We start from the raw sequence: 72,089 nt of genomic DNA, 5'->3' as shown, positions 1-72,089 counted from the left end.
ACTTAAACTTTTTACAGAGATAAACTATCTCAAATTTTAAGTTGTAGAGAGAGAAAATATCGTAAAGCTTTAGAGAGAGAAACTATACTAAATTTTAGATAGAGAAAATACCTGAAATTTTTAGATCGAGAAAAGTATATTAAAATTCTAGAGAGAGAAACTACTTAAATTTTTTACAGAGATAAACTATTTCAAATTTTAATTTTTAGAGAGAAATAATATCTTAAAGCTTTAGAGAGAGAAACTATACTAAATTTTAAATAGAGAAAATACCAAAAATTTTTAGATCAAGAAATTATTTTAAAAAATTTAGATAGAGAAACTATCTCAAATTTTAAGTTTTAGAGAGAGAAAGTATATTAAAATTTTAGAGAGAGAAACTACATGAAAATTTTAGATAGAGAAACTATCTCAAAATTTAAATTTTAGAGAGAGAAAGCATCTTAAAATTTTAATGGGAGTAACTATATCAATTAAAATTTTTAGAAAGGAATTATTTCAAATTTTAAGTTTTAGATAGAGAAAATACCTTAAAATTTTAGAGAGAGAAACTATAACATATTTTAGAGAGAGAAATTACTTGAAATTGTTTAAAGAGAGAAACTTTCTCAAAAATTTTATCGAGAGAAACCTTCACAAATTGTAAGTTTTAAAGAGAGAAAATATCTCAAAATTTTAGAGAGAGAAACTATATCAAATTTTAGAGAGAGAAAGTATATAAAAATTTTAGAGAGAGAAACTATCTCAAAAATTTTAAAGAGGAACTGTTTCAAATTTTAACTTTTGAAAGAGATTGTATTAATGTTTTAGACATAAACTATCTCAAGTTTTTTTAAAGAGAGAGGATTTGCATTTCCAAGAAAAAGATATTCCAGGCAATCCAAACGGGGAATTTTCATTTTCTTGATTTCTATCGGTTGCGAACCAAACAACATACACCATATACCAGGACATGTCAATTTCAGTAAATCTCAATTCCAGGATTGAAAAATCCATGGATCCAAATGGGCCCTAAAGGACACAGCTTAAATTGAGTCACCAGACTCAAATGTAAACCCCCCCCCCCCCGACTCAAATGTAAACCCCCCCCCCTCCCGGCACTTTTTTAATAATATTTTTTAAAATGGAACTTAGTCTTAATTTTTAAGAAATGTATAATCTCTGATATGATGATCATTTTAGTCTTAATTTTTAAGAAAGGTATAAGCTCTAATATAAGGATCATTAATATGTAAAAAAAAAAGAAATTTACAACACTGAAAAGGATGAGTTTTTGAGCAAATTACATACAGATACTTTGAGGGGTTTTATTACGATTTGATGATATTGTTGCTACAAATTACGAGTACCCTCAAGGTTTTTTTTTGTGAATTGTCCTCTTCTCTGGCAATGACAACACCAGAAAGGCGGGCCTATTCTAATTTCAAATGCAAAGAGCGATCAACGTTCGTATTACTTAACAACTAGCTTCTTTGTTAAGTGGTGTAGTTCTTTGTTGTTTGGTTTCTGTATTACCGGACAGCTACCTGAAATCCTCCAAAACCCTGTCCGCCCTTTCTTCCCATCATTTCTCTTCTCTCTCGCTCTCTCTTTCCTCTCTTTCTACAACCCACAACTATCTCTCACGCCATTAACACATTTTGGGGTTAGACAAATCAAAGCATACACATAACAAAAATAAGTTTAGAGGAATAAAAATGAACATTGATAAGTTCACCAAAAACCCTAATCCGCCATTGACACATATCAACGATTGTGGCTTCAAATGGTTGCTCCGCGAAGAAAGAGGGTTTTGGGTTGTAACGAAAGAGAGAGGAGAGAGAAAACGAAAGAGACAAGGAACATGACGAGAAGAAAGGGTGGACTAGGTTTTGGGGGATTTTAGAGAACTGTCCGGTAATAGGAACACTAGATAGCAAAGAACTACACAACTTAAAAAAAAGGCTAGCCGTCTGGTAATATGAACATAGGACAACTCTTTGTGTTTGAAACCAAAATAGGCATTCATGTCTGGTGTTGTTATTGCTGGACAGGAGGGCAACAAAGAAAAAAAGTAAGTGAGGGGTGTAAGGGGGGCGGGGGGTTACTCGTAATTTATAGCAACAGTATCATCAAACGGTAATAAAGTCCCCCAAAGGTGTACGTACGTAATAAAGTCCCCCAAAGGTGGACGTACGCAAATGTAGGAATGTCTCCCAATGCATAGAACACTTTTCCAAAGTTAAAAACTGCAACATCCAAAAAGAAAAGTTTCTAGTGAGTTGGTTGACTCATGATTTGCCCTAGTTTTCTAAGGCTTTTAGGGCCTGCAATTAATCTCAAATCTAAAAAAAGTACAAGTCTTGTTAACCTGGAAGAATTGAATCGTGGGGGGTGGATTACTTGTAATTTATAGCAACAATAACAACAAAAGGGGAGGGAGGGGAGGAGGGGAGGGGGGGGGGGGGGTACTCATAATTTATTGCAACAATATCATCAAACGGTAATAAACTCGCCCCCCAAAGATGGATAGTTGTTGCTTCGGGAAAAGGAAATGTACGAATGTCTCCCAATGCATAGAACACTTTTCCAAAGTTAAAAACTGCAACATTCAAAAAGAAAAGTTTCTAGCGAGTCGGTTGACTCATGATTTGCCCTAGTTTTCTAAGGCTTTTAGGGCCTGCAATTAATCTCAAATCTAAAAACAGTACAAGTCTTGTTAACCTGGAAGAACTGAATCGTGCTGGGGGGTACTTGTAATTTATAGCAACAATATCAACAAAAGGGGAGGGGGTACTCGTAATTTATAGCAACAATATCATCAAACGGTAATAAAGTCCCCCAAAGGCGTACGTATGTAATTTACTCCAAGTTTTTAAAGAAATATTTAGAGCATTTGTTTTAAGTATTTTTTAGATGGACCACTATTGACATCCATCTTTGAGATGGATAGTTGTTGCCTCGGGAAAACCAAATGTAGGAATGTCTCCCAATGCATAGAACACTTTTCCAAATTTAAAAACTGCATCCAAAAAGAAAAGTTTCTAGTGAGTCGGTTGACTCATAATTTGCCCTAGTTTTCTAAGGCTTTTAGGGCCTGCAATTAATCTCAAATCTAATCTCAAATCTAAAAACAGTACAAGTCTTGTTAACTTGGAAGAACTGAATCGTGGGGTGGGGGGGGGGGGGGAGGGGTTACTCGTAATTTATAGCAACAATATTAGCAAACGGTAATAAGGTCCCCCAAAGGTGTACGTACGTAATTTACTCCAGTTTTAAAGAAATATTTAGACTGTTTCTTTTAAGTATTTTTCAGAGGGACCATTATTGACGTCCATCTTTGAGATGGATAGTTTTTGCCTCGGGGAATGCAAATGTAGGAATGTCTCCCAATGCATATAACACTTTTTCAAAGTTAAAAACTGCAACATCCAAAAAGAAAAGTTTCTAGCGAGTCGGTTGACTCATGATTTGCCCTAGTTTTCTAGGGCTTTTAGGGCCTGCAATTAATCTCAAATCTAAAAACAGTACAAGTCTTGTTAACCTTGAAGAACTGAATCGAAGAAGAAGAAGAATATATATATTAAAAAAGGACACTGATTTTACTTTCTAAAGTGGAAAATGCTTCAATAGGGCTGCAACCCCATCAAAATAAGTAAAGCTTCACCTCAAAACTTACGAAAAATTGTTGTTGAATAACTTTCAAATCAATCATTTCTAGACAATCTATTTTCAAGTGGTCACAAATCCGCACGATTTGTACCATTTTTTGGGCTACAAATTTCATATTCAGTGATGAAATCATTGTTCACAAAACTGGCCGGTTTGAACCAGAACCGATTGGTTAGATTGGAACTGTTAAGGTTTTGAGTCCAGTTAGGCCCAGTTTTGTAGTACCAGTAGTCTAACGAACACCTCGCAAAAAATTTCGGATCCAAAACTGGCTGGTTAGGCCTCGAATTGGTGAATTTTATTAAAAACTAGTTGGTTTTTTCTAACTGGACCAGTTTCAGTTAGAACGGCACTATTTTGGCAAAAATCGAGCAAAATGAATTAATAGCCATGTTTTGAAATGGAGCACGTTATTTGCAGAATGACTTGTGAATCAAATTTTCGTGCTTTTTTTATTCGATTTCCTTGCCATTTTTTGGCCTTTTTGGCGCTTTAGTGTTGTAAACCATTATTGATTGCCTATAAAACAACAAATTTCGAATCAAAACTAAAAAAAAAAGTAGTTCTTGTAGATTGAAGTGGCGGATTTTCTAACCTTTTAAAATTTCTGTCATTTCATCAATTTCTTTTTCAATAGGTAATGATTATTGATGAAATTTGAGAGTTTTGAATCATAATCGAATTGGTTACCATATCCCTGTCTCAATTTGTTCAAAAAACAAGATATAGGGGGTTTATTTTGGCCCGAAAATTTGCTTCAAAAACCTGTGTTTGAGCTGTTCGAAGAACCCTAATTCGATCTGCCATTTTGTTAATTTCATCTTCAATAGGTAGTGAAAGTTGAGGGTTTTGAATCATAATCGAATTGGTTACCATATCCATGCTTCAATTTGTTCAAACAACAAGATATTTAGGGTTGATTTTCGCCTCAAAATTTGCTGTTCGAAGAACTTGTGTTTGATCCAAAAAACAGATTTTGGATCAATTTATTTTTCTTTTATATCAAATTGATTTATAGATTTTGATCATAAAGGCTTCGATCGTCATATAAAATAGGTATGTTGATTTATATTTGAGTAAATTATTTCATATGAATTTATTTCTTGCGTATGTCATGAAAATTTCATAAAGTCTAAATTTTATGCGATTTTCTAAATTAAATAAAAAAACCAAGATGGAAACCTTTACAAAGGTTTTGTATTGATTTGTTCGATTTTCCAAACAATGAAGGTCGTTTTTGATTGAAATGTTACTCGATTTTAGGGGTTTTTGAGAAACAGATTTTTTTAAAACAAATTAATTTTATTTAGTGGTTTTCTATTTTTCTTACTAAAAATATATTTTTTTTATAAAATTATGATTTTATGATAAAAATATGCTTTTTGATGAATATGACAAAAAAATCAATTCTTTTTTTTAAAATGTTATATTTTTTTTTTCTAAAAAACAAAAGAAATAAGTGCATGATAATGTTGGTCTTACGTTTGCTTCATTTTTTTTTGTTTGATTTTTTTTTTTTTTAAGTGCATGATATAGTTGTATTTGTAATAATGGAAATGGGATTGTAATGTTGTAATAATGGAATTGGGATTGTAATTGTGTAATGGAATTCGGATTTTAATTGTGTTGGCAGAGGCCTTCACAATTTCAAACTTCTTTATAATCAAAAAAATTTGAACTTACTTTTAAATAACTATCTTAGATTATGATATTTACTTAGGATCAATAATGCTCAGTTCCTTCTGACCATTTTCTTATTTTGTCATAAGGCCTGCTGATTTAGCAGTTTAATTTGCTGCTCAATTGATGAATGTAATCGTAAACTGTTAATATGATTACTTCAAAACTTTTGTTGGAATAGAGAAATAAAGAAAATACATTGGAAAAACACAAGAGTACCCCGACCTCTTTTACCACTCTCATTACTACTACTTTGTAACTCCATCAATTAAATTAATGTCAAATTATAAATTCTCTTGCATATCTCCATAGTATTTATATATTAATTTTTGTAAAATATTGTTTCAAATTTTTTTTGTAAGATAACTGTAGGTAATAAGGTAATATACACTTAATCTAAGTTTTTAATTTTTTTTGGGTTTTTTGAACTATTGTTTTTTTTTAAAAAAATCCACCAGACCGATTAGTCTAATTAACTATTAGGTTAGTCTGATTCCGATTCTAACCGCTCCCAACCAAATATCTAATTAACCGGTCCAATTCGATTTTACGAATACTAAATAAAATTAATTTTAGAACCATCACAAAGATTTCTAATGGCCAAAGTAGTTTTCTGTTGAGGTCTGTAGGTGAGCCTTTACTTTTTATCCGTAAAAGCTTGGACTTATAGAATGTGGATCCCACTGAAAATTATGCACATTAGACTTTTTGGAACGGTGGACTCACAAAAATAGGTGGGTCCACCCCACCATTCTTTCGCTAATCATAAACGCAGGACTCCGACCATTCTATGCGTTTACTAATGCAAAATGCAAATTAAAACTAACAACTACAAATTTAACAAATCTTCTCAGAAGCTTTAAAATTATACTTGCAATCTTTCTTTATTTTTAATCAAAGATTAGGGGAAGTGGCATTAGGGTTGTTGAGAAGTCCCACTAACTAGATGGGCTCCCATTCCTAACAGGTGTTTGAAGTATACATTTGATAAAAAAAAAAAAAAGGTTATCTTGCTCCCCTCTACAGGACTAAGTCGACTGACGTCGCTTTCCTAGAATTTAAGAAAAGAATGTCACTACTAGCTTTTCTGGCGAGATTTAGCACCCATGGCAAGTCTATTTCTTGCGAAAACACTTTCTCAGACCACACATAAGTTTGTTCTTTGGGAGAGTTCTGTCCATCGACCAGAAAAAGTGCTTTCACACTTAATCATGAAATTTATTTTTCTCAAAAAAGTATGTAGAATGCCGGGAAACCGACAACAAACATTCATAGAGGGATATTTTCCGGAAGAAAGTCACCCTCCGAACTGGATGAGAGGGAAATATTAAGAAAGGGAACCGAAAGTTTTAAAAAATAATTTAACTTTTTTACGATTTCATTTCCACACAAAAACTTGTTTTTTTTTTTTTAATAACCAAGGCTTGTAGATTGCCCTCGTTGGCCCCTCGACCCGAAACTTAGGGCATATTTTGTAGGCATGAAAATATTTTGATACGTGTTAGAGAGAGAAAGTACCTAAATTTTTTTAAAGAGAAAAACTATCTCAAAATATTTAGAAAGAGAAACTGTATCAGATTTTAAGTTTTCGAGAGACAACGCATATCAAAATTTTAAAGAGCAAAACTATATCAAATTTTTGAGACAAAAAGTACTTAAAATTAAAATTTTTAGCGAGATAAACAATCTCCAAATTTTTAGAGAGGGAAACTATCTCAAATTTTAAATCTTTGAGAGAGAACATACTAAAATTTTAGAGAGAGAAACTATCTTAAATTTTAAATTTTTGAGAGAGAACATATTAAAATTTTACAGAGAGAAACTATTTCAAATTTTATAAAGAGAAACTATATCAAATTTTAGAGAGAGAAAATTCCTAAAATTTTTAGAGAGAGAAATCATCTCAAATTTTTAGATAGAGAAACTATCTCAAATATTATTTTTTAGAGAGAGAACGTATCTTAAAACATTTAAAAGAGAAACTTATTAAATTTTAGTGAGAAAAACTACCTAAAATTTTAGAGAGAGAAACAATCAAAATTTTAGAGATAGAAACTATTTCAAATTTTAAGTTTTGGAGAAGGAAAACATCTTAAAATTTTAGAGATAGTAACTATATCAAATTTTAGAGAGAGACAATACCTAAAACGTTTTTGAGAGAGAAACTATATCAAAATTTAAAGAGAGAAAATATATCAAGTTTTAAGTTTTAGTGAGAAAAAGTATCTTGAAATTTTAGAGAGAGAAATCATCTCAAAACTTTTCGAGAGAAACTATTTCAAATTTTAAGTTTTAAAAAGAGAGAAATTATATTTAGATAGAGAAACTATCTCAACATTTTTTAGAGAGAGACTATCTTAAATTTTGAGTTTTAGAGAGAGATAATCTATTGAAAATTTTAGAAAGAGAAATTATATCAAATTTTGTTACCAAACAATATACATGGAAATAATTGTAAAGAATCAATAAATTTTGTATTGTACATCCAAACAAAAGATTTGAAGAATCAATGAGAAGAATCCTTGATATTAGAAATCCATATATTTACTTGAATTTCAAATATCTAAAAATTCTAATTTTCTCCTATCCAAACGGGCCCATAAAAAAAAAGTAACGACAATTAAAAAAAAGGGAAGACAATGTATGGGAAACATCAGGCACAACACGTGCTCTTTTTTTTATGCAATAAAAGTGGTGTCACTGTCCATTTAAGATTGAAAGGGAAGGCTTTTGATCACCAAGCAACATGCTTAATTCAATAATTATCCACCCCATTTCAATCATTTTAAACATATTATCTCAAGTAATAAAGGGACGGATAGAATGAAACAACCATAATTTTGTAACTAGGTGAAGCTAATTAGGAAATATATGGCTAAAATAAATAAGGAAAATGCTAAGATTAGTTCATTAGCTTATATGAACATATGAGTTCATATGAGCTTAATGGTTTAGATTGAATCGGGGCCGATCTGACGGTCACAACTTTATTTTGTATTTGAATTTTAATTTTTTTTTTACAAATCTAAATAGCTGAAAATTTTAGACATGTGTCCTTCAAAAATAGGATAATCTAAAAAAAATATTAAAAAATTAATTTATAAGAAATAAATTGATCAAAAGACCCCTGATAAATTTCAAGGCTATTTTGGTCAATTTATTTATAGCAAAATTATTTTTTAAATATTTTTATTAGGTACGCCTTGATGAGAATAATGGATGTCTAAAATTTCAAGTTATTTGGATTTGTATAAAAAAATTAAAATTAAAATATAAAATGAGATCGTGACCGTCAGAACGGCCCAAGCTCAATCTGAGCCGTTGGACTCGTATGTTCATATGAGCCAGTAGGCTAATATCAATATTTTCCAATAAACAATATCGCCCTTCTTGGAAATGTGTAACTATGAGGTGGGACTGTGGATAGTATCATTGGCTGCTGCTTTCCATTATTTTGTAAATATTTATATCTAATTATACTTTTTATTTTAACCATTTCTGAATTTCTTCTTTTCAATTTTTTGTGGTCGTGAAACCTCAGCTGGTCTATGGTCCAAATGTAGAATCTCAAGGCTGCGATGGTAAGGTGCGTAAAGGACCCTGGGCTCAACCCGGCCTAGTTTTTGCGCATTTTGATTCCCGCATGTTAGACTTGCTGCCAGTAGTCTTGAGGTTTTGGTTTTTTTTTATTTTTTATTTTTTATTTTTTTCATACTTATATAGGACCCAGCATAGCTTCCATTTTTTGCAATTTGGGCCGGGCTCAGGCCTCATCATCACCATGTATCCGGTCTGGGCCAGAACCTGGCCCGAAACTAAACTTTCAAACCTCCGCCAAGCACAGGCCTACACTATTTCAAGCCATGGGAAGCTAGCCTTGTTAACGGCCCTAGTTATTGGAGCCCAGCTTCAAAACTCTATTATTATGTGGGCATTTTCCATTATTCTTCTTACAATAAGAGGCCCACTATAACGTAAATTTCAAATTCCTTGGGGCTGCTTGGATCCTTGGAAATATATTGTCTGTGAAATATTCTACTGGCGTAATACATTAAGTGCAAATGGATTGTTACTATTTGGGTAGTATTTAGATGCAACATGGGAGATAGATGGCTACTATTTGGCTATGTCTGGAAGAAATATGGGAAATACATTACCAACATTTTACCAACACTTACTTATAAACTATCAATTCTTTCTTTTTTTGTCATAAAATTCTACTAAAATGCGGAACTAAAGTCATCATCACATCATTCTAAAAATATTTTTTAATAATAACATCATCACAATTTCAAAAAGATTTTCTAATAATAACTTGTACCATTCTAAAGTCATCATCACACAATTTCTTATTTATTTTGTATGCGTTTGGCACTTACGGGGATCACATGTCTTCTAATATGATTAGATTTTGGTTTCAACATGATAAGTCATTAGAATAATATGATTGGAATAATATGTTTTTATTGTGATAAGCTTTATTTTTATCTATTTATTGTAGAAGTCTTTCAAATGTCTATCTATATAATTTCAAATAAGCAATAAATTTATGATACCATATTAAAAATATTTATCGTATAAGTTAAAAAATGGGAAGAAGTTTGGTAATTGCAGTAGAAAATTCTGAGGTAGTGGAAAAAACTAAAGAGGTATCTTATTTCAATTGAGCTTTTACTAATCTCTTATGAGGATTATCTTGGCTGAAATTTTTATTATAATTATGTTGTGTAATTTCTTATGTTGGGTGAAATTTTTTATTAATTTCTCATTGATTAGATATGCTAAGGAGAATGAATATACTAAGGTGAGAGGAAGAATGGAAAAAATCCATATGAGAGAGCATGGGGCTTAAAGAAACAAAAGAAAAAAACCCAAATGAGAGGAAAGGGCTTAAAGATAAAGGGACATAAAATAAAAAAAGAAGCAAAAGTACAGATGAAAAGAATAGGCTTAAAGAGAGAGGGAGCACCTTATGCAAACCAGTTAAGAATGGGCTTAAAGATAAAGGAGGCTTCAAAAAAAAAGAAAAAGTATGCAAGACCTTAAAGTGAGGGGAACAACTTACCCAAATTAGTAGGGTTCAAGACAGAAGGGACATGCTTAGAGAGGGAGGGATCACCTAGGCAAATCGAGTAGGCGGCTTGACATTTTATTAAGCTAGGATAGGGCAGAAAGATGTACACCAAGGATTTTTAAAGATTACCCGTCAAGCACGTAATAGATTTTTCATCTTTTACTGTCCGTAATGTGTTTCATGATTTTTAGAAAAATCTTGGGTAATCTCTTTCCATTTTCTTACTATAAAATATACCCAAAATGGTATAAATGTCATATTTCCTCGTAATCGGTTATCATATAATAGATTTCCAAGTACCTAAATGCCCCCTCGGAAAGACAAAGAAAACTGAAGAAAAAACCACAAGTAAAAGATTTGAGCAAGTATATTATGCTCCCTCATGAGCATATATTTTACTTTCTACTCCCTCAGTCAACATACCTCCATAGTAGAACTTTTTGCGCAAGTATATTATGCTCCCTCATGAGCATATATTTTACTTTCTACTCCCTCAGTCAACATACCTCCATAGTAGAACTTTTTTATACCTCCCTAGTAGAACGTTTTTAGTGTGAGATTTCCCCAAGAATCAAAAGATGATTAGTCTCGAAATAAGAAATTTGAAATTTGAGTTTTTTAACACTTAGTTGTCACCTTCTAAAAATTAAGACAGATTTTGTTCAATGTTGAGACATTATTATTTTTACTTACTTAGAGGGTCATCATCATCATTTTAGTTTTTTTCCAATTTAATTGGAGTTGGCTACACGAGTTATGGTTCTATAGATGGTGCGATTAGAAAATCTTTTATCGAAGTTAAAGCAGTGTTCGAAAAACCGGCCGGTTAGCTCGTCTGGAAAAAAATCGGCTAAAAAATCGGCCGGTTTGGCTTTGAACCAACGAATTTTTTACCAAACCGGCCAGTTTTGTAAAAACTGGTCTGGTTTGGCGATATAACAGGCGATATAAGAAAATAACGGGGTCACAGCAAATAACGACAGTTATTTGTAACAGTGCCCGTTATTTGGGAAGAACCCGTGATCCACCATTTTTTGCAGCTTTTTTATGCTTTTTTCTGCAATTTTTTTGTTTTTTTTTACTTAATTAGTGTACTATACCTACAAATCTTCTATAATTCCATCAATATTGAATCAAAAACTCCATGATTAGATCGATTTTGGGGAATTTTTGGTGCGCTTTTTTGTGTTCTTTATTTTTTTTATGAAAAATCCTCCATTCCTTTGATTTTTGCTAGGTTTTTCAATTTTTTTTGATAAAAAGTTGGGGATTTTGATGATCACAGAGATACATATATTTCAAGACTCCTGATTTCATTCAAATGGAGAGATTTAGGGCTCGATTTTGAGATTGAAGCAGACAACCCAAATTTTTTAAAATTTTTTCTTAATTTTGCAGCTTTTTTAAGATTTTTCAGACAATATTTGAATAGTAATATTTATTGCAATAAATAAAAGAACGGTTTTTGAACAACAAAAACAAAATTTAGAGCTCGATTTTAGGAATTTAGGGTAGAGCTCGATTTTAAGAAATTTTTTTGTTCTTAATGTTATATAATAGATATATTTATAAAAATATGTTTTTGTGATGAATATGAGAATATATATACAAAATATTTGTGTGAGAATATTGAATGCATAAAATAAATGAACGAATTTTAGAACAAAAACAAAAATTTGAAAGTAAATTTTTGGGGATTTTAGGGATTTTCGGGATTTTAGGGTTTATTGAATGAAAAATAAAATTGATTTTTTTTTTGTGAGGACCGTTTTTAATGTTATATAATATATATATATATATATATATATATATATATATATATATATATATATATATATATATATATATATATATATATTTATTTATTTATTTATAAAAATATATTTTTTGTGATGAATATGAGAATATATATAAACAATATTTATGTGATATTATTGATTGCATAAAATAAATGAACGAGTTATAGAACAAAAACAAAACTTTGGAGGTCAATTTTGGGGATTTTTCGAAATTTTAGGGATTTTCGAGATTATAGGGTTTATTGAATGAAAAATAAAATTGATATTGTTTTTGTGAGGATTGTTTTAAATGTTATATTATATATATATTTATAAAAATATGTTTTTTGTGATGAATATGAGAATATATATAAACAATATTTGTGTGAGATTATTGATTGCATAAAATAAATGATTGAATTTTAGAACAAAAATCAAAATTTGGAGGCCGATTTTGAAGATTTTAGGGATTTTCAGTATTTTAGGGTTTATTGAATGAAAAATAAAATTGATAATTTTTTGTGAGGATTGTTTTTAATGTTATATAATATATATATTTATAAAAATATGTTTTTTGTGATGAATATGAGAATATATATGGACAATATTTGTGTGAGATTACTGATTGCATAAAATAAATGAACGAATTTTAGAACAAAAACAAAAATTTGGAAGTCAAATTTGGGTTTTTTGGGGATTTTTGGGATTTTCAGGATTTTAGGGTTTATTGAATGAAAAATAAAATTGATAATTTTTTGTGAGGATTGTTTTTAATGTTATATAATATATATATTAAAAAAATATGTTTTTTGTGATGAATATGAGAATATATATGAACAATATTTGTGTGAGATTATTGATTGCATAAAATAAATGAACGAATTTTAGAACAAAAACAAAACTTTGGAGGTTAAATTTGGGTTTTTTGGGGATTTTTGGGATTTTCAGGATTTTAGGGTTTACTGAATGAAAAATAAAATTGATATTTTTTTTTTAGGATTATTTTTAATGTTATATAATATATATATTTATAAAAATACGTTTTTTGTGATGAATATGAGAATATATATAAACAATATTTGTGTGAGATTATTGATTGCATAAAATAAATGAACGAATTTTAGAACAAAAACAAAAATTTGGAGCTTAAATTTGGGTTTTTTGGGGATTTTTGGGATTTTCAGGATTTTAGGGTTTATTGAATGAAAAATAAAATTGATAGTTTTTTTTGAGGATTGTTTTTAATGTTAGATAACATATATATTTAGAAAAATACGTTTTTTGTGATGAATATGAGAATATATATAAACAATATTTGTGGGAGATTATTGATTGCATAAAATAAATGAATGAATTTTAGACATTTTTTAACTTTTTTTTTTAAAAAAACTACTTGACAGGTTAAAACGGTTAACTGCCCCGATTAGTGTGGTTCCAGTTCAAACCGCTCCTAACCCCAAAACTGGTTAACTGTTCTGATTCGATTTTGCGAACATTGAGTTAAAGAGGTTATATTCTGAAGTAGACTCTTTAACGGAATAAAATATCTTTTGGTAAAACTTTTAAAAAATCGCCGAGTCGAACCGGACTCGCCCGGTTTGACTCGGATTTCACGAAAATGGAACGGATCGTTTCAAGAATCGGGAATCGTCCGGTTCTAGAGAGAACCGGACGATTCCGCACAGTGACTCGCCGATTCACTGTGCGGAATCGGCGAGTCCGTGAAGAACACGGGTTGCACAGTGTTCACGGATTCTTTCAAATTTGTCATTTTTTGATCATTTTTTTTGTTTTTTTTGGCATGTAATCTGATTTACAGGCTGTAAACAGCTTTACTCAGCTTTTTCAAGAATTAAATGGTGAAAAAATTGGTTGTTTGTTGATCACAAAAATTTCGGGGTTTAGGGTTTCCGCCTTTTCTGAAATTTCATGCCAAATAGGGCATGAATCTTTCAAAATTTGTAGGCATTTTGATCTTAAAGCTGTGAATCAAAACCTTTTGTTACTAATTTGTGATAATCGTTGAGAAAAACTGAGTTTTTTGGAGATTGAAGGCTTCAGTTCACAAAAACAGGTAAGAACTTTGGGTTTTTTTTTTTTTCCGCCATTTGATTTATTTCACGGCATATTTTGAACAAAATGAGTTCAATAATTAGGGTTTTTAATCTTTATTGTGTCTAGTATGATTTAAAATTTTCAATTTTACGTAATCTAGTCAATTACAGCAAGAAATTTGATATGAACAGTGAGATGTCTGTGGAACCGAATTCCGCTGTTTTTTTTTTTTTTTTCCACCTTTTGATTTTGTTTTCATGATATATTAGAAATAATGTGTTAGAAATTTAGGTTTTTGATTCCTTATATTGTTGTTTATCAGAAAATATACTCAATTGGATGTAATTTATTCACTTAGAGGTGAATTTTACAGTTAAAATCGCTTATGTAAAACGAACTCTGTAAAAAACAACTTTTTTTTTTTTTTTTTTTTTTTTTATTTTTTTATTGTAGCCCATGATAGAATTTTTTGTAATCCATGATCGAATTTTTTGTAATCCATGATCGAAATGTTTGTTTTTTTTTCTTGTAATCCATGATCGAATTTTATTTTTTATTTTTTATTTTTGTAACCCATGATAGAATTTCTTGTAATCCATGATCAAATGTTTTGTAATCCATGATCGAAATGTTTGTTTTTTTTTGTAATCCATGATCGAATTTTTTGTTTTTTGTTTTTTATGTAACCCATGATAGAGTTTTTTGTAATCTATGATTGAATATTTTGTTATCCATGATGTAAATGGTTTTTTCTTTTTTTGTAATCCACGATCGAATTTTTTGTTTTTTTTTTTTTTTGTAATCCATGATCGAATTTTATGTAATCCATGATCGAATTTTTTGTAATCCATGATAGAATTTTCTGGAATCCATGATCGACTTTTTTGTAATCCATGATCGAAATGTTTGTTTTTTTTACTTGTAATCCATGATCGAATTTTTTGTTTTTTTTTTTTTTTTGTAACCCATGATTGAATTTTTTGTAATCCATGATCGAATTGTTTTTTTCTGTTCTTGTAATCCATGATCGAATTTTTTGTTTTTTTATGTTTTTTTTTTTTTTTTGTAATCCATGATCGAATTTTATGTAATCCATGATCGAATTTTTTGTAATCCATGATCGAATTTTTTGTAATCCATGATTGAATTTTTTGTAATCCATGATCGAATTTTTTGTAATCCATGATCGAATTTTTTGTAATCCATGATCGATTTTTTAGAAAATTTATGATTTTTTTTTTTTAATCCATGATCGAACTTTTTGAAAATTTGTTAATTTTTTTTTTTAATCCATGATCGAATTTTTTGAAAATTTGTTGTACTTTTTTTTTTTTATTTCTTTTTATCCATGATCGAATTTTTTGAAAAATGATGATTTTTCGAAAAGATGTGAAAATCGTGATAAAGTTTTGATTATCATGATGTATTAAACATTTAAACCCAATTTTTAATTTTTATTGTTTGAGTTTGCTGTAAATTTTTTTATTTTTTTTCCATGATCGAATTTTTTGAAAAATGATGATTTTCCGAAAAGATGTGAAAATCGTGACAAGGTTTTAATTATCATGAGGCATTAAACCATATTTTAAATTTTTATTGTTACAGTTTTTGTTGAAAAATTTGTATGTTGATGGATTATTTATGCAAAAAAATGCATGTTATTATATTTTCAATACAAAACTGTATTTTTTTTATCTGTTGTTCATGGATTTTTTAGTTGGAATGACTGATGTTAGCCGGCTCTTTGAAGAATTGTTTTTATTATTAATTTTTTAATGCAAAAAATGTATGTTCTTGATAATTGAGTTGTAGCCATGTTTGGAGCTTGCATTTTGTATTATTCTAAATGTTTGTAATTGATATGTACGAAAATATTATTGTCCTTTTGCAATAACAAATAACAACGAATATGACTACATGAACTACAACAACATATTATCACTACATATGGTGATTATTTTTCTTTTTGAACGGTCAGGTTAATTTAAACTTTTTACATCTTAAAACAGTTGAATCATGTCAAGATCTACAGAAGACCCTGCATGGCAACATGGGGTCAGACTTGATCCCAATAAGAAAGACAAAATTATTTGTAATTACTGTCAAAGAGTGATAAGTAGTGGGGTACATAGGTTCAAGCAACACTTGACAGGGGTTAAGGGAGAAGTTTCTGCATGCACTAGTGTCCCTAGTAATGTAAAAAAACAGATGGTGGCAATTCTTAATGCTAGCAAAGGTAAAAAAATTGCCAAACATAGGATGAATGAGGAGATAGCTAGTTTATATACACCACCAAGCAGGAATGATACAGAAGAGCAATATAAATATGACCTAGAAGAGCAATATAATAATGAGTTGGACATGGCCACAAGATTGAGTTTACATGAACAATATCAGAGGGAATGTGGGTTTAGAATGCCTGGTGGGTCTAGCTCAGACATGCATGGTGGGCCTAGCTCCGATATGCATGGTGGGCCTAGTTCAGATATGCATGGCGGGTCCAGCTCGAGCATGTATGGCGGGCCCAGCTCAAATATGTATGGAGGGGTTGGTGGCAATATGTATCAAGGAGAATCAGTTGTTGAAGAAATTGTTTCTAAGTTACCTAGGAGTGCCAGTATTGCAGATCATGGTCGTAAAGACCCATTTCTCTCAAAGCCTAAGTCACAACAGATGACCCTAAAAGGCATGGTTAAAGGTACAAGAAACATGTTAGGGAGATATGTTGGTAAATGGTTCTACGATAAAGGGATTCCCTTTGATGCAGCCAATAGCCCATATTTTCCACCTATGGTTAGTGCAATCCAGAGAGCCGGGCCCAGGGTAAAACCCCCGACGGCATATGAGCTCAGTGGGCCAATATTAGATGAAGAGGTAGAGGAAGTTAAAAAGTGGATTGAAGAATATAAACAGAGTTGGCCAAGGACAGGAATTACTCTCATGAGTGATGGTTGGTTGAATAAAGTTAGCAAAAAGGAGTTTTTAAACTTCTTGGCCTATTCCCCAAAAGGTACAGCTTTTTTGTCTAGCAAAGACGTATCAGGGACGAAGAAGGATGCAAACTTCTACGTACGACTATATGATCAGATAGTGGAGGAGGTGGGAGATAAGCATGTAGTCCAGTTTATTATGGACAATGCGCGTGCATGTGTTTCTGCGGGCAGCAAGTTGATGGATAAGAGGAAGCATCTAGTATGGACCCCGTGTGCTGCACACAGCATCGATCTTATGTTAGAGGAAATCGGTGAGATCAAAATTGTGAAGGAGACTCTTGATGAAGCAAGGTTGGTGTCGAGATTTATATACAACCACTCTAAAATATTATTTCTGTTTAGAGAACACTCTAAGAAAAAAGAGATAATCAGGCCTGCCATAACCCGCTTTGCGACCGATTACTTAGCTGTGGACTCCATTCGACAATCTGAAGGTGCATTAAAGAGATTGTTTACTTGTGAAGAGTGGTTAAATGACGGCCTCTCGAAGTCCAGTACCAGTATAAAAGTGGACAACATAATCTCAAATAGGTTGTTCTGGTCTCGATGTTCTAGTGTTGTAGAGGCCACTGCCCCTTTGGTCACGGTGTTAAGAATGGTGGATGCTGATAAGAAAGCTACAATCGGTATCCTTTATGAAGGTATTGAGAGGGCGAAATCAGCTATTGGGGAGAAGTGTAATTTTGCTAGCAAAGTGATCGAGATTATAGAGAAGAGGTGGAACACCAAATTCGGACGTCCAATTCATTATGCTGGTAAATATATATTTATATCATTACAATGTTTCAGTTTAAATCATTTTTTTATGAAATTGTAAATGACATTTTTCTACCTATATATTTTTTAGGTTACTACTTCAACCCAAAATTTTTCTATTTGACACCTGAACAACCCCACAAGATTATAGAAGGGGTCAGATACATTATTGCAAGGTTGGAGAGAAGCCATCGAAACCAAGTAGCAGCAATACAAGAGGTATTATTTAATGTTTAGGTAAGAACTTCATTGAGTTGTTATATTTGTGAGGAATAATGCACTAAAACGTAATACATTTGTTTTAGCTTGCTATGTATAGGGATGCTATAGGATCCTTCGGAACTAGACTTGCCAGAAATTCTCGAACTATGATGGATCCAGGTTATCCCCTCGCTAATATTTTGTTTATTCATATATTTAATCTTATGAATTGTTCTTGCCCTTACAATGCTTTTTACATTTTAATCCAGCTGAATGGTGGGAGATATATGGTACTGATGCACCTCACCTAAAGAGGATAGCAATCAAGGTGCTCTCCCACACATGTTCTGCTACTGGCTGTGAGCGCAACTGGAGTACGTTCCAATGGTTGCACACTACTAGGAGGAATCGACTCGCTTCTGAAAAGCTTCATAAACTAGTCTACGTTCATTATAATTTAAACCTTAGAGAGCGACAAATAAGAAGGAAGCTTGAAGACTATGGGCCGATAGACTTAGACACAATATTTATCACAGACACAGCAGACCGATGGATAGTAGAGGAGGAGGAGCCAGTATTGCACAAGAGAGCGTTCCTTGAGGCTATCGGTGATGAAGATATTGAAGAAAGTGATGAGCGGCATGAAAGAGAAAGCAGCCAGCCAATGTATCCACAATATGTCGGTGATATTGCACCTAATGAGGGAGAGTGGGAAGGGGGTCTAAGAGAAAATGAGAGAGATGATGATTCTGAGGCCACCCTATCCCAGCCATATTATTCACATATCGAGTCCCAACAGCAACAGTGTAGGGATGAGCACGACAGTGCAGGTGAGCATGAAGGATGGACAAGCTTCGGGGATTTTGGATTGGGAACACAACAAAACACTAACACTCAGGGATTTGAGAATAGTCAGACACCCGCTAATATCGATGATTCGTTTTTAGATCGAATCAATGAATTGTCAAACGAATTCAATCAATGGCACCAGCGTGACCAAGAAGAACAACAACGTCGTCTATCATTTTATTTTTAGATCGTATGTTACTAATTTTATGCTTTATTGTAGTCCATGTATGTTGATATACTTATTCCATGATAATTCTATATTTATCCTTTTGTGTGATGTAAATTAAATGTTGAATGGTGGTTCATGCAGGGGAAGAACATATCAATATTCGCATATTCATTCAAAAACATGAAAATTCTTAATGGAGTACCCTCATTTTTTATTGAATTCCTAAAAAACAATATTTATAATGAATTTTAATAATTTTTTCGGATTTTTTTGAAGCTTTATTCTGACCGATTCACCCGATTCCGATCCGGATCGCCGACTCACAAATCCGGATTGCCGATTCACCGATCCGGATAGGTTTTTGGAAAGCCCGATCCGGGTCACCGATCCGGTTTTTAAACCATTGGGTAAAAGGATTCTTCAATTTGAAAATGAAGAACCAATTATCAATATTTTAACGTTCTAACTAACTGTTCGCTTCCCTCTCGTATATTTGAAGATGCTGAATCAATATTTTATTGCTGCTCTCTCTCTCTCGCGTTTTGACTTATGTTTATTTTATATATAAAAAATGTTATGAAAGAATTATGAAGCCCCTGTCTCTCTTGTCATGACCCAACGTGCGAATTAAATAAATTCGGAATGAGGCTCTCTACGCAAGAAGTGGGTCACCAAAATCCACCAATAAATCCAATAAATAATCCTGGTTCAACAAGAGCAAAACCACTTTCAAAAGCAATGTGGTTTATTTAATTTCTGTACCCTTATTCAACAATATATTTCTAGTTCGATTCATTCCCTTTCCAGTATGTATTTTTCTACTTTATTTTACTTGCTCAATGAGGTGGCTTATACGAAATGCCTACGACTCCAACTAGAAAGAAGATGCATGACTGGTGAAAGGACTCTCTCTCTCATTTGAACATTCTTACTTGATGGTAAAAAAATATGCGATATTATGTGGAGTTTCTTGTCTCCTGATTTATTTATTTATTTTTATTTTTTTCAGGTTTGCCTTTGGGGAGATGTTTAACATCAGACCGCATATTAAATTTATTATTGTGATTTTATGATCATTTTTAATCTTCAAAAAATTGAGGTCTAAACTCGGATTGATATTAGGAACATCGGGCCGCTTTAAACCTTCACAAAATAAGACCTAAATGTGGTCCAATGTTAGAAATATCGATCTGCCATAAACCATTAAAAAATGAGGTCTAAGCGGTCCGATGATTAAAAATTCAGACTGGGCCAACTTTTTTGAATTTCGAGGAGCCAGTCCTTTCGAGTGATACTAGCCTATTTTGGAGCCTTTTCATTACAATGTTTAAAAACTTGGTATCCCTTTTCTATTTTTTATATTTTTTTGAAAACCTCTCTCTCTCTATCTATCTATCTAGTATTCTTTGTTGGCAGCTGCTGACCTTAAAATGGAGCTTCTTTGTTTATGCTATTGTAGTTTTGAGCCTATAAATAGTTCATGAAACCAACTTTTACTCAAAGAACTAGGGAACTTCATAGTGACTTTCTTGTGATTTTTGCAGCTTTCTACCTAAGAATACGAGCTTCAATGGCAAACGAAACGCTCTCACAGAACGTATCGCCCCTTTACGGGGACTTCATCACCATCCTAAGCATAGATGGAGGAGGAGTGAGAGGCATCATTCCTGGAATCATTCTCAGCTTCCTCGAGTCCCAACTTCAAGTGCAATAATCTTCTCCCTTACTCTTATTACTATGTTCTATGAATCACTCATGGTGCACAATGGTTTTTTTCCTTTTAGAATAACATTATTATCTTCTCCACCAGACGAGCATGGGTGAATGATGATGATTCTGCTGATAATCTCACCAAAAGAATGAAATAATTTTCTCGTTTACTCTCTCAAAAAAGGGATGATATTGGTGATAGTCACTGTTTATTTTTGGTTTACAACACGATGGTTGTGGACCACCATGGTTTTAGATATTGAAGCATTTTCTAGCTCAGTGACTGCCTTTATAATCATTTTTACATTCTAGTCTCCAAACCAGAGCGTTAGACAGTTAAACGTTTAAAATCCATGGTCATCACAGATAAGTTGCTTTAGAGATGAAATTGTAGCAGAGATCTTTCATACACTCAGTTTGGTGCAATATACGACATCATTTATCCGCTTTCCACTACACAGCCATCTGCCATCCATTCGGAATAGGAGAACGGGTGAGATTAACGCGTTGTTATATTTCAAAGAGAGCTACAGTTAGTCTCTACCACCCATCATCAGGAACTGACGGTGTATACGTCCTGATTTACTGTATACTGTGCACCAGTAGGAAAAGTAACTATTACTATATTATGCATAAGGTTTATGGTTCATGTGAGTCAGCTGGCTTATCTATTTATACAACTCACTTATTCAAAATATGTTGTAGAGATGGATTTTGGATTAAAAAATTTTAAGGAACGAAAATCTCCAACATGATGGATAGGAACCTAAAAAGAAAATAATATTAAAAATAAAAAATGAGATTTTGTGATATAATTCTAACTCCATTGATTTTGAATTTTTGTTATCCCACCACATCCTTTACATGATGTATTGCAAAAGTACTTCCCCTTACGAAATATTTTCCTATTAGTATTGTTGTTATTGTTATTGTTGAATGGGTTAATGAGGATTTTAGGGTTTCATGGCAGGCACTAGATGGAGAGGAGGTAAGGCTTGTAGATTACTTTGATGTGATAGCAGGGACCAGCACTGGTGGGCTTGTAACCACCATGCTAACTGCACCTGATGAAAACAAACGCCCCCTCTATGCGGCTAAAGATATAGTCCCCTTCTACCTCGAGCATTGCCCTAAGATTTTTCCACATCCAAGGTAACTAAAACCTGCATGAATCTGTAAATTCAGATTCATATGTGCCATGCCACACATCTTCACCATCTGAGTCTTATCCCAACTATTTGTGGCATGCAATAAATATCCATGGCCTTATTCTATGTGTATGCCATGCCATTCATGTGTATGCAGATAGATATAAAATGAACCAGCCGATTAACCAATTCAATGGTGATCTCTTTCAAGAATGCATTTTAGAAGATAAATTTTAAACTTTATGGGTTGATGCCATGGATTTTGGACTGAAAATTCGCAATCCATAATCTTGAGCACCATGATAGAGTTTGAACTTGAAACCATCTGGATTGATAATCTCGACTACACAATCATGAATATGAAAAAATATATTTTGAATCTTAGAAGTACACCACTATAAACTTTGATTATTGGACTCCTTAATCACCAGAGCTGCATTATTCTGAATGGGAAATGATGAAACCAATGTTGATATGTTTTGGATCCGCAATCTATGTCTACGATGAATTGTTGGAAGGAGGCCTCATTTGAACAGGACCTCATTTAAAACTTTTGCAGCAAATAATTGTAATTTTAATAGGCGACAAGGAATACATGTATATGATGGATGATCAAAAGCAGAATTTAAACCTTTTGCCACAACTAATTATAGTTTTGATCGTTGATAAAGGATATCACTCGAGTAAGAGCACCGTACATGTCACGCACGTGAAATCCATTAATATGGTAAGACATAAATGTTTGCAGTGGTGAGTACACATACAAACATGGCATTTCAAACTTTAAGACATACCATGCTCCCTCGGGGTATAGTTTACTTCTATTCCGTCGATTAGATGAAGACTTTTTCAATCTGAATTCTAACCGCCTTAGAATCACACATGATTATTCTCAATAAAAAAGAATTTGAGATTTGAGCTTTCTAACACTTAGATCTCACCCTCTAAGAAAGTAGACGGTTCCTATTACATTCTAAGGCTTTTTTTTTTTTTTAAGTGCTTAGAGGCAATTAGAGATTTTTTTTATTGGGGATAATCTATGGTTAAATAGGTTATATCCTTAAAATTTGGGGTCCTAAAACTAGTCCTAGATGGGATTTTACCCAAGGGAGTAAATGGATAGTATGCTCCCTAGGGAGTAGAATATCTTTTGGCTTTTAAGATAAGTCCGAGGTAGTTTATTAGAACTAAATAATTAAACCGTCATTTGTAACATACTTTTTAACATAATTTTAAAACATAATGATTTCCTATCTAGATCGCCGATTTGGATGGGAATTGGTGCTGACCGAACCGATTCTAGCATGGTATTGGTCTCGACCTATTTCCCCCTGAAAATCCCCCTCATTTTTTTTATCTGATGTTTTCTTAGGTCTCGTTTAATCCCACCCCATAAATTTCTATCTATCTTTTATTTTATTTTACTTATTTTTAATATTTTTTGGATCACCTATCTAGATCCGAACTGAATAGTAGATCCAATGATTCAACATGAATTTGTGGGTGAAAAATCTATCCCACCGAACATCATTATCGTTTCCCAACTAATTGGGGTTAGCTGCACCAATCCTGGTCCGCTATGCTGGTCTATTAAGCGGTCATACCCTCATTAAGGTCATAAGTTTATATATTTTTTCTCACAACTTTCAACCATGTCCTTATATAACTACCTCTTGCCCTTTTTGAGCCTTCCACTTGAACTAACTCGCACCTCCTAATAGGTGCTATAGTGTGTCTGAGCCATCTATGGCCAACCCACCTAAGTCTATTCTCTTTCATTTTATTGCCTATTAGTGTCACACCTAAATTTTCTCAAATGTATTCATTTCAAATTTTATCCCTTTTTGTATTGCCACTTATCCATCTTAACATCCTCATCTCCACTGTTATTATCTAGGTATACTATTTTCTAATTGCCTAACATTCCGTCCGATAGAGCAATGCTGGTCATACAGGTATCCTATAAAACTTGCCCTTCATTGGTATGCCGTGATTACATAAAATTCCATTTACACATCTCCACTTTGCCTACCCAGCTCTAATTCTATATGCAACATCTTCTTTAATCTCTTTATTTTATTAAATTATTAACACAAGATATCAAAAGTGCGCTCTTTATGGTATTTATTGGCCTTCAATCTTAACTACTTCCTTGTCTCTACTTCTATTATTACTAAATCTTATATTCCATATAATATGTGTTAGTCCGGCTAACTTTAAAACCTTCAGATTCTATAACATAAGTCCAAAGTTCTTTGTGTTGATGATGTTTCAGGTCTCATCGATCAAAACTATGTCATCTGCAAATAACTTGCACGACTATACCTTATCTTGTAGGTACCTAGTTAACTCGTCCATAACTAAGACAAAGAGGTATGTTCTCAATGCTGATATCTGATATAGAGCTATTGTCATTGACAAACTCCCTCACCTCTCTACTAGTTGTTCGTAAGTTAACGCCCCATCATACATATCTCTTATCAAGTCATTGTAGTATATGGAGACTCGTTTATTTTTCAACATGCACCAAATCAACTCTCGGGGTACTCTATCATAAGCTTGCTCTAGATCAATAAAGACTATGTGGCGGTCTTTTCCCTGCACCTTAAACTTCTCAATCAATTGCCTAAGTAGGAAAGTTGCCTCAATTGTTGACGTCCCTGCCATAAAACCGAATTAGTTCTCTAATACACTTGTTTCACGCCTTAGTCGTTTCTCAATCACTATCTCATAGAGCTTCATAGTGTGCATTATAAGTATGATCCTTTGATAGTTCGCACAAAATTGTATGTTTTATTTGTTCCTGAAAATAGTTACCACAATATTTTTCCTCTATTCGTTTTATATTTTCTTTGTTCTCATTACTTTGTTGAATAACTTGGTTAGCTAGTCAATACTAATCTCTCCCATGCACTTCCAAACATTTATCGGGATACCATCTGGTCCTAAACCTTTTAAAATCTTCTTCCACTTCAAATATCCTTATCCTACAAATATATCTATGACCTCCACCCTCATTTATGCGACTGGTTCCTTCTACCACTGTATTCCCATTGTGTTCGTCATTTAATAATTTTTTAAAATAAACTTTCCACCTTTAGTTGACCTCTTCATCCTTCATCAAGACCTTTTAATCCACACTCTTGATGTATTTAATATGGTCTAGATCCTACACTTTTTCTCTTTCATTTTTTCTAATTTGTCCCACCGATCTAGGTTTTAATAAAACAATGCTTTGTCATGTTAAGTGGTTTATTGATGTTTGCCTTTTTATTGCTGTTTTTGGTTGTAGGGGTCCTTTTAGTTCGGCTTTAAAGGTGATCAGTGCAGTTATAGGCCCTAAATACGATGGCAAGTATTTGAGGAGGCTTGCACGTGAGACGCTTAAAGACAAGAGGCTCCATGACACCTTGACTAATGTCGTCATCCCAACTTTTGATATCAACATACTTCAACCCACCATCTTTTCCTCCTACCAGGTGCTCTCTTTTTGTCTCTTGATATATATATATATATATATATATATATATATATATATATATAACAAAGATCCAATGTAATGGTTGTATCATAGTATAATGCAACAATGCTTCTAGAAAATCGTGTTTGTGGTATTTGTATGACCCCAAATTTTTCACACACACTCTCTTCATCTCAACAATCAATGCCCTCAAAAAAAAAGTTCAATTTGAACCCTAGATATGGTCAAAATGAGTCCCATCCAAAAGCGAATCTAGACCATTCATTTTGTGAATTTCAAGATTTTAGCCTTTATAAACTCAAAATCAATTTTTTTTTTTTTAACATTGTTCATCTAATGATAATAAAGCCATCCAAAAAAAAAATTGGAAATAAAAAAAATCCTTCTAAGGCCTAGATCTAAGCATCTCACCAAAATGAATGACCTATGTTAATTGGGCTAAAATAATACTTTCTAAATTGTGTTTTCAATTTTTTCTTTTCTTGTGATTGTTCATTAGAATGAAAAGAGTGTATATTTCAAAAATTGGATCAAACAAATGGCCATGAGATGGTTTTTTAAAGTTGTTGCATCATATTACTATACAACGGTTGCATGAAATCATTGCCCATATATATATATATATATATATATATATATATATATATATAGGAAAAGTTTATATAGAGCCTAGGCTCTAAACAATCAAATTAGAGCCTACTTCAAAACATTCACTACAAGAGGTTATTTTGATGCCCGAATATCATCAAATTGATCATCTCGACATCAAGATGCATGGACATGAAAAAAAAATGAATTTCAAGTTTTGGAAATAGTGCATCTTGTAACGCACTTTTCGACTGTTAATTTTTAAGATTTTCAATTTTTCATAGATCTGATTGATCTATACTATTTTTGAAGCTTTAAATTTTATAACTAAAAATGAAAATATAATTTAAGACTATCACAAAACTTTCCCCCATTGAAACCATATTTCTCAACACTATTGGAGGTGGGCTCAAATTTGATTGTTTAGAGCCTCGGCTCTATACAAACAACACCCTATATATATATATATATATATATTCCAACCAATCGGGGTCGGCCGTAAGAATTCTGATCCACCATTATATTCAATTAAGGGCCATACCCTTAGTGCGGTCATAAATCTTTATATCTTTTCTTAGTACTTCCAACCATTTTCTTTTGAGCACACCACTAGCTTTTCCTAAGCCTTCCACTTGAAGGCTTATGTTTTTCTAATCCTGAATTTACAGCTGAAGGACGGCAATACTTCACAGGATGCACTGCTCTCGGACATTTGTATAGGTACTTCTGCAGCACCAACCTTCCTGCCTGCTCATTATTTCGAGAATAAAGGTTCTGGGGGAGAGGTCAGGTTCTTTGACCTCATTGATGGCGGGGTTGTTGCTAATAATCCTGTAATATCTCTCTCTTTCCCCCCTTTTCAATGAAACTGGAATTTCATCAAAGTTATTGAGATTGACTTGTTTTGGTATATACTCTTTTCTTCTATTTGCAGACACTTGTAGCGATCAGTGAGGTGACAAAAGAGATTTCTCGACGAAATCCTGAATTTTTTAAGACCAAACCATTAGATTACGCTCGATTTCTTGTCATCTCTCTTGGGACTGGTTCAGCGAAAACTCAGAACACGTATAGTGCCAAAGCTGCCGCTGGTTGGGGTATAATTGGATGGCTTTACAACAAGGGTAATTCGCCATTAGTGGAGAGTTTTACTCAAGGAAGTGCTGACATGGTGGATTTTCACAACTCTGTTGTATTTCAAGCGCTTAATTCGGAAGATAATTATCTAAGAATCCAGGTACAAATGATATTTCTAATAAGGGGCACACATACTATGAGCAATTTCTATAAAATGGCTCATCACAAACTCAGCGGCTCAGCCCGAATTTTTTTGCAACATGTAATAGAGCATGGTCTGGTTTTGTTGAATCTTACATGACGCTTTTGTTAAATTACACAATATGCGAATCATAGATAAGCTACTCATGAAACCTTAGTTTTGTAACCTAAAACTATAAGAATTTGTGAAGCTTTAATAACACCTGCAGTATATAGCGCAACTCAGATCAATGATTCAAAATTGGCACAATCTACTCAGACTTGGCTGAGTTACTCAACTTCTTTCCAAGCTGAGTACTTAGGTGCAATTCGAGCCGCTTTAAATTTTCTAGAATTCATAAAAATATATAAATATATAGAACAATTTATAAAATAAAAATTTATGTAATTTGAATTGTTTTTTTTTTTGCAATGATTAGCAAGTTTTCCTTGTCATGTGCCCTATTTTATACTTTCCTTTTTTTTGGATTTTCTAAAATGTCTCCATATGTAATCTAATTTTTCAAAATTCATGATTTATATATATTTTTGGTTTTTTTGGACTTTTAGGAATGTCTTTTCTTTGTTTCACTTTTACAAATTTTATTTAATTTTTATAAGAACATGTGCATGCTCGGCCAAGCCCACTTGCTCTCCTTTAGCCAAGGCCGAGTTCGAGATATGAGGCAAGTTAAAAAAACAAATGTTCAGATAATGCTCGTTGAAGCTCTCACATTGGAAATGTTTTATTTTTTATCAAGGGATTGTATACCATGAGACCATTTACCTTTTATACAAGGTCACAGTGACTTATAACCATCCAATGTGGAATTTGATAGCTTGGATGTATCATAAAGTTGAAGAAAATTTCTTTTGAACTTTGAGCTTGGTCAATGCAATTAATGTAACCATCCAATTTCACTTCTAATGGTCAAGATTAATTGTGACCACTTTGTACTAAAGATAAATAGTCTCATTATATACTTTTCCTATTATTAGTATGTGAATATTTTGTCTTTGAATAATACAGGAAGATGATTTATCGAACGAAGCAGCTTCTGTTGACATCTCAACAAAAGAAAACCTCCAAAACCTGGTGAACATCGGCCAACAACTACTGAAAAATCCTGTGTCAAGGGTTAACGTTGAGACAGGCCTATTCGAACCTTTGAAAAATCAAAGCACCAATGAAGAAGCCTTGGTGATGTATGTCCCTTTATTTTCATTTCTAAATATAGATAATCATACACCACCATAGTTTTCATTTGAAGGGGTTTAACCATTGCCCTTATATTTTTCCTAGAAAAAAAGCATTTACTTTTTGCTAAGAAACAGACAGTGGTGATTGCTATGGCTTTGTTTCTACAGATTTGCTAAGTTATTGTCTCAAGAAAGGAGACTACGGCAACATAGGTCACCAGACACCCCCATCAAATAATGTTGGAAAATAAATGCAAAATCCTCCATTCCTTGATGGAGTTAGTATTCTTTGTGGTTAGAACAAGACAATGTGAAATTTGAATATCTTTTGGTTGATTATTATGATAGGGCTTTCCTTCATTCACTTTTTAATTTGTAGGTTGGGATGTTTCAATCATTAGGTCTACATAATGTTGGATTGGTTGCCTTGGATCCATCATTTTATTGCTGTGATAGCTGCTTCGTTAGTTTTACTAATTAAAGTTCGAATTTCCCTTTTATTTCCTCTTTCGTTGACCTTGTGGTCCCTTAGGTAGCAAGTAAGTATGTGCGTTTCTGGGGTATATGACCGGACCGGTCAAACAAGGTGCTCTCCTGTGAGGGAGTCCCTTGCCATTCATTTATGCAAGGCCCAAGAGGGATAGGGTTTTAACTCGTTTAAAAAAAATGTGGAATGATAACCTGGTTCAACTACCTAAAAAATCGTGGCGGATTGGTAGATTTTGGCCTAAAAAAATTTTAAAAATTACTAGAAAGATCTAGAAATGGTGTTTTCTGATTTTCTAAAAAGATTGGGAGCGGTGCATTTTGTACTCTTATTATTTTGAACAAATATGTGAATACTGAGACGCTTTCCTATATTTTCCTATTTGGGTGTCAATTAATAATTCATTCATATTACTGAAGAAGGTAAATAAAAACAAGATAAAAAATACTACAATATTAAAATAAAAAATAGAACATTAAAATGAATAAAAGAGTAAAATTTAAAAACCAACATTTTTCCCCTAAAATTTGTAAAGTCACGAGGTAAAATTGAAGATAATTAAAAAAAGAAAAATACTTATTCCCATACCATATGTATCAAGAGGCCATATTCATCAAAATACCAAACTTTATTTGGCAAAATAAGTTTTATGTTAGAAAAATCGATTTCTCAAAAACCTCTAAAATCGAGCAACATTTCAGAAAAAAATAGACCTACAATCTTCTGTAAATCAAATAAATCAACACTTGTATTATATAAAAGCTTTAATTCTCTTTCAAACACTCCAAATTACAATAAAAATGGTTCGATATCAAAGATCAAATTGATAAAATGGCAGATTTCCAGAACCCTAGTGCGAGCAAGAACAATTCATTGAAAAAATTACTAAATGATGAATAAATTTATCTAATTTATTTGAGAGATGAAGCCTTGATGATAAAAAAAACCACAATTCAATTTGATCCAAAATGAGCTATAAACCGATCGGGATATTCAATTTTGGATCGGGGTTATGTTTTTTGCAACAACAATGTTAGCAAGAATCGACCCACAATCTTTTGTAGATCGAACAAATCAGCACATATGTTATGTAAAGGCTCTGATTCTCTTTCAAATGCATAAAATTTCAGGAAACCTGGTTTGATATCGAAGATTAAATTGATAAAAATAATGGTTTTTTTTGAACTGTAAACTTTTCAACCCATGCGAGTAGGAAAATATTCATAGAAAGAAAATACTAAATGATAAATAAATTTACCTAATTTATTTGAGAGATGAAGCTTTGGTGATAAAAAGCTACAACTCAATTTGATCCAAAACGAGTTATAAATCTATTAGGATATTCAATTTTGGATTGCGGTCATGTTTTCTAGCAACAACATTTCGAGCAAAAACCAGGCCGTAATTTTTTGTAGAACAAACAAATCAACATACTTATTATTAAAGGCTTCAATTATCTTTCAAATGCACCAAATTGTAAAAAAAATGATTTAATATTGAAGATTAAATCGATAAAATGGAAAAAAAAAAAAAAAATTAGAAACTGTGACAAAATGGCACAAACAATCAATTGGAATTTTTTTTTATGAATATTTAATTCCCAAAACCTGGTTTTATAGTTATATTACAATATACTCATTTGAACTAAACTTTTTATTCGTACCCGATTTAAAGGTCTCTTGATTTTTTGTTTGCGCCTTGATATCTTTCTTCACATGAATACTTCACTTTCCTATATCTTTTTTTAATCAGATCTTGAGCAATATCTTCCGGCACTTCTTATTATGCATGCTACAAACACATTCCTAAAGGAATATTGATTGGACTTTTGCTTAGACTCCTCTGCAAGGACTGGTAACACAACATAATCACATTAGGGGATTTTGCACTATTAAGATTCATAATCGATATATCCCATTATTCTGGTATAGAGCAAAGTAATATGACTTCTTTATGGGGATTTTGCACTATTAAGATTCATAATCGGTATATCCCATTATTCTGGTATAGAACAAAGTAATATGACTTCTTTATGTTCTGATTTATTTTAACATTTGGTGCCATCGACTTGCTAACAGGGAAATTAAACTCATTCAAGCTCCCTTGCAATGATGTGCCATAACTTATCTAGAGATTATAATGTTGTTAAAAAAAATTTTAGGAAGAGATCTATCTTTATTATTATTTTTTGGCCTTTACATAAATCCTTTGCCCATTTTGTTTAGGTGACATTTAATAAAATTGATTCATCAAAGGCTAAAGTACACTTCCATGGTCAACTAATCACTCTCATCAAATTCTTCTTTATCTATTTTTCAAACTTATTTTCTTGCCTTCTGAAGCCAATACAAAACAGTCCTTCACCAACATCGCATTCATCATCAACTTCATTCATCCCATTCGTCCATTCCTTTTGCGAAAATCATTTTGCCACCAATCTTGCCATATATCTTTCAAGCTTGTCATCAAACCTTTTCTTTATCTTGAACACCTATTTAGAACCAACCGCCTTTCTACCATTTCGTAGCTCCACCAAATCCCAAGTCTTGTTTCTTTGAAGGGCCAATATCTCTTCTTTCATAACTCTTTTTCAATGCTCAGTACTATTTTTATCAATGGCTTCACGGAATGATGTTGGCTCTTCATTTTCGGCTATTAAAGCATGTAAAGTATTTGGATCCACATGATCTTTGTGTCACCCAGGTGCACGAGTTTCTCTAGTAGAGCACCTATGTGCTAAAGACACAACTTCATCATGATGGCCATGTGATTCTCCATTTTGACTATCTACTTTTTCATGTTCTTCACCATGATCAATGGGTATATTCTCATAAGGCATTATTGTATTTGGTGGAAATGTTTCGGGCTCTCATGTTGTACTTCTTGACCATTGTCATTTATCATCATCCCCTTTGTCAATGCCTTGGATTCATCAAAATACCCATCACGCTCAGTGATTATTTTTCGGGTACTTGGATCCCATAACCGATACCCCTTCACACCATTGCTATAACCCACAAAGATGCACTTCTTTGACCTTGGATCCAGTTTGTTCCTTTGGCAACTTGGAATAAGTGCATATGCATCACAACCAAAATTTTTTAAATCGGAGTAGTCATTTAGAGTTCCATACTATACCTCATTAGGACTTTTACTTCTCAATGCTATCGAAGGTGATCGGTTGATAAGATAACAAGCTATTGATATGTGTTCTGCCCATAATTTTTGTTTTAGACCGGCATTGCTTAACATGCACCTCGCACACTCCATCAAAGTGCGATTCATCCTCTCGGCGATACCATTTTGTTGAGGATTGTTGGCATTTATGTAATGCCCAGTAATTCCCTCAGCCTTGCAAAATTTTTCGAACTCCTTTAATACAAAGTCTCCATCATTATTGATTTGAAGGACTTTGATGTGATGCCCCGCAGATTTTTCAACTTCGGCTTTAAAATTCTTGAATGCACAAAACACATCACTTTTGGACTTGAGAGTTTTGATCCATACCTTTCATGAGAAGTCAACAAATGAAACAAAATATAATGCACCACCATAAGATGTCGTTGGTAAAGAGCCCCATACATCCGAGTGAATGTAATCAAGTATGCACTTGCTTATATGCTTCTCGGTCTTGAAAGAGTGTCTATATTGTTTTGCATAAACACAATGCTCACAAAATTCGGATCCATCAATTTTTAGTGTAGGAATAAAATTCATCTTCATACTCTTATCACTTGTATGCCCCAATCTTCTATGCCATAGGCGAATGAAACTTCTTCAGCTTCGACCATGGAATTAACTTCATCATTTATTGTTGTACTTCCCAATAACTTGTACAAGCTCCCAACTAGGATTCATTTCATCACAATTAAAGCCCTTTTTTAAACTTTGATTACTCCACCTTGACCGGTGAACTTATAACCTTCCGAATCTAGAGAAGAGAGGAAAATCAAGCTCTTTTTAGTTTCGACATATGCATAACATCCTTAATTGCCCGAATAGTCCCATCAAACTTCCTTAGGTGAACTGAACCCATTCCAACCACCTTGCTAGTGGAATTATTACCCATGGATATCGATCCTCCTTCACATGACTCATAAGAGTACAACCATGATCTATGGGGGCATTTGGGATGGCTAGCTCCACTATCAAGTATCCAATTTTGATAGAATATTGAATTAAATACCACCATCAATCTTCATCTTCAATAAAATCGGATGTAGACTCTTCAGCTTGATTTGTTTTATTCTTGGATTCACTTGACTTTTCACATCGTGCATTAGGAACTTTGGAAGAATTCACTTCATTTCTTTTAAAACAATTCTTTCTTATATGACCGGGCCTCCCACAGTATCAACACACATTCTTGTTATTAGGCCCTATATATTTTGATCGAAATTTTGAATTACTTCTTAAATGATTCCTTGATGAATCACCTTGTTCATTCGATCGACCTCTTGCCACAAGAGCTTTCGTCTTCGATTCTACCGAACTTCCCAAAGATGCTTTCTTTCGAAGTTCATCGGCAAGTAAGCATTACACATCGAGCCCAAATCAATAGAATCATCTTTACTACAACTCAATGTAGTAACAAGGTCATAATTGGTTTCTGGCAATGAAGAAAGCATGGTGACAGCTTTATCTTCACCATCCATTCTCACATCAATACTCTCAAGTTGACAAATGAGGTTATTAAACTAATTCAAGTGCTGCAACACATTAACACATTCTTTCATTCTCAAGGAATAAAATTTTCTTTTTAAGAAAAATAGGTTTGTGAGAGATTTTGTTTGATACAAACTTTCCAATTTTTCCCACAAATCTTTTGCCATCCTTTCACCAACAATATTAATAAAACTTCATTCGCTAAACACAAGCGAATAGTGGCTCGTGCCTTCATATCGAGTTCATCCTAATCATCATTGATCATATTTACCAGTTTCTTTTCTTTTCTAAGTAATGCTTCGTGTTGCCCTTGATGTACAAATAAATCTAGCATTTTTAATTTCCAATTTTAAAATTATCTTTCCCATTAAACTTATCTACCTCAAACTTGTGAGATGTCATTTTTTCAAAAGTACTACACTAACTCCTTGAGCTTTGATACCACTTGTTGTAAATCAGGATAACCCAATGACCTCTTTTGACCAAATCAAGATATCTCAAATCCCATTAGATGTAGTGAGCACTACACCCCTATGATTTCAATACTAAAATAGCATACCCAAGATGCAATAACAAGTGCAATATAATTGGGAAAAATATATAAACAAAAAATCAATCAATATGGAAAATCTTCAAACTACAACACAAATAAAAATAGAGAGGGACATGCACATATACGTAGTTCACCCAAAATGGGCTACGTCCACAGGCAAGATGGCAAATATGTATCACTATCAAGAGAAAAACATACAAGATTGGGGTTATATAGAGTTACCTTATATAATATCAAGGAATGCTAAAAAACAAAGAACTTCCTACCACAAAACTACCTACAGTCGACTCCTTTCTTTGATTTACCGTAACCACGAAGAAATGCTGACAAGAGTGGCCCAGCGCTAGGGTTCTATCGCTGAAACCCCAAATTTTCCCTGAAAAACTCTCTCTCTATTTTCACCCTTTTCTTACACACTCGCGTGTTTTTCTCTAACTCATCCGCGCGTTCCACTTTTCTATATGACCATTTTTTAAGGGCCTCCATTCAAAATGAAAAAAATGGCCAAAAGAAGAAGGAGAATACCACATGGGATGGTGATTTGGCATCATGCCCCAACATATTCACACTGAGAAGAAATTTGCTGATATGTTGATAAAGGTTGTCATAACTAAAAAGAATATGATGTGTAGAAGACTTTTAGGGTTGGAGGAGACATAACCTCGGGTGGATGGAGAGTGGTGCATTGGTGATTATTTTAAAGACTTTGTGATTTGTCTTCAAGTGTGAGATTGTTACATGTATGAAAACAAATCATATATGTGGGAGTTTTATTTAACTTTCTCTCTTTTATTTTGGGCCATTGGATTGCATCTAATCCAATAGTTGTGGTGTTGTAGGAACTTTACTCTTTTAAAGGGATTAAAACCCTTTTGTTTAGAGAGAGAAAGAAAAAGAAAAAGATAGAGAGACTGGGCTGTAATTGGGTTTTCTCTTAGGAGCGTGGTATGCGTTATTTTTTAAAGAGAAAGTGAGCAAAAGGCTTAAACTCCATTGTGGGTTTGCTGTGTGCCTTGTTTTAGTGAGAGAGTGTTAACGATAACCCATTTTTTAGTGTTCTTGGTGCCTTGTTTTTTGGCGCTGTTTAGAGTAAGAAATAGCTACTGGAAATTGATATTTTGAGCTTGATTTCACTTTGTATTATTCCCAAATCAGTAAGTAAAGTCTTGCACATTTCTCCCGTGGATGTAGATCACGATGTGTGACCTAATCACATTAAATCTTTATGCTCTGTGGTTGAATGTTGCTGGATTTTTCATTCCATATTCTTGCTTAGATATTATGTAGTTTCCATTGCACAATAGCTGTAAATGTTATAAACCCTACTGATTTTTCAGCAATCAATCCCAACATATGTCTCTCTAGAATATTCACTCAAAGGCTACAAGAATTCACTCTTCTCTCACTCTCAAATTTTGCACATGGATTAACTTTTTGTATCTAGAAATAACTTCTTATAAGAAATTGCTTTTTATTTAAAAAGCACCTACATAGATTAACTTTTTGTATCTAAATATAAATTTTTATAAGAAATTGCTTTTTATTTAAAAAGCACCTAAATATTTTGTAAATCCATCATTCTAACCTCATTCTGTCTTATATGAAGTCAGTGCCATACATAGGATCGACTAACATGCCCCTAACTAGGATATTTATTTTGTTGAGTCTACATGTTTTATGATCACATCTCACTCAAACACGTACTAGAAGATTTCAATGGATTTCAAGGCCAAGAAAAGTACAAACAAACTAATGAATTCCTTCTCCATTATTCTAGCACTATCTTGGTAAACTTATTTAAACTGGTGTGAGACGTGTTCTCTGCCACCGAAGTCTCCTCTCTTTTGATAGCAACCTTGCAAACCTGCAAGAGAATACCATAACATGATGAGAGTTGAGTTTTCTTAGAAATCATGGTTACAAGCATAATTCGTATTTGTTATAATTATCCATTTTGCTAATAGCAAGGCTAGGCTCTTGATACAACAGATGATAGAAATACTTGACCTAGCTCTAAATACAATGTAATTCTTCGAGTTTGGCACCCCATTTCTTTATATTTTACTTTATTTTCCAGAAAATAATTTGTCAAAAACTTGCAAATAAACAAATAAATAGAAGAGTAGAAAGGAAGGAAACGATTAAAAAAGGAGGCACTTTGTGAAATTGTTTTCCGGAAAACATTTTCATATGAAAACATTGTCTCATGTGATTAAGTAAGCGAATATTTTTACATCAATTAGTTATTGATGTAAAAAGATGCAGCAAGACCAATTGATATGAAAATATCTCCACACTTAACCACATGAGAGAATTTTTTCTTGTAAAAATGTTTCTAGAAAGTAATTTCACTCCAATCAAACGTGCCATTAATAAAACATCTAATAGCATAGAATCAAAAAACAATGATACATAAATGTTGTTAATGGATGATGGCATGAATGTCAAGATTCATTTGGTGATGTCAAATGTAGATGGGAATATTATTCCACCTAATTAAGGCTTGCTCATTGGTGCCTTCATTTTCCACTGGCTCAAATAGACCAGTCTCCAAATTCACTCTGGAAACGGATTTCTTGAGAAGATCTTTACCAATTTGTACAAGTTTTTCTAGGTTCTCCTTGGTTGCTATGTCAACGGAGGATGTAGTGCCTGTCAAATTATCATCCTAATAACAAGATTAACGATAACAGACGTCAGGACTTTCAATATCACATGAAGTACTATTTTTTATTTGGGCTAGCAAAAGAAAATAGAAATACCTATCCAACTCTTAAATAAACTACAGAGATGATTAAGGCCCTAAACACATTCAGTTGTGTGTGAAAAATTCCAGAATATGACTGTCTAAAACCAATTTTTGTTCCCACTTTTTTGAAAAATTGTCACGTGAAAGTTAAAATGTCATATACCCCCCTTCTAGAAAATTATAATTCTAAATAACCCCCTGGTACTATAAAAAGCTCAGGAAACCCCTAAAGTTAAGCAAAAAAAAATGATGTTTAACCTCCTCCTTACCTTCTTCATTGTCTAAATTATAGAATCTACCCTTCTTTACTTTTTCTTAATCACTATATTATCTAAATCCTAGAAAAGCTCTCTTCTTCCCTCTCTCTCTAGCAACCTTTCGTGAATATTTATCTCTCTCTCTCATTTTATGAACCGCAAAAGTAATTTAAAAGAGGAATTGCAAACTCTAGATAGATGATGAGGTTATTAGAAAAAAGAATAGTAGTAAATAGAGTAATTTGAACAATAAAAAATAAAATGAACAAGGGGGTTAAATAACCTTTTTCTTTTAAGTTTTTTATAAGCCCTGGGGATTATTTGGGATAGCAATTTTTAGAGAGAGTATACGTCGTTCTCCCAAGAGAAAATTAATTCTTAGGGGAGCAGCAAAAAAAAACAAATTGTAATTTGATATTGTTAATTCCCAAGTGTTGTAGGGAATTGAATGCAATGGGTAAACTGAAAGTAAAATTTTTTTGTCCAAAAGCCAAACAATCTACATCTATGAGTGCTTGCTCATGTGGTATTCACATATAAACAGGGCATGGGCTCTTGTAAAAGACTATGATGATGAAGATGATGATGGTGGTTTATTGTAGAGTCCCCATGAATAAAGCCTAGACAATTGTAGAGAGCAGTTAATATGGAGAATTCTAGAGATATGCAGAAATATGTTGTTGTATTTTAGAGAGAGAAAGAGGAAGACAAATATATAAGTTTGTGAAGAGTGAGAGTTTGTGTGTAAAAAAAAAACAAAAAGTGTAGAGATATCAAAGTATGGAAAAGTTTATATAAGGTTGTAACTTTATGCTATTGAAGTAACGTGTAATTCAAAATTCTTGCAGAAGGGAGTTTTCTAATATTGGAGAACTCTCTAGTTGATCATTTCGACTTTGCGATGAAAAAAGAATTTCAAATTCAAAAAATAGTACATCTTGTAACAAATTTTATGGACGGTTTATTTTAAAGATTTTCAAGTGTTTAGTAATCTATTCGATTTATACCAATTTTGAAATTTTAAATTTTATAAGAATAGATGAAAATAGATTTTGAAACCATCACAAAGTTTCCGATAAATAATGATATCTCTAAGCAAATTTTCGAGATGTACCTTACTTCTACAACCTTATACGAACCTCACCCATCAAGCAGTAGTACACAGTTGGACTTATGTATCATCAAAATACACTGCAACTTAGTTCACAATATAATTTCAATTCAGTCCCTGTAGTACTCCTTTTATCATGCTTTCTCCATTATAATTCGATCAAGATTCACGGTTCTATTTTACTTTTTCAAGATAAAAGAGAGATCTCAGCTAGGTGATGAAATTTAAATAAAAGTGGAGTTTATTTTGGTAGAGGGTAAAATTTGAATGTTTCCATGTTTATAGTTCTGACATAAACTCGGTGATATTTTAGTATTCAGAAATGTGAATATGTGGTAGATTATTTGTTCAAGTAAGCACCTCATATGATAACGAAAACCATAAAAAATGCCATATGATATTCTACTCCATTGGGAATCTACTACTCAATTTACTCTCTCTGGTAAAACCCCACCTAGGATTAATTTTAGTCTCCTAAATATTGGAGATATAACCTCTTAAACCTATAGATTAACTGCAATAAAACTATTTTCTATTTGCACCTCTAAACACTTGAAAAAAATTATGTTCCAAGACCGAATAGAAGAGGGTGACATCTAAGTGTTGGAAAACTCAAATTTCATTTTTTTTTTTTTTGAGAATAATCATCCTGTGATTCTTAGGTGGTTCCCAAAATTTTAGATTGAAAGAATCCTCCCAAGTAGGTCATATGACCAAGGGAGTAGAACTGAACTATGCTTCCGAGGAAGCACAGTATACGCGCTCTAGAAAAACCCAAATACATACATTATGTAGTTTTCTTTCATCTTTCTTTACTTCATGATGTGGTGTAATTGCCATATTGTAGGGTTGTAAAATAGTATGATGCAATTTTTTCTATCTTGGATTATTGAAAACCAGGTAGGGAGTTTTCTGGTCCACTAATTTACCCAAAAAAAAAAAAAAAAATTACAACTGCAAATAAGAATATATGCATATACACGAATGCACATCTTCATGAGAGGGAGACTAATGTGTACTTACCTGAATTCGAAGATAACTACGTTCAGAATAAAGGGCTTGAAAGACAACACTCATTTGGATGTCCACCATGTCTGCACTGGCCTGTTGAAAGGTATCAACTAATGGCCTGTTGTATAACCAACCTAAAACCCGCCACTTTGCTGCATCATGAGCACTATACTTTTCACAAGATATGTGTGAACCAGTGCCAAGAGAGATCACAAGGAATCTTTTTCTGTTAAATTCCCTTCTTAAAATTGAGGTAAACTTTCCTGACATGTTTTGTGCAAAAACACTTTGTAAAAAAAGAAAAAAATACTAAAAAGAAAAGACAAACTCATTATTTCCTAAAAAGAAGCCAATTGTTATGGGAACAAAATGGTTCTACAATTAAACCAGCGATCTCATCTTAGTTTCAATGTTTCCTCATGAGGCATTTTATGTATGGAAAAAGTTTATATCAGGTGTCTTGTACTATAGAAGTAAGGTGCACCTCAAAAATTTATAAAAAATAATTATTTTAATGTTAGAAAACCCTCCAATTAATCATTTTAACCTTGAGATATATGGATATGACGCAAAATGGGATTCAAGTGATAAAAATAGTGCATCTTTTAATATATTTTATGGACTGTCTATTTTCAGATTTTCAGGTGATCATAGTTCTGCTCATTCTACCATACTTTTGGAGTTTTAAATTTCATAATTAGATGTGAAAATGAAGTATTTGGGCATCATAGGAATTTCTAATACCAAAATTATGTATTTCAACAAGGTTTGAAAGTACACCTTACTTTGGTTGTTAAAGGGTGATACTTTTATGACAAGGGTGGCAATGGGCCTACTAGTATTGGCTTGGCCTAGCCAGAGCAGCCCAGCCCTAAACAACTATGGCCTAGACCAAAAAATGTGGCCAGAGGGCCAGGCAACTACGGTCGAGGGTAGGTCCGGGTCGGCAGCTAGTGAAAGTTGGCTTGCTTCGGCCTAGCCCTCTCCTTTTTCTTTTTCTTTTTTCATTAGGCCCTGCTTAGGCCGGGCCCTCTTAGGCCGGCTAGGGCCAACGTTGGCCCAGCCCAGGCTTGGTCCATTGCCACCCTACTTTACGTATACATGAAAAGGGAAATTATTGTTAGAAGAAGTTTATATAAGGTGTTGACCATGTACTATAGAAGTAACATGTATCGCAAAAATCCGATGAAAAAAATAGTTTCAATGCTAGAAAAACTTCTAATTGATCATCTGGGATGTATGGCTATGAAAAACAAAAAGGATTTTAACTTATAAAATTTTTTTGTCTCGTGACATATTACCCAGATCGTCCATTTTCAAGATATTCATGTGTCTGTAAATCTAATTAATCTGCACCATTTTTTTAGCTTAAAATTTCATAAGCACGGAGGATAATAGGGAGGATAATAGGTTTTCAGACCATCACAGGGCTTTTTAACACATGTGCTGAATGTGCCTATTGATTGTTTATGATTGACACTTGATACACACACCCTTTTTCTCTACAAAGCCTACTAATAACAACTAGAAATCCAATGAAGTAAGAAATTTGATTCAAATTCATTTGAAAATTCGTCCACACCTATTGAGCAGGAGGAAAAAAATGAAAAAAGGAAAACAGAAAAAAATTCATTAGATCTTCAATAATCGAAGGCCTTAACTGGATTATTGGCAGCTACCCCACCATCAACTAAGTGGTAGCTCTTCAGCTTCCCATTTGACCCTTTTGTCTCGAAATAGTGGGCAGGAAGGTAAGTTGGAGCGGCAGATGTGCCAATGCAAATATCTGAGAGCACGGCATTTTTGGATTTGTGAGATTTTACCTGCAGGAAGACACACATGCTTCTAAGATTTAACAAGTTTTACCTGATACAGTGGGCTTAATAATCTTCACCATACATAAGCATCATAATCATTTTCGGTAATTATACAATGACCTGACTGACTTCGAGAATAGTATTAGCCATAGGGCCCATTAGCGCCACATAATTGAGCTGGGGGGTGATGTTTTAAGAGTTGTTCGGACTGAACATATGTAGTTATAACTTGGAACACTCTCATTTTATCAACATCCAACACATCGATCCAGTACATTGACTTGATGTACATCTCATAGTATACCGACTAATTATTTTCTAGATTTGAAAAAAGAAAAACCAATTGAGTGGAACAAAAACAGGTAGTTTTTGTGAGTTTCTAGTTTTTAAAAAAAAAAACCCAAAAACTTCAAAGATTGCCAATTCCAACAGTAATATCCATCTACTCTCTCTTTCAAAACTTATACTATGGATATCTTTTAGACCATAAGTTTTTGACGATGTTAACTCCAGAACCTCGAAACCAACCTCAAATACTTACCAAAAAAAAAAAAAAAAACCGGCCTCAAATAAAAAAAAATTTAAGAAAATAAAATAAAACAAAAAAAAACTCCTCACTCTCTCATGTGCCTAAAGAAAATGGCACCTCAAGATTACAATGGAACATTCCAATTTTTAGTGGAAATGATCTAAATATTCAATAACTCAAAATCCAAAATTTTTTTTTCTTTGAAGATCACAATGAATCCCAAAATTTCAACAAAAAAATAAAAACAATCTCCAAGAAAGTGATTTGCCCAAGGGGGTAGATACATAATATGCTCTCGACGGAACATAGTGTATGCACTCGGAAGTGTGTGATGCATTAGTCTACCACACGTTTATTTCCATCACGTAATGGGACCCTAAACGTTGGTAACCATTGACTTTGTTGTTTTCAAAATATTTCCGAGGAATACCAAATTACCATGCATATAATTTAGAAAAAATTGTAAAAAAAAAAAAGACAAAAAAAAAACTAAGATCACACTTTCTATGCAACTTACCTACAACTTAATTTTTTTCTCTCATTTTTTTTCTCCAAAACAGACCTTCTATACAAATACCTCCTAATAGAAAAAGTTCATTTTTTTAGATAGAAATGCCCTTTCTCTACACAAAAATCATTTTGGATAGATTTGAAATTGACTTTTGGACTCGAGTAGCACATTGCCGAAGCGGACGCCCTTTTCAATTGCCAGACCACACTTTACGCAGTGCCAGAGCCCTACTGTCAGACCGTACTTTACACAGTACGAAAGCCTTACTGTCATACCGAACTTTACAAAGTGCCGGAGCGCTACTGCCAGACCACATTTACACGGTGCCGGAACACCCTATTTTGGTGGGATAGAGGAGAAAGAGGCGTGAGTAAGGTAAAAGTAAGAGAAAGTAGTATAGACACTTTTTTTTTTTTTATTTTGGTTGGGGGCTTTTGCATAGAAAGTATCTTTTAGAGAAAAAAATGAGAGAAAAAGTTAGGTTGGGGGTAAGTTATATAGTTTTGGCAGTTGTTTTAAATTGTCCCAATAATTTATGGGAAACAAATGAAAAGGTTAGTCAAGGCCTAAAGTATTCGTGGTAAAGCACTTACCATAAGAGAGAGAAAAATGAAATGAAAGGATAAAAGAAAACTACTAGAAACTCACCAAATTTGGTGCACATCAATAGATTAGGAAGCCCGTATATGTGTGTGGTACGAAATAAAAGGCAGAAATGCAAAGGTAATAAATTACCTGGTAGGTGGAAAATATGATGGGCTGCAAACGTCTAATGTCAAAAGTTGGAATCACTGCATTGGTTAAAGTTTCGGCTATGCTCTTGTCCCCCAACTTCCTTTTGACAACATCATGGAGGTATTTTCCATTGTATTTGGGCCCAACCACTGCGTTTAGGAACTTCAGGCAAGAGGCAAAAGGTCCTCTGTATGGCAGTACAGAGAAACAAAAGATTTGTTTACATGATTGTTGGTATTAGTTATGGTTTGTAGTAACGAGAATATGCATTACCTCCTCTGAGGAAAGATTTTGGTACAGTGTTCAAGATAAAAGGAGGTTATATCTTTCGCAGCGAAAAGAGGGCGGTTGTCATCGCCCGGAGCAGTGAGCATGGCTGTTACAAGGCCTTTGGTGCTCGTTTCTGCAATTACATCAAAGTAATCGGCTATTCTCATCTCTTCACCATCAAGTTTCTGTTTAAATGAAACGCTTCCCTTAAGGAACACATTTTACAAATTGATTTTGCTTCTCTTTTGTTTTTGCAGCTCCGAGCTGACCTAGGTTTGATACTTTTTTGGTTTGGCCAAATATATGGAATTATTGAACGAAAAGTGAAAAATGATGGTATTTTTTAAAGTAAAATATAACAATTCAAGCTATGAATTTAGTTAGGAAATGACAAAACTAACATAATCGTTTTCTCCCTCTCTCATCCTTTATGCCAAAAAATTGAGGCCAGTGATGGAAATATCGAACCGTCCTCCCAAACCGGCCAAGGGCCGGGTCCAAGAAACCAGTAAACTAGCCGGTTCAAAGGGCCTAACCGGATAGGTGCCAGCTGGTAAAAAGGTATTAAAAAAATAGAAAAAGTACAAAAAAAATTTCAAAAATATATTGTAAAGCATGATTAAAAAAAACACATCCAAATGAAAAAAAAAATGAATTTTAAAAAATCGATTTGTGCCAAGGAGTATTTTCAAAAATTTCTAAAACAGATGGGAAACCATAAAAATAAATATTCATGGCCAAAACACTTTCCAATCTTTGTCAAAATGAAAAAAAAACATTCAAAAACATATTACAAACAAATCCGTTATTTTTTGTAATTTTATATTTTTTGAACATTTTTTAGAATACCCGGCAACCACCAAACCCAGTTAAAACCGGAACGGCTAAGGTCCGGTTCGGGTTTTAGCAGCTGTTTCCGAGTTGAACGGGCCGAGTTTGCCATCCCTGTTTGAGGCATACAAGTAAATATAGAAGAAAAGGGCATGGACTGAAATGGTTAGTTGGTACCTGAAGCTGAGACTCAAGGAAGGCGAGTATAGTTGCAGGAATAATCCCTCTTATCCCTCCACCATCTATGCTTAAAATTGTTATGGAGTCGCCATAAGTAGGGGGCTGGATTATGCTAAGCCATCTTTTAGCCATCTCTTCCCTACTCTTTTTTAGTGCAACTTCAACTCTAGGTAGCGGTGTATAAATGGAATCTCTATATGGGGAATTAGTCCATTAACAAAATTGGGCTTTGGGTTTGAAAAGTGAAATAAAATAAAACCAAACGAAGGGTAGAGATATGGGAAAGTCAGCACGTGAGCATTAAAGATCGAAAAAAAAAAATTGTTTAAGCTTAATTGAAAATATTATGGGACTTATACGCCAATAGGTCATTGGGGAGGTATGGTAAATGCATGAAAGGAAAAAAATAAATAGGATGATCAAGGCCTCAAGAAAGATCACAGTCATTAGTAATTTAGCAGTCGTAATCGACCTTGATGATCAATAACCTCCCATAAACTTTTTTAAGAGGGGAAAACGACTTAAAATGCTCATTGCTAGTGGTTTTCTCTCTAATCATGTGTAATCCAAGAAATTCAACTAGGGTCCGTGAAGATACTCCCCAGTAAAGGTGAAAAAAACATTTTAAAAAAAATCCCCGTCGTTTTCAATCTCTATCTCACTTTCCTTGTAATTGCCCTATTTTATTTGATGATTTCATGGTTTGTGTTGTATTTGAAATAATACGCAATCTCTTGGTCTTTTGCAGAGAAAGCTGTTATGTTGGAAGAATTTGTTGTCAAGAATTTGATGATAGGAGAATGGGGTTGACGTCTTAGTGGTAGCATCATTTGTGCCTCAGCTAATGGTAGCATAATTTGTGTCTCAGCTAATGTGTACGCTTCCATTCTCACCGGACGAATTAAAAAACCACTAACAATTTTTAAAAAATGATAGGGGTTCGTCATCCCCACTGAATTACCCAGAATAATAATAATAATTTGATGATACTATTAATATTCTTGATTGAATACTACATTTAGCGAGCCTATCTCAAAACTAAAATCCAGAGATTTTAAATCGAAGGGTAAGAAAAGTTCGTATCTTGACAAACATGAAGAATAGAAAGAAGTCTTCCACAAAATCTTTTTGGAAAATATAAAATACATATTTATATGAAAATTTTAAAAAAGAAAAAAGTAGAGGTACTTTTTAGTAATTAAAACTATAATAAGGGCCCTTTATCTTAAAGAAAAAGTTTATATAAGGTTGCAACCTTAAAATGTAAAACAATAGATGCACCTCAAAAATCTATCGAAAAAGGTTATTTTAATATTGAAAAACCTTGTGATTGATCATCTTGACATCGAGATGTATGATTATGAAAAATAAAAAGATTTTGAATCTCAAAAATGGTGCATCTTACAACATATTATCTATATCATCCATTTTTAAGATTTTCATATGTTTATAAATCTACTTGATTTTAACTATTTTTAAAATTTAAAATTTTATAATTAAAAATAAAAATAGATTTTGAGATAATCCTAATAACATTTTATATCAAAATTATATATTATGATAAAATTTGAATTGTTTAAGGTTACAAGCTTATAGAAACCACACCCTTATCTTAATAGTTGCAAATAACAGAGGGAGGGGGTCTGGCTAGGGTAGTTGCAAATAACAGAGGGAGAGGTCTGGCTAGGGTAGTTGCAAATAATAGAGGGAGAGGTCTGGCTAGGGTTCTGTATTTAAAAGTAAAAGACCATGAAATGATAGGCCCAACAAGATGGAAAGAAATTTTGTCGTTCAAGGTCCAGTTGCCCTAGTCAAGAGTTTTGTCTTTGAAAGTATGAATTGTCAGCTTCTGCCTTCAAGACTCATCGAGTCACCATTAAAACCATCTCCCTTATCTGTTCAACCTCCAGTCTCTCTTGTTTCATTGGTTATTGGATGGAACGTCTGGACATTGGGCAACCCACTAATTTGTCTGTCTATCGTGGCCGTTGATTCTGTTTAAGGATTTTATTTGCCTTGGCCTGGTGTTGCACCATCCCCTCATGGAATAAGTGCTGCACTAAATAGCAGGTATATTCATTAAGTACACGCGTCCAGCCTGTAAATGTAAGTTTGACAATAAATATAATTTAATCTTAATTTTTAGAGAATATATAATATTTAAGATGGAGATCATGAATATAAAAAAATAAATAAATTTAAAAATTAGAAATAATAATTATATTAAAAAAACATTTGAACAGGTAGTTACACTTAATTTTAAATGGACCACCTATTTACATCTATTTTTAAAATGGATGTTTTATACCTTAGTATTGCATAAATGCTGTCTAGCCGGCATGAAACAATTTTTTATGCATAAAATTACAGTTTCTATGAGTCCATGTAGAAATGAGGCGTCTCTCAAAAATCTATTTTTTAAATGGATTCTTGGACTTAATTTTTAAAGACATGTAATCTCTAACATGGAGATTGTGAATATAATAATTATAATAATAAAATTAAAATTACAAAGAATAATTTTATTAAAAAAACATTTGGAAGGTTAATTTCAATTGTTTTGTGATGGACCCCGTTTTTGCATCCAGCTCTATTCTTTCGACCGCATATTGTAGAAATGAGGTCCAGCCCACAGGAAACAATTATTCTTTATTAAATCCCTGTTGCGTCAAAATTGATTACCGAAAAAGGGAAAATTTGGTTTTAGGGATTCAGTGGACGTCCCGAACATGTTAGGTGTGAGGAAGCGCAGAGAGAACTGTGATTGGATGTACCTGACATATGTACATATGAGAGCGCATAGCATGCTTCCGCTGGAGTATACTGTAAGAAAATTCCCTCAGGCTAAATAGATATTTTGGCCGATTTTATTGATCCAAAATTTTGGGATCTATATATTTTGGAGGATTTTATTGTTAAACTTTTTTGGGATCAATCTAACTATTATTAGATTATTAATACAAGGGCAAATGAAATTAGATTTTGACTGCTTGAACATCCAGATCTTTCCCTCAAAAAATTCGACGGTTCGTAGCCAATCTTCCAGACGTCACTTTTTCAATCACATATAAAGTGCAAATTAATTTTTTTCCTTTTTCTTTTTTGAGATTGATCAATGGGTTGTAAGTATTTGAATCGAGTTTTTCTCACAAGCATATGCACAGCATGCACCTATGGGAGCATGAAATATTTTCTCACTCTGCACATGTGTATGTAAATTTATGCTTTTTTCAACCGAGAAAAAGCTGAAAAAGATGTAAAAAACTTGAGCCTGTGCAGTATCTTTGCAAATTTTTGTGTACCATTCCAAGAAAATCCCATGAATTCTTTGTTGCCTTTTCAATAAGACAAGGAAATGCTACTCAGATAAGTAACGAATTAGTACTGATTTCAACTTTTGATATGTGCTCGTTGATGCCTACAATGCTGAAATGGTGTCAATTTTGTAAGGTGAGAGTGTAGATTAAGGAAGTGTAGAGAGCAGGCATTTCTTTAATGGGAGCGCACGCGCTGGACATGGCTTTGGGTTAGGTGGTCAGTGTAGTTGGGTGTCACAACGTATCATTTTGAGTTTTACTTTTATTATAGCTAGAAGAGTTGAGTTCTACTTTTACCATGGGCAAAAGAGTTCTTCACTATTGACTATATATATATATATATATTCGACATGGGTTGTTTGTCTCGGCGAGAAGTGCCTCGAGAACCCATTGGACTAGGTGAAGGTGAAAGTAAAATATTATTATTTTTATTCTCCTCAAACAATTGCAATGCTAGGGACAGTGGTGATTCGGCGTTTGCGTCAGTGTTGCTCCCCCTGCAAAAATTCACGGGTTAAAAAGTCAGGTAGGGAGTTTGAAGACCCGGGAAGGTGTTCGATTGAAAAATCAAAGGCAGATAATATAGCCTGCCATCGAGCAAATATTTGTTTAGAAACCAAATTTTGAACATCTTTTTGCAAACTATCTTTGGCTGCTTTGTAGTCAGTTCGTATAAGAAATGGTTGATTAAGAATATCACTTTGGAATTTAGAAACACAGTGGACAATGGCTAAAAGTTCTTTTTTGACCATTGAATAGTTCTTTGTGTGGAATTCCAAACCTTAGAAGTATATCTGAGTAATTGTTCCTGATTATCAATTTTTTGTTTGAGAATACCGCCTAGACCGATATATATATATATATATATATATATATATATATATATATATATATATATATATATATATATATATATATGGGGAATGATTTCATTCAATGGTTGTATCATAAGTAATCATCTTCAAAAACCATATTAGAGACATTTGTTTGACACGAATTTTTAAAAGTACACTCTTTTCATTCTAAAGAACAATCATAAAAAAAAATTATTTTGGAAAAATGCACTAGAAAAGTTTTATTCTAACTCAATTAATATAAGCCGTCCATTTTATTGAGATGGTTAGATATAGGCCTCAGAAGGACTTTTTTAGTCCCAAAATTTTTATATAGTCTTATCATCATTAGATTAATAATGCTAAAAAAGAGAAAAATAATTTTAAATTTTTTAAGGCCTCGACCTTGAAATTCACCAAATATATGGTCGAGGATCATTATTAAATGGGTACTAATTTTGACAATATCTAGGGTGCAAATTGAATTTTGTTTTCGTAGGATTGATTATAAGGATGAAGAGAATGTGCGTATAAAATTTGGGGTCATACAAATGCCAAAATATATGATTTTCTAAATGTGTGGTTGCATTATACTACTATACAACCGTTACATGAAATCATTCCCATATATATGTATATATATATATATATATATAGTGATCTCATACAATGGTTGTATCCAGTTTTAAAATAAAACGCTCCTTCGTGGCACAAGCCTAAACTACCAACCAATTTCAAAAATAAAATAAAATAAAAAATAAAAAAGACAATGCTCCTCTATGACATGGGCCTAAACTGCCAACCAATTTTCAAGAAAATTTCAAGAAAAAATCAAAAAAATAAAAACGCTCCCTGGTGGCATGAGCCTAAACTGCCAACCAATTTTTCAGAAAATTTTAAAAAAATTCAAAAATATAAAAATACTCCATGGTGGCATGAGCCTAAACTACCAACCAAGTTTCCCAAAAGTAAAAAAAAATAATAATAATAAAATAAATAAATAAATATTTTTTTTGCCCTGTGTGGGCGACACTACACGTGTCGCCCACATCTCTCATATCCCATTTAAATCCCAACTTGTATGGGTGACACCATTGATGTCGCCCAAGTTTTTTTTGTCAAAACCTCCTTGTTTTTATTCCCAAACCTTCAACAACAAAAAAAAAAAATTAGCAGGGCAACACAACCAGTGCCGCCTGGGTGACACACCCTGTGTCGGCCAAACTGTTTTTTGTCAAAATATGCCCCCACTTAAATTTGGGGACTTCCAAGGATCAAACATGGTTTGTCATGGTTTTTTATGATCATTTTCATATATTTTTATTAACTTTTAAAATAAAACGCTCTTCGGTTGTATGAGCCTAAACTGCCAACCAATTTTCGAAAACTTCAAAAATAAAAAAATAATTTGCTCCTTGGTGGCACGAGCTTAAACTACCAACTAATTTTCCAAAATTTCAAAAAAGAAAAAAATAAAAAAGACAATCCTTCTTGGTGGCATGAGCCTCAATTGCCAACCCATTTTCCAACAATAACAATTTCAAAAAAAATCAAAAAGAAATGCTCCTCGGTGGCATGAGCCTAAATTGCGAACCAATTTTTCGAAAATTTTGCCCCCACGGTAGGCACCAAACTGTTTATAGTTCAAAATCAAAGAGATCTTCAGAGGAAGATCCCTCAGATCTAAACATCATAAACTGATTTTAAAAACAGATGATAGAGAATGAGGGGAAAATTGAATTCTGTTCTGAGGCCAAATCCGCCCAGGAACGAGTGGATCTGTTCTCAGATCAGTGGCATCGTCGGCATTGATCCGAATATGAAACACGAAATAGAAAGCAATAAAAATTAATAATGAAATAAAAGCATAAAATAAATAATAAAATAGTAAGAAACGATACGGAATCAGGTCGAATGGTCCGGGACTCCTGATCTTTCTAGGGCTGACCTGTATCAGAACCAGTCCTCTTTTGTCTCTCTGAGTTGGGTGTTCACTAGAAAGTCTCCAGTTGAAGAAAGCTGGTTGTGCCCTAAGGGTAGATCTAGGGTTGTTGTGCCCTAGGTCTAGTTTTTCTCTCAAGAGACTCGGGTTCCTGAAGCAGTTTCTAGGGTTTTCTCCTCTCTTGTGTAACTCTCTCTGTTTTTTTTTCTCTCTCTAATCTCTATCTGTTCTGTTCCCTAGGGTTCTTGTCTCTCATATTTTTTTTCTCTATCTATTCTCTCCTAGGGTTTGATCTCTCTCTCTCTCTCTCTCTCTCTCTCTCTCTCTCTCTCTCCAAATGACCACGAAAAGGGGGTTTATAGGGGTCAAAATCCACTGGGGAGAATATACTAACATAACCAACACGTACTTATCCAAAAAAATAGGTTTACAAGGTTAAGTGTGATCCTAAGGGTTCAGAAAACCATGGAATTTGCCAGATTTAAAATGGGGTGTCTACAGTTGCCCCTCTTTGGCACTCCTTGTCTTTAAAGGGACAAGTGAGTGGCAAAGAAGTAGACACTCTGGCGTTTCCTGTCCTTCGAGGGGCAGGTGAACATCAAAGATTTCTTCCTGAGGTCACGTGGTCAGAGGGCACACCAATTATCTCTTCAAGTCATTGCGCTCATTGAGCTCACCTATCTAGGGTATTTTTCCTCCTAGGGTTTTCAGCGTGAGATGTGGATGAGTTGTACAAGCTTGAAACTCGAGTTGGATTTTCTGGTTATGCCACTTAACTTCAGGGGTTTTGCAGTTCGAAAATTTTTAACCCTGACATCTTCTTTGAGCTACTTAGGGTTTTCGAAGGCTGTCTATAGAAAAGGTTTTATATAGGAAGAGACTTGTCAGGCCGAATCCGAAGTGAGAGACGAGCATCAACGCGGCAAACGCGGTACTCATCATGTAGGGGTAAAAGATGTTTTAGTAATTTTGAAGATAGGGGGAGATTTGAAATAAAACCCAGAGCAGGGACAGGTTACGATTTTAACAAAGAAATTAAATTATTTGAAAACACAAGACATATAGTGAAAATTTTGAAAGGGTAAGATATTTCGAAAAACAAGGTTGGTTGGCAGTTTAAACTCCTGCAACCATAGAGCCCTCTAAGCAGTTTAACATCATGCAACGATGGACAGTATAGTCGGCAGTTATACTCATATGACCATAGAGGTTTTATTATGGTAAAGAAAGTGGGACAAATCGAGTTCAGATATGCCCAGAAACGAGTAGATCTACTCTCAGATCTGTGGTAGAGCCAACATGATCCAAGACACGAAAATACGATTTTAAAGCAAATAAACAAATCAAAATGGAATTAAAACCATAAAAGAAGAATAATAAAGAAAAAAGTGATACTGACCGGGGCCAGATGGCCCCGAACTCCCGAGCCTTCTAGGGGTCGCCGGTATCAGAACAAATCCTCTTTTGTCTCTCTGAGTCCGATGTTCACCAGAAAGTCTCTGGTTGAAGAAGGGTGGTTGTGCTCTAAGAGTAGATCAAGGGTGGTTGTGCCTTAGGTCTAGGTTTTCTCAAACTCAGGTTTTCCCTCAGGAGGCCCGAGTTTCTAAAGCAGTTTCTAGGGTTTTTTCTTCTCTCTTGTAACTCTCTCTATCTCTAATCATATTTTCCGTCTCTGCTAGGGTTTTTCTCTCTCGTCTCAAGGCTCCTCTCAAATGACCACGAAAAGAGGCATTATAGGGGTCAAAACTTATTGGGAAAAATAAGCACATGTAACAAGAAAATCCCAGTCAAACGTCAAATTTCTGAGAGTCACGGATTTGGGTGGAATTCTTTGTGTCGCCTAGGCGGCAGGCTCTATGTCGCCCAAGGCTGGGTGGCACGAGTCGTATCGCCTGGGTGGCACGCTTCATGTCGCATACACCAATTTTTGTCAAAATTGAGAGTTATCATTTCTGGTGTGTTCATCAGCCTCTTATAAAGTTCTCAGAGAAAATTTGGGTCAAAACGGATTTTTTTACTATTTTTAATGATTTGTTTAATAAAACTGAGCATTTACAAAAATCTGGGTCAAAACAGGGTTCCAGCAGGGTTCTCGACAGGCAAACTGGTTCTGGGTCACAAGGTAGATTCTGTGAATTATGGATTTGAGTTTACTAGGTTAAGTGTGGTCCTAAGAAATCAAGAAACCATAGAATTTGCCAGATTTAAAATGAGATGTCTACAATTGCCCCTCTTTGGCGCTGCCTGTCATTTGAGAGACAGGTGAGTGGCAAAGAAGTAGACACTCTGGCGTTCCCTGTCATTCGAGGGGCAGGTGAACGTCAAAGATTTCTTCCTGAGGTCACGTGGTCAGAGGGCACACCAACTATCCTTCCAAGTCATTACGCTCATCGAGAGCGCCCACCTATGGTATTTTTCCTCTTAGGGTTTTTGGCGTGAGATGTCGACGAGATACACAAGCTTGAAACTTGAGTTGGATTTTCTGGCCATGCCACTTAACTTCCGGGGTTTTCACAATTTGAATTTTTAACCCTGGCATTTTATTTGATCTCCTTCGAGTTTCTTAAGGTTGTCTATAGGAAAAGGCTTTCTATAGGAAGAGACTTGTTCGGCCGAATCTGAAGTGAGAGACGAGGTAGCAACGCGGCAAACGTGGTAATCATCATATACGGGTATCCAAGCTCCTTTGTTTTAAAATACTTTTTAGAAATTTTGAAAGTAAGAGGAGAATTAAATAGAGCCCGGAGCAAGGATAAGTTACGATTTTAAAAAAGAAATTAAAGTTTTTGAAATCATAAACATATATTGAAAATTTTGAAAAGAGAAAGATATTTCGAAAAAGAAGGTTAGTTAGCAATTTGAACTCATGCAACCATAGAATCCTCTAAGCAGTTTAGCGTCATGCAGCAGTGGACCATACACCCGACTCTTTTACGTCAATACGGGGATAGACAGAATACACCCGACCGTTTATGTCATATGGGGATAAACATTTTTCCATAGGGTAGTTGTGTCCTGAATACACCCGACCTTTTGCATCATATAGGGCTGGACGTTACCTGCCTCGGCTCTATATATAGGAAAACACTACGCAACATCTATAGGCGAAAATGAACAGTGATTTCGTCTATGCTCATCACCGTCCAAAGTTCACCACACTTTTTACAAGTTGGAATGATCTAAAATTTGGAGCTTGTATTCATCAAAAAGGGGATATTCTAGTAAAAATATAAAAAAATAATTTGTAAAATATAAATTAACCAAAATACCTCTGAAAATTTATTGGGATATTTTGGTCAATTTATATTTTACGAAATACTTTTTGCATATTTTTATTAGGTGCGCCTCACTAAGAAGTACACACGCTCCAAATTTCAAATCATTCCAATTTATAGAAAAAATGAAAATTGAAACACTACCGGACAATCGTGACTGTACGCTGAACTTTGAGCCGTGATGAGCATATGCGAAATCAATGTTCATTTTCAGCTATAGGTATTGGTGTGTGTGTGTATATATATATCTATATATATATATATATATATATATATATATATATATATATATATATATATATATATATATATATAGATATATATATATATATATATATAGGCACAGTGTTAACAAAGTTTACATTTGAAATACACTTAAGATACTTTTTTATTATTTAAAAGGGTGCCATAATATGACATCTTGAGTTTTATTTTTACCATGGTAGGGAGCTCTTTCTCTATTGATCTACCAAAATCATAATAATAATAATAATAATAATAATAATAATAATAATAATAATATAATAGGCATGGTGCAAACAAATTTCATATTAGAACACACTTAGAGGACTTTTGTAATCTGAAATTTAAAAATCCACTTTAAAATAAGTAACTGAGTGGTTACCAAAAGTAAAAAAAAAAAAAATTGAGCCAAATGATGTGATTGTCTCAAAATCACAGTTAAATTTCAATCACAGTGCATGGTTGTGTTAAGGCACTTCTATGGTGTGTATTCAATTTATTTTATTTTATTTATGCTTATTAGCATGTTGAGTAGGCCAATACCCAAAGTTCGAAATCCAAAAAGTATTCATTGCTTGGTTTTCACTGAGGGAGTAAGTAGGAGGATATAATTATTTCAATTTTTTTTTGTCGACGTAGTGAGGTGACATGGAAGAGAATTTACTGACTACAACAATAGTACTTTACTTTTCTCCCTAGTTCCCTAGTGTGTATCCCTCTTATTTTGAGAGAAGTGAAATCCAGAACAGAACTGTAAGCCATATTTTCATCCCTCCTTATTAGCAGTAAGCTATAAAGAGGCGCGTCATCTATTTGAAATGGAGGAGATGGATGTGGGGTTGCCTCTCGAGCGCCCACCATTCCCCTACATGTTTTTTTAGGACATTGAGATGAATCCGACAGAGTGATCTTTTATCCCCATTCTTTTTCACTTTGATTGTTGAAGCTTTTAGTTTCATGATATCCAAGGTGGAAGGCTGGGAAAACTTAATGGCTTTAAGGTGTCCGAAGGCTTTAAGCTTTGAGGTACATCACTAATTTTCTTTGATGTTGTGAGTTAGGTTTTGGGCTTAAAGTTAATTTCAAGAAAACTTTGGCGATTGGGGCTGGCTGTTCAGATGCTCTTGTGCACTCGCTTGCATCTGTAGCAGGGCACAATGTTGTTTTTTTTCCTATCGAATACCTCGGTTTGCCAGTCTCAAACACTCGACTGCCGAGGTTGGTTTGGGATCCAGCCTTGAAGAGGATGCATGTGAAACTTGACCTATGGAAGATGAAGTTTCTATTGCGGGGTGTAAGAGTCATTATGATTGAATCTTCCCATGCTAAAGTTCCTATTTACCTGATGTCTTTATTATATGGAAAAAGTTTATATAAGGATGCAACTTTATAATGTAAAACTTCGGATGCACCTAAAAACTCGATCAGAAAAGGTAGTTTTAATGTTGAAAAACCCTTTGATTGATCATCTGGACATTGAGATGTATGACCATGAAAAATAAAAAGATTTCAAGTCTCAGAAATAGTGCATTTTACAACATATTATTTACACCGTCCATTTTCAAGATTTTTATATGTTAATAGATCTACTTGATTTTAACCATTTTTGAAATTTAAAATTTTATAATTAGATATAAAAATAGATTTTGAGATACTCCTAAGAACATTTTACATCAAAATTATATACCATGATAAAATTTGAAGGTGAACCTTACCTCTACAGCTACGGATGCATTCGTATGCCAACGGCACCCTTATTATATATCTTAGCAATGGTGACTAAAGAGATTGAGAAATTTTCTTTGGGTGAATGTTGACCGAAAGAACAAATATCATCTTGTGAGCTGGAATACGTTATGTACCCCAAAATGGAAGGTTGGTTATCAGGGGTCTTAAGTTGGTCAATGAAGCCTTACTCTCAAAATGGTGGTGGAGATTTTTTACAATGTGATGATCTTTTATGAAAGAATGTGGCGGAGGAAAAATATGGGATAGACAATTTTTTTTTTTTGAGGTAGAAGACCTGCAGAAGCTTCTCATCTTTGGAAAGATATTTGTCGAGTCAAAGACATTGTGGATAGGAATGTTAGGTGGGTTGTGGGTAGGGTAGATAAAATTCGATTTGGCGAGATTCATCTTTAAAAATCCAATTTATTTACGTCTTTGAGAGAACTGTTAATCCTAAGGCCAAAGGGGACGAGCTTTTTGACAATCAATGTTCCAACTGTTATTTTAGAGGTTTGAGTGCACCTATATTAGGGTTTGGGATTTGGCAGTTGGAAAGCTTACTTTTTCTTTTCTTTTTGTATAGAAATTCCACAATTGTATTAAGCTAGAACGAAAATACAGAATCAGAAACAATAGTTTCAGGATTTGAGACTTGCATTTGATGCATGTCACGCAGAATAGGCCCCCAAACAGGAGTTGAGGTAAATAAGTTTATAAAAGTGGGATTCATCAAAAAAGTCTAATATCCCACATGGCTGGCAAAAATAGTAGAAAAACGAGGAAAAAAAAAAAAAGAAAAAGGAAAAACCATATTTACATAGATTTCTGCAAGTCGTGCCGAAAGCATGACTTCCCTCTCCTACAACATAAATAATGATCGAGTCCATAGTAGTGTTTACACACAAGATACGGGATGAAATACACTACCTAAGGTCCATCCAGTCTTGATTTGTGTGCAAACTTGTTAGTTAAATCTCTGCAAAATGCGTCTCATCAGATTCGAGAATATGTGAGAAATAGGTCTAGTAAGAGATTTCTTTCTCGTATATCATCAGCGAGGAGCCAGTTCTAATTTTTATAAAACCTAAAGAAAAACTTTAGGAATTTACTAGAAAATGAGAGGACAGTTTTAAAAGAGTTAAAAACAGAGAAGCAAATAGTTAAAAAGGAAAATTCAGAAGATAAACAAAAGAAAGAGCAATACTTGGGAAGTGTGCCCCTCTAGAGTTAGGGCCTAGAAAAGATAGGATGGATGAGTCTTCGCAACTTCTCCTTGGAGGTTTTGTTGAACCGGATGTCTCTTGGGCTTTGGGACAGATGATTGGGATTGTTTTTCTAGGGCTTTTGGTATCGAAGTAATCTTCTTCTCTTATGTTTTCTGGATCTTTGTAGAGAGTCTGGTTTTGTTCTAGTTAAGGTTTATTAGGGTTTTCTTATGTTTTCTGGACTGGAACTAGGGAGTCAAGGATAAGGCTTCGTCTACTAGAAGATCCCTAAAATCAACTAGAAGTGGCCTATAATTAGGCAAATCCCATAAACCAGGAGGTCGGAGCCCAGATCAAATTTGGGCCATGGTTGTTAGCTGATTTTTGGTGATTTGATGAAGCATACATGCCCTTTGGAACGGATTTTATGGTTCAACTCCCTCTTATATTATCCCTCTATAGGGGGAAAGTGAGGATTTTCAAATATTCTTGATGCTATTTATGGATTAACTATCATGGTCGGGTATCCTGGTGTATACAAAGCTAAGAGTTTGGTCATATCTCCTAATGATTGTCCCCTCCCTCATGTCATCTCTCTCGAAAAGAAATACTCTACCAATGAGGCAGAGTAGCAAGCCTTTTTGTAATCATTCTTTCATGATTAGCTCAAGATTTTTTCATGATCAGCTCCTGCAAATACATTTAGGGGAATTTGTCAAAATGCATTTAAAATATTAGTTTTTGGCATTTCACCTTTTCTTAAAAAAATTTTAAAATACCTATCAAAATAGGCATGATTTTGAGTTGGAATAGTATGAAAAAAGGTAAAAGTTCAAGGGAAAAGTTGAGGCTCTAAACAATCAAATTTGAGCCTACCTCAAAACTTTCACTCAGAAAAGTTGTTTTGATGCTCAAATATCACCAAATTGATCATCTCGACATCAAGATGGATGGACATGAAAAAACAATGGATTTCAAGTTTTGAAAATAGTGTATTTTGTAATGCATTTTTGGACCGTCAATTTTTTGATATGTCGATCTACACTATTTTTGAAGCTTTAAACTTTATAAATAAAGATGAAAATGCATTTTAAGGCTATCACAAAGGTTTCCAGTATTGAAACCACATTTCTCGACACTATTTGAAGGTAGGCTCTAATTTGATTGTTTAGAGCCTAGGCTCTATACAAACTGCACCCAAACTTAAATAGTTGAAAAGTAGTGCATTTAGATAAATTTATCATACACTTGCATTGAATGGTACCTAGTAAAGAAACCTTTTCCTTTATAAATAAATAGAGTTGAATTAGTTGATGAGAATAAGTACGTATTTATTTGATTATTCCAAAAATATAAAGCATGAGTATTTATTTCTTAATGACTCGTTGTTGCTCGAGTCTTCTCATTACATCAATTCATCAAATTGGATCCATACACATGATTAGAACCCACGGACTAGTTTGAATACAAATAATAAAATCAAAGAATCAAGTCTTCAGTTATGAGTGTGTCAACAACTATAGAGTCTCATTCGCTGGAGGGGTGAGGAGATCTTTGCAGCCGAGTTCTCCTCTCTTTGGACAATAACTTTGCAAACCTACATAGATATATCACAACTTACTTAGTTCCGTACCTACAATTTCCGTAATAAATCTCAAGCACACTTACTATTTCATAGCTATATGTTTCTATTATGCTAATAAAGGAAATTTTATCAAAATACAGTAAATTGTAATTATTTTATAAGTTACTTTTTTTTCGATTATTATTTTAAAAGTACACAATGAAAAGAATAGAATGCTAAAATTATTTGCGGATATTTAAGATAGAAAATAGATTTATGTACCTGATTAAAGCTTGCTCATTGGTGCCCTCATTTGGCACCGGCTCAAATTTCCCCGTCTCCAAGTTTACCCTCGAAACTTGCTTTTGCAAGAGCTCTGTACCCACCTTCACAAGATCCTTTAAGTTTTTTTCCGTTGCAATGTCAACCGACGATGTGTCTCCCGTTAATGTGTCATCCTACAAACAATAACATCACAATTTAGGGCAGTGCCTTAAAAATTTGGTGATTCCCAATATGTTTATTTTTTCTTTTTCTTCAGATTACCTATGTTCCCCCAAATCCCCATAAGCTATATTTTAATTTTAATTTTATTTTAGTTTTTTTTTATATCTGTCCATCACGATCCAGATCGCAAATCTAGCGTTTAACGCAATAAAAAATGGCGCATGTATACTGAGATCCCATGGAAGTATACTATGCATCTATTCCCTCACTCAAAACATCAATTTAAGAAGAGTTTTTTTAGCTTAAAATTTTGTCAACGATCTATGAAGTACTTAATTTTGAAAGAAAAATTCAAATTTTGAGTTTTGTGACACTTGGATCTAGCTCGTCAAAATTTAGACAATCTCGATTTAATCTTTTAATCTTGAGGCACAATTTTCTCTTGTACATAGAGAATTTATTTGGGAATTTTTTAAATTGCGATTAGTCTTATAAGTTTTAGAGATCACATCTCCAAAATTTGAGAGATCTAAAAGTATCCCTTGCATATGTTTTGCCGGAGGTAGTAAATGGATAGTACACTCCGGCGGGAGTTGAAAGTCTTTTTGGAAAAAGATACTGTACACCCCCACGATCCCGCATTTGTACATGTATGACTGTGTATGTCAAGTATACATGTCATACAAGGGTGCATACATGACATTCGTTTCTTCTGGGCATACATGCTTATACATCATATGTCATGTAACATATAACAGTGACTTATGCAAACACAACCCGCATGCATAAGAAAACGTTTTGTGGTTATGTTGACAGAGAGAGAGAGAGAGAGAGAGAGAGAGAGAGAGAGAGAGAGATGGATGATACCTGAATACGGAGATAGCTTTGTTCAGAATCAAGAGCCTTAAAGACAACAGAGATGTGGATGTCGACCATATCTGCACTTGCTTGTTGAAATGTGTCAATAAGGGGAGTGCCTCCACTGTTGTATAACCAACCCAAAACACCCCATTTAGCAGCGTCTTTTGCACTATAATTATCAGTAGAACTTGAAGTACCAGTGCCGAGAGAGACAACGAGGAATCGACGGTAATCCATTGGTTTGATGGTAAAAAAATCGGGGTTCTGGTTAAATATCTCTCTTGTAAGCTCACCCATAGCGACAAGTGTCTGAAAAATGAGAAGTGAAATATCCATGTTAGATCTTCCGGTCATTAGAATAACATTATTGATGTATTTTCTCTCATCTGAAACCTTTGTTAGACAATATTTTCTAATTTCTAGAGCGAGAAAATAGATGCCGGCATCCATAAACTTGTTTAAAATAAGAATTAAAATCTTGGGTTTGATAGACATGTTATGTTTTTTCGTCCTCTCTGATGAAACTTCTTACCTAACCTACCAATAAATTTGAAGAAATTGTAGAATTCAACAAAGTGTTTTTGTTTATTCTTTTAAGAAAGGGTGCAGTTTGTGGAAGGCTGAGGCTCTAATCAATCAAAGTAAAGCACAAACTCAAATTGTGTGAATAAATATGGTTTCAATACCGGAAATCTTAATGATAGCCTTAAAATATATTTTTATCTCTAATTATTAAATTTAAAGCTTAAAAAATTGTCTAGATCGAGTAAATCTATGAAAACTTAGAAAATCTTGAAAACTGACGTTTCAAAAATGTATTACAAGATGCACATTTTTCAAAACTTGGAATCCATTTGTTTTCTGATGTCCATGTATTTTGAGGTCAAGAAGATCAATTTGAGAAAATTTGAGCATCAAAACAACCTCTTCCAATGAAATTTTTGAGGTGTGCTCTAATTTGATTGTTTAGAGCCTCACACTTAGATAAACTTTTTCTTTTTAGAAATCAAAACATCAAAATTAAAAATCTAATAGCTTACAGGATTATTGGCTGCCATCGCTCCATCGACCAAATTGAAGCTCTGAATCTTCCCATCGTTCCCTTCATTCTCAAAATAATAGGCTGGAAGGAATGTCGGAGCGGCTGATGTGCCTATGCTAATGTCAGATAATAACGCATCCTTCGATTTATCAGCTTTTATCTGAAGAAAGATAAGCAACAGTTGATTGATTTCCGGAGAGAGAGTTGTGGGAGGGGGAATTTAGGGTCGAGAGAGAGAGACGACGTTACCTGGTAGGAAGAAAAGACGGTGGGCTGCAATAATCGGATGTCAAATGTAGGAATAACAACGTTGGTCAGAGTTTCATGAAGTCTCTTATCTCCGAGCTCCTTCCTGACGATCTTGTGAAGATACTTTCCATCGTATTTGGGGCCCGTTACCGCACTCGTAAACTTGAAAGCAGATCCAAGAAACCCGCTGTATTACAATAGAAAGAAAGAGAGAGAGATTAGTTCATTATACACTAAACAATGCTGTTATGCAATTAGAAAGTGATTTTTTTTTTTTTTTTATGATTAATTAGTTTACCTTGATTGGGGGAAAATTTTGGGGCAATGATCAAGGTAAAAGGTGGTGATATCTTTGGCAGCATAGAGAGGGCGGTCGTTATTTCCTGGTGTTGTGATCATGGCAGTAACAAGGCCTCCGGTGCTCGTCCCAGCAATCACATCGAAATAATCGGCAAGTCTCACTTCTTCGCCATCCAGCTTCTGATTGTTTCAATATAAAAATTCACATATAATTAGCAATGTTTAATAAAATTTATTTACTTATCGACTATAGGTCACTGCTTTTTAACCACCCACCAACACACTCTCTCCTTATTTTCTCTCCCACCAAACTCTCTTCCCATTTTCTCTTTTATGAGTATACTTCACGAGAAAAGACGAGTACCAACTTTCCGATTTTTAAAAAACAAAAAATAAGAAAGTATACTTTTCAAGAAAAGGACGAGGACGAGCTTTCCCAAGTTTTAAAAAGTAAAAAAATTAGAAGTTACTGTAGCTGAACAGAGAGAGAGAGGACATACTTGAAGTTCAGACTCAAGAAAACTAAGGATGGTTGCGGGAATAATTCCTCTTATTCCACCACCATCAATGCTCAGAATTGTTACATAATCCCCATAAGTGGGGGGCTGGTTCATGCTCGATAATCTCCTTTCCATCTCTTCCTAAACTCTATGAGAAAAAATCCAATCCTTTTCGAGAAGATAGCAACCAAAATATTTGGTATTAGGAACTAATGCCAAAGGTTGAAACCAAAGTTGGACAGAGATATGCAGAGGCTTGGGTACGTGGGTTTTAGAGAGAGAGAGGCTTGGGATTTGCAAGTGCAGTGGGACAATACTTATAGGCAAGAGGCATGGATCCAAGAGCGTGGGAAGTTTGAGATGGTCAATACCTGAAGCTGAGATTAAAATAGTTAAAGTAAATAAGATTGGAAAATTCCCTTTCAATTAACTCGGTCTGTGACCAGCGAAAAATTCAAACTGTCTCTTTCAAGGCTACGTAAAATTAAGGGAAAATTTAAAAAAAAAAACCAGACTCTACTTTCTATGTAACTTACTTCAGCCTAACTTTTTTTTTTTTTTTTTTTTTTGCAAAATACGCTAATACCTTTTAACTTTGAAAAAAAAAAAAAAAACCTAATCCCTTACTTTTACGTTGACCATGCCTCTTTTTCTATCCCACCAAAATTGCTTTTATAGCATGCATTGTATAAATACGGTCTAGCAATCCACCAGTAGGCTCCAGTACCATGTAAAATGCGATCCGATAATATGACTCCAAAATTGTGTAAAATGTGCTTGGATAGTAGGGCTCCGGCACTATGTAAAATGTGGTCTAATAGTTGTAAAGGACGATCCGACCGTAGATGTTACGAGATTCCAGGTTTTCAACGCTATGTAAAGGGCTCCAGCAATGTGATGGTTGGTTCCGGTAATAGGCTACTGGGTCCAAAAGTAAACATCAAATCTAACCAAAATAATTTTTGTTTTTGTCTAAAAATCAAATCTAACCAAAATAATTTTTGTTTTTTGTCTAAAAAATTTCAGGTATTTGCATATAAAATTTGTTTAAGGAAAAGTGAAAAAAAATAAGGTCTTACGGGATTTTTATAATTTTGCCTAAAATTAATTTTTTGCGAAACTTCAAAATTCTACTGGTCCAAAAGAATATTTGCATGAGCATTACGTCTCAAGTACTAACTTTGTCGAAACAAAAATAAATATTTTAAAATATTAAAAGTAGATGATCCAAAAATTATTTTTAAGAAAAAAATTCTGTTTTTTTTTTTTTTTAAGTAATTCAGTAAATATGACCTATTACTAAATCAAGAGCCCCTATCTATTTTTTTGAAATTGTTCGTGTTTTTTATTGCCTAAGATGAGAATGAAAGGCCTTAGCCAGGTGCGGCCACGCCCGCAACCCCTTTCTGTTTTTCACAAGGTGGACATGAAGTTGGAGGTTATTTGGTGCCCACACAACCTTTTGATGTGCACGTTACGTGTGGGGCTGACACGTTACATAAACTTTTCAACACTTAAAAATATAATAAAGAGGTTTTCAACTCTTAAGAATATAGTAAAGGATAGACTTTTCAAGTCTTCCCATTCATTTATTGGGTGTGACGTACGAGGCTGGCGTGTGTTTGAGCTCTTCTTCTTAAACTTTTAAAATAAAAGACTAAGTCCAAAATGAGAGAGTACGGTGGCAATGGCTCGGGCCGGGTCGCGACCGGCTTTTTTCCTTTAAAGTTAGCATGGCCTGGCTAAAACTAAATATAAAAATTAAAAAACAAGAAAAAAAAAAGTCAGAGTGACATTGACCCTAGCCCGGCCCACATGATGCAGTTTGTAGCCCATATCCTACTTTTTTTATTTTATTTTAAGATGGGGCTTTCGGAGCTGGCCAGGCCGCCGTGACCCGAGAGAGAGAGAGGTGGTGCTGTGCCTCCGATTTCGTGGAAAAGATATCCTTGTCCAACTTGTGAGGAATTTGGATTTCGGAAGAATCTAGCAACCTTTGACACAGAAACTATGGCGATTTTGAACTATTCAATATGTTCTCTTATTATATCTTAGATAAATAACATTTCAAATCAGATTTTGAATGAAATTTGGCGACGTTGATTTTTACCTCTAGAAGCACGACTGTGAGTCCATTTCTCCTACTAAAGACACGAGTAGGTCAAAAGCGCGTGAGAGATTTAATAAATTGAATAGTGAAACTCCTATCTTTTTACAATATAATTTGTGTGAATTGAGAGGGAACCCACAGTTGGAGGGATTTTAATTATAACGTAGAAACAGTAGGTGCCACTTAGTAGCAAAAGGGGCTCGATCATCGTGGTAGCACTCCCCTACCTAGTTGCTATGTTACAGTTTCCAATCCTGCATTTACTGAAGATCAACAAAATGTCTGTTTTTTTAAGTTACTTTGAGGCAAAAAAATTAAAAGTAAGATACTTTGAGACTATATATTCGAAGAAAAAATTAAAAATAAAATACTATGAGGCATTTTTTTTAAGCTGCGTCCCATTGAGAAGATGGCATATACCAAATTTTATATTCATACAATGTAGAAAAAATTTCAAATAAAATACTTTGAGGTGTTCTATTAGAAGAAAAAAATTAAAAATAAAATACTTTGAGGCATTAGATTCGAAGATGACACTTACCAAATTTTATATTCATAAAATTTGTAAAAAAAAATTAAAAATAAAATACTTTGAGACTTTATATTAATACAATTTGTAAAAAAAAATAAAAAGTAAAATACTTTGAGGTGTTGGATTTAAAAGATGGCACGTACCAAATTTTAAATTCATGCAATTTGTTGAAAAAAATTTAAAATAAAATACTTTCAGGCGTTGGATCTAGATCAAACGGTCAATGACTAACGTAATCTAAATTGAACAGCTGGACAAGGGGACAAGGGGAAGTATATATGTTATATGTCATAAGGAAGTATAATAAACCTTTTCCAAAAACTTATAAGCCTAAAGAGAAATGCAGTGATTTTGAACAGTGCTGCCGACAGAATAGTGATATCCATAGTGATATTGAACAGTGCTGCCGAAAAAATAGTGATATCCACAGTGATATTGAACAGTTTTGTCTAATTTGTGTCATAATTGAGAGAATAACCATCAGAATCATAGCTTGGTGATGAAGGATTAGACGGACTGTGTGAGGGTCCTATGTAGGAATCATCATTGGAACTACCTGTTTGTATTACTGCAGGAGGAGGGTGATCAACAAGCCATATGTGCAGTTGGTGTAGTAGTGCAGCTCCTCGGGGAGTCTCATCATTCCATACTGTGGTTCCTGTATAGACATCCAAAGGAATCCATTCAGGCTAGATTATGTTAATATAGCGCATGAGAATTTTTAACTCTTTTCATAATTCTGTCTGAAATATCCAAAAATTCAGGAGATTAGAATCATACCATCCAACAGTCTGGATAAAAGAATGTTGGGTAAAATAAGTATGTTCAGTATAAATTTGAGGTCTAAGATCTTGATGGAAAGCTATAATGATAAAAGGTCGGTGTGGATAACCAAAGGATTCAATCCATTGATTATAATGGTAGTGTTTTAAAAGAAATTTATAAAAGTTGAAGGCTCTGGGATTGAGGTGGATGTAATTGTTCTATTGTAGGAAATGACAATGTCTGAGATAGCATGATAATTTCCATACATGGAAATTAAAACATATATGGTGTTTTTGGGTAAGATACTAGAGGAAACAAATAGCTTCTTTTGGCATATTATAATAATGTCTGGTTTGGAATAGAGATAAAAATGGATATGTAGAATGGCATCGAATTCTTTGAAAACATTCTCTATGATTTCTGTTTAATATTTCATGCATTTTTTGTTGCATATTCTCATTTCTTGATTCCATTATTTTACTGAGAATGATGTCATATATTTCATCAGGAACGTCTTTTGATTCTTCATCAATTCTGATTATTGCTCCCAAAAAAGGAACAACTGAAAGACTTGGTTCTTCAGAAAATTTTCTTCGAGAAAACATATCTGCCAAAATATTGTTCTTTCCAGAAATATGCTTATACTCAAAATTCCATTGAGAAAACCAATTTGACCATCTGAGTAATTGGGGATTCGGAAGAATCTTATTCTTGAATTTTAGCATATTTGAAAAAGCAAATAAATCCATTTCAACAAGGAAAGTATGTCCTATTAGATGAAACTAGAATTTTTCAATTCCTCTTTTTACTGCTAGGATTTCTTTGAATGTTAAATGGTAATGAAGTTCAGATGCTTTGAACTTTCTACTTTTATAGCTACAAATCATTCTTTTTTTTTCTTTTTCTACAAGCAAAATACATGCCCAAAATTCATCAGATGCATCTGTTTGCAAAATTATTTTTCCTGTAGAAGGGATTTTTAAATAAGATAAATTTTTGAGATAATCTTTTGAGCTCTAGAACACATTCAGTCTGTTTTCTTGTCCATGGCGGTGCTTTTTTCTTTTGCAAAAGGTAAAGAGGACTAATGAACAAAGAAAGTTTGGGAATAAAAGGGGACATATAATTTACAATTCTAAAAATTGCTGGATTTGCTTTACAGAAGATAAAGTATCAGGAAATTCTAGCAAGTGTTTGGCTATATGGGGCTGGAGTTTGTACATTCCATTGTGAAAATGCATACCAAGGAAATCTATTTCTGATGTAGCAAAGACACATTTTTTTTTCGAAAAGCATAATATCATATTTACAATAGAGGGAGTGGAATTTATCTAACAAGAGAACCTGACTATCTAGATCAGGAGAAAAGATGAGTATGTCATCTATATATATCAATGCCTGTGTTGAGATTGGTTCAAAAATAGTTGTTAAGACTTTTTGAAAATATGTGGGTGCATTTTTCAAACCAAAGGGCATAACAACCCATTGGAAATGGTAATTCGGTAAACAGAAGGTTGTTTTAGGACGATCATCTGGGTGAATTCCTATTTGCCAAAATCCTGATTTCAAATCAAATTTGGAAAATATATGGGCATGAGAAATTTGAAAAAATAATGCAATTTGATTAGGCAAAGGGAATTTGTCATCTGCAATGAAAGTATTCAAATGTTGGTAATTGATCACTAGCCTGAGTTTTCCTCGAATTTATTTAGCTCTTTTGTTTACATAAAAAGCTTTACAAACCCAAGGTGAACTGGTAGGCTCAATTAACTGTTCCTTTATCAAGTCTTGTGTCTCTAGCTTAGCTTGTTCCAATAAGTTTGGATTTAAACCTCTGTGAGACTTTGAGGGATTTATGTCCTCATTTTTCTTACAAGGCAGTTTAATATAGAAATTTTGATTTCTTCATAATGGGTTGATATATTTTTTGAGAAACTCAAAGTGGGAATTAGCACAACAATCTGATATAATATTTTGTTTGACGGTTTCTAAGGTGTAAGGTTGGTCTATACAAGCTATCCAGGGTAAGGTTAGGTTCCTATAATGTAATCTTTTGGAAGTCCATTGAAGTTTTACTTGATGTAAAACATCAAATCCTAGTAAAAGTTCTTTGTTGGGCAAATAGGATCTTAAGAGTTTATTTTGGATAACTAGTTTTGGAAATAGTTTTATCAAAATGGGTTTGCTAATTTGGGTTATGGTAAATTTCTCTCCATTAGCAGCTCTAAAAGTTTGGTTACATGTTTCCCAAAACTGTTTTGAAAACAAATCAGGTTTTAAAATACTAACTGATGCTCTTGTATCAAAAAAGGCTGGTATGGTCAAAGGCTTGGAATAGTATTCTTGGAGTATCTGAACAAGGGCTATTGGGGTAGGCGGATAGGGTAAACTGTATATATCTGAAATTTCATCCTGTGAAGACAATATCTCTGGAACAAAGGTGTTGCTGATCTCATTTAGCTCATAATCATCAGAATAAGCAATGGATATCAATGTTTCACGGCTCTGCTCATCATCCAGAGAAAACATAGATTTTAAATCATCTTCAATTTCTTCTTCTAAGACTTGTGACAAAAGATGTACTATCTTTTTTTTCTTTTTCTGATTCAGGCAATTTTTTGCAAAATGTCCTTTCTTTCCACATACATAACATCTGTCTCCTTTCTTATGTCTATGGCCTCAAAATCTTGATCTTCGAAGATATTTGATTCTTTTGAATTTCTTCTTCTTTCTTTTTTGTTCAAACTTCTTTTTTCCTTTTGGGGCAAGTGGACATGAACATTGTTTTTCTGCATCACATTTAATCTTGAGATATGGTTTATCACAAGATTTTCCCAGTAAACACTTATTTTTTTCCATTTGTTTCACAAATTCAACTTGGTTGCAGAGTCTTTCTAAAGCATGGAGAACAAACTGGTATAATTCACCAAAACTGGTATTTTGAATAGTAAGTCCTTGATTTTCCATGGTCTTTGTGGCTTCTTTTCCAAGGGTAGGAGGTATGGATTTAAGATAAAATTGTTTCAAATTTATATCATCAATTCCTCCTATTTTAGGATATCTTTTGTTCATCACAGAAAAATGCTTTTCAAGATCCTGTCTCTTGAAAGAACAACATTTAAGCTGAAAAAATTCTTCTCTAACAGCAATTTGTTCATGCTTAACTGGGCCTAAGAATTCAGAGACTAAATAATTAAGAAATTCAACAATAGGCTGACTATTTCTTAACTGTGTTTGCCGGTATTTTCCAAGACTTATGTACCAATAAAAAAGGTGTCCTCTTAGCCTTATAATAACTTTAAAAAAAGTACTGGCTAATGTGTTTGCAGGATTAAGCATTTCTGAATGCATCCATCCTTGAATCTCTATGAATCTGTCATTCCATCGTGATGGTGGAATGTCATCAATAGTAAATCCTTTAGATGAATCTCCATAGGTTGGGGTAGGTTGAGGTTCTTGGTGATTAGGAGGTCTGAATTCTTCTTCCATGACAGGTTCTGGTTCTTGAGGTGGTTCAAAGGGATTCATCATTAATAAAGAGTTTTAGTTCATGGAAGAGGAGGATTTATCTTCAAAAGTGTCAGAGGTATCAAACATATCTTCTGAGGATTGTGTTTCAGTTTGAAGATTGACTTCAGGCTTTTTTGTCAGGTTTTTGAGAAATGAACTCATATCGTTCATGGGTTTGGAGGAAATCAATGTCTGAGTTGGGACTGAAGAGGCTATGACATCACGTTCAGTATCAGAAGACTAAAACATTTGGGTTTCATTTTTAGGCATTTGAGGATTAGTATGAGGTTGAACTGTTACGGGGGTAGAGGTAACTGAGGGTTTAGGTACTGGATTTTGTGATGAACTAGGTATTGATATATTTGGTTTTTTCCTTAGCTAAGGGAAGAACATTTCTTCAGAAAAACGTATTTCATCTTCAAAAAAACTTAAACCTGTAAACCCAAAATGTCTAGGTGGAATTAATCCTATAGTTGGATAAAGTGTTCTTGTAGGTGGGAAAGGGTCAGGGTTTCTTAATGAAGGGTAACTTTGAGTGTATGGGTTTGCAAGCAAGGGTTGGAATTGAGAATGGTATTGTGGTTGAGGGTATTGAAATTTCATCCAAAGATCTTTTTCAAGGCTTTGTAACTGTTTTTCTAAAAAGGCTTTTACCTTTCCATTTTGATTCAGTAAATAGGATTGCTCATGAATATCCTTTACTGTATATAAGATTTGCATCAACTCCTCATCTAACAATTGGATCTTTTCTTTCAATTGGTCAATTATGCCAGCTAATCCATGTAATTGAGAAGACATAACATTTGATTTTCTTCTATTCGAAGTAATGCTAAATTTTGTGATTTAGCATTTTCAGCCTACCAATTGAGGATTTGATGTTTTACATCAAGTAAAACTTCAATAGACTTCCAAAAGATTACACTATAGAAACCTAGCCTTCCCTGGATAGCTTGTATAGACCAACCTTACACCTTAGAAACCGTCAACAAAAAATTATATCAGATTGTTGTACTAATTCCCACTCTGCGTTTCTCAAAAAATGTACCAACCCATTCTGGAGAAATCAGAATTTCTAAGTTGAACTGCCTTTTAAGAAAAATGATGACATAAACCCCACAAAGGTTTCTCACAGTGGTTTAAATCCAGACTTATTGGAACAAGCTAAGCTAGAGATACAAGACTTGATAAAGGAACAGTTAATTGAGCCTACCAGTTCACCTTGAGCTTGTGAAGCTTTTTATGTAAACAAAAAAGCAGAACAAATTCGAGGAAAACTCAGGTTAGTGATCAATTACCAACCTTTGAATACTTTCCTTGCAGATGATAAATTCCCTTTGCCTAATCAAATTGCATTATTTTCTCAAATTTCTCATGGCCATATATTTTTCAAATTTGATTTGAAATCAAGATTTTGGCAAATTGGAATTCACCCAGATGATCGTCCTAAAATAGCCTTCTGTTTACCAAATTACCATTTCCAATGGACGGTTATGCCTTTTGGTTTGAAAAATGCACCCACATATTTCAAAAAGTCTTAACAACCATTTTTGAACTAATCTCAACGCAGGCATTGATATATATAGATGACATACTCCTCTGTTCTCTTAATCTAGATAGTCATGTTCTCTTGTTTGATAAATTCCACTCCCTCTGTTGTAAATATAGTATTATGCTTTCTGAAAAAAATGTGTCTTTGCTACTACAGAAATAGATTTCCTTGGTATGCATTTTCACAATGGAATGTACAAACTCAAGTGTTTAGCAAGTGTAAATAAAGTATCAGTTGCTAGAGCCTTCAACTTCTATAAATTCCTTTTAAAGCACTACCATTATAATCAATTGATTGAATCCTTTGGTTATCCACACCGACCTTATATCATTATAGCTTTCCATCAAGACCTTAGACCTCAAATTTATCCTGAACATACTTATTTTACCCAACATCCTCTTATCCAGACCATTAGATAGTATGATTCTAATCTCTTGAATTTTTGGATATTTCAGACAGAATTATGGAAAGAGTTAAAAATTCTCATGTGCTATATTAACAGAATCCAACCAGAATGGATTCCTTTGGATGTCTATACAGGAACCACAATATGGAATGATGAGACTCCCCGAGGAGCTGCACTACTACACCAACCGCACATATGGCTTGATGATCACCTTCCTCCTACAGAAATACAAACAGATAGTTCCAGTGATGATACCTACATTGGACCCTCACACAGTCCGTCTAATCCTTCATCACCAAGCTACGATTCTGATGGTTATCCTCACAATTATGACACAGATTAGACAACACTGTTCAATATCACTGTGGATATCACTATTTTTTCGGTAGCACTGTTCAATATCATTGTGGATGTCACTATTCTGTCGGCAGCACTGTTCAAAATCACTGTACATCTCACTGTTCAAGATAAGGAAGAATATCCATTGTTCACTGTTCATGTCGGCCACCTGTCCACTGTTCACCGTTCATGTCGGCTACCTGTCCACTGTTTACTGTTCATGTCAGCCACCTGTCCACAATACATCTACTTTTTACTATTCAAAATGGCCACCTGTCCTGGCCAGTTGTCTTACTTTTTTATGGTTTGGAATTCGGATTTCAAGTCCGGTGCCTATATAAGGCCTCTTAAGTAAGTTGTAACGGCAGAGTGCTACTTAGAGCCTCTCGGCCTAGTTTCTTTCTTTTGGTGTGCCTTTTCTACCGCTTCTTTTGTCCTACTTCTACTTGCGCTTGTAAGCTTCCTACTTCTGCTTGTGCTTGTAAGCTTCCTACTTCTGCTTGTGCTTGTAAGTTTAAACCTTATAATTGCTTATAGACTTTCGGTGTGCATGTGCTTACATCTAATATGTCTTTATCTTGTTGATTCCTTTATTGTTGATTCCTTTATTGTTGATTTAGTATGCACATCACAAAACACGATAATACTAAAATTTAGACCAACGCACATGACATCATCAAATAGCTTGATATGGCCCTAAGTAACATTGGGATGGAAAAATTGAATAAAAAAATTATTTGTCAATTACATTCCAGAAGTTAGGACTGTTTAATATTTCATCTATATTTTCTAATTTAATGACTTATCCAAATTGACTTGATTTTGAGTGGGAACAGTCGAAAATAGTAAATAATTAAAGATTAGTACGTATGTTTGAGAAGTTTCCCAATTCAATATTATAGTTTACGTGGTGCATCTTGCTCGTGTATCATGTTATTGCAGGAGGATGCTTCTTAAAACACTATCCACACATTTGTCTCTAGGATTGTCTTCAACATTTTTCTCAACTTTTTGGGAAAGGAATAATTTGTTTTAACTTCTAAGGGAGATTTGAGCGCATATCCTCTTAAAGTTAC

The 72,089-nt window shown here is 33.8% G+C and overlaps 3 protein-coding genes across 11 annotated transcripts; 1 reads left to right on the top strand and 2 right to left on the bottom strand.

Moving 5' to 3' along the window:
- Positions 1 to 20,725: 20,725 nt before the first annotated feature.
- On the top strand, positions 20,726 to 28,954 carry LOC18425077 (patatin-like protein 1). The gene is made up of 7 exons (XM_006829631.3): positions 20,726 to 20,911; positions 21,887 to 22,068; positions 25,357 to 25,543; positions 26,802 to 26,966; positions 27,068 to 27,370; positions 28,421 to 28,596; positions 28,759 to 28,954. Exons 1-7 carry the CDS (start codon positions 20,777 to 20,779, stop codon positions 28,826 to 28,828), a joined length of 1,218 nt encoding a protein of 405 aa, XP_006829694.1. The 5' UTR covers positions 20,726 to 20,776; the 3' UTR covers positions 28,829 to 28,954.
- A 6,861-nt stretch (positions 28,955 to 35,815) lies between these two features.
- On the bottom strand, positions 35,816 to 44,539 carry LOC18425079 (patatin-like protein 2). Of its 9 annotated transcripts, none has more exons than XR_016053545.1 (7): positions 44,294 to 44,539; positions 43,289 to 43,470; positions 43,016 to 43,202; positions 41,085 to 41,246; positions 39,436 to 39,575; positions 36,788 to 36,963; positions 35,816 to 36,159 (listed from the first exon to the last, which is right to left on the bottom strand). XR_016053545.1 is itself a non-coding variant. In XM_020661887.2 (7 exons), exons 1-7 carry the CDS (start codon positions 44,426 to 44,428, stop codon positions 36,093 to 36,095), a joined length of 990 nt encoding a protein of 329 aa, XP_020517546.1. In that variant the 5' UTR covers positions 44,429 to 44,539; the 3' UTR covers positions 35,816 to 36,092. The 9 variants fall into 9 exon arrangements, 8 of the variants coding, with proteins under 8 accessions (XP_020517546.1, XP_020517549.1, XP_020517550.1 ...); XM_020661887.2 differs by having other exon boundaries at positions 39,436 to 39,516; XM_020661890.2 differs by having other exon boundaries at positions 36,888 to 36,963; positions 39,436 to 39,516.
- Positions 44,540 to 58,149: 13,610 nt separating this feature from the next.
- LOC18425081 (patatin-like protein 2) lies at positions 58,150 to 62,175 on the bottom strand. The gene is made up of 7 exons (XM_006829635.4): positions 61,803 to 62,175; positions 61,301 to 61,482; positions 61,003 to 61,189; positions 60,752 to 60,913; positions 59,718 to 60,020; positions 58,686 to 58,861; positions 58,150 to 58,436 (listed from the first exon to the last, which is right to left on the bottom strand). The coding sequence occupies exons 1-7, from the start codon at positions 61,935 to 61,937 to the stop codon at positions 58,367 to 58,369; spliced, it is 1,215 nt and encodes a 404-aa protein (XP_006829698.2). The 5' UTR covers positions 61,938 to 62,175; the 3' UTR covers positions 58,150 to 58,366.
- Positions 62,176 to 72,089: the final 9,914 nt, after the last annotated feature.

This window comes from Amborella trichopoda, chromosome 4, assembly GCF_054954075.1.
Source record: "Amborella trichopoda isolate Santa Cruz 75 chromosome 4, AtrichopodaSantaCruz75HAP2 v2.0, whole genome shotgun sequence".
In the NCBI taxonomy this organism is placed as follows: Eukaryota; Viridiplantae; Streptophyta; class Magnoliopsida; order Amborellales; family Amborellaceae; genus Amborella; species Amborella trichopoda.
This window is presented reverse-complemented; position numbering and strand designations above follow the sequence as displayed.

Excerpts from the sequence above, each read along its gene's own strand:
- LOC18425077 (XM_006829631.3), top strand. The coding sequence starts at position 20,777 with ATGGCAAACGAAACGCTCTCACAGAACGTATCGCCCCTTTACGGGGAC. Across the intron at positions 20,912-21,886 it reads TCCTCGAGTCCCAACTTCAA|GCACTAGATGGAGAGGAGGT; the intron begins GTGCAATAATCT and ends GTTTCATGGCAG. Across the intron at positions 22,069-25,356 it reads AAGATTTTTCCACATCCAAG|GGGTCCTTTTAGTTCGGCTT; the intron begins GTAACTAAAACC and ends TTTTGGTTGTAG.
- LOC18425079 (XM_020661887.2), bottom strand. The coding sequence starts at position 44,428 with ATGGCTAAAAGATGGCTTAGCATAATCCAGCCCCCTACTTATGGCGAC. Across the intron at positions 43,203-43,288 it reads AAAATCTTTCCTCAGAGGAG|AGGACCTTTTGCCTCTTGCC; the intron begins GTAATGCATATT and ends ACTGCCATACAG. Across the intron at positions 36,964-39,435 it reads GTAGTTATCTTCGAATTCAG|GATGATAATTTGACAGGCAC; the intron begins GTAAGTACACAT and ends TCTTGTTATTAG.
- LOC18425081 (XM_006829635.4), bottom strand. The coding sequence starts at position 61,937 with ATGGAAAGGAGATTATCGAGCATGAACCAGCCCCCCACTTATGGGGAT. Across the intron at positions 58,862-59,717 it reads AAAGCTATCTCCGTATTCAG|GATGACACATTAACGGGAGA; the intron begins GTATCATCCATC and ends TATTGTTTGTAG. Across the intron at positions 58,437-58,685 it reads AATGAGCAAGCTTTAATCAG|GTTTGCAAAGTTATTGTCCA; the intron begins GTACATAAATCT and ends ATATCTATGTAG.